The 72,089-nt window shown below is 32.6% G+C and overlaps 2 protein-coding genes and 2 long non-coding RNA genes across 8 annotated transcripts in view; 3 read left to right on the top strand and 1 right to left on the bottom strand.

Annotated features, from left to right (window-relative positions):
- Positions 1 to 8,827, top strand: part of LOC128193115 (uncharacterized) — an 11,363-nt gene extending 2,536 nt beyond the window's left edge. Inside the window, exons 3-5 of the long non-coding RNA XR_008244595.1 lie at positions 7,384 to 7,422; positions 7,551 to 7,625; positions 7,717 to 8,827. This is a non-coding gene — a long non-coding RNA (uncharacterized LOC128193115). The remainder of the gene's footprint in view (positions 1 to 7,383; positions 7,423 to 7,550; positions 7,626 to 7,716) is intronic.
- On the bottom strand, positions 617 to 4,585 carry LOC128193112 (uncharacterized). 5 transcript variants are annotated; one of them, XM_052866368.1, is made up of 10 exons: positions 4,404 to 4,585; positions 4,008 to 4,241; positions 3,653 to 3,795; positions 3,406 to 3,535; positions 2,793 to 2,930; positions 2,398 to 2,589; positions 2,002 to 2,163; positions 1,739 to 1,876; positions 1,556 to 1,634; positions 617 to 1,457 (listed from the first exon to the last, which is right to left on the bottom strand). In XM_052866368.1, the coding sequence occupies exons 1-10, from the start codon at positions 4,444 to 4,446 to the stop codon at positions 707 to 709; spliced, it is 2,010 nt and encodes a 669-aa protein (XP_052722328.1). In that variant the 5' UTR covers positions 4,447 to 4,585; the 3' UTR covers positions 617 to 706. The 5 variants fall into 5 exon arrangements, with proteins under 5 accessions (XP_052722328.1, XP_052722330.1, XP_052722326.1 ...); XM_052866370.1 differs by having other exon boundaries at positions 3,653 to 3,792; XM_052866366.1 differs by having other exon boundaries at positions 3,999 to 4,241; positions 4,404 to 4,581.
- A 12,802-nt stretch (positions 8,828 to 21,629) lies between the features above and the next one.
- On the top strand, positions 21,630 to 22,363 carry LOC128155211 (uncharacterized). Its single transcript, XR_008239581.1, has 3 exons — positions 21,630 to 21,769; positions 21,893 to 21,940; positions 22,027 to 22,363. It is a non-coding gene; the product is annotated as an uncharacterized LOC128155211 (long non-coding RNA).
- Positions 22,364 to 41,572: 19,209 nt separating this feature from the next.
- LOC128155209 (uncharacterized) lies at positions 41,573 to 66,808 on the top strand. Its single transcript, XM_052816809.1, has 7 exons — positions 41,573 to 41,722; positions 57,717 to 57,905; positions 58,159 to 58,254; positions 60,410 to 60,569; positions 60,858 to 60,933; positions 61,285 to 61,432; positions 64,782 to 66,808. Exons 1-7 carry the CDS (start codon positions 41,573 to 41,575, stop codon positions 65,532 to 65,534), a joined length of 1,572 nt encoding a protein of 523 aa, XP_052672769.1. The 3' UTR covers positions 65,535 to 66,808.
- The last annotated feature ends 5,281 nt before the right edge of the window (positions 66,809 to 72,089 follow it).

Raw genomic sequence — 72,089 nt, 5'->3', positions numbered from 1 at the left:
TTACCGTCAGTTTTGCTAAAATCTGCCATCTTCGTTGCCGAATGAACACAAAGAAGTAGGTGCCCCCTCCCCACTTTTTCTGTCAACAAACAATTTTCGTAAAGCATATACAATGTATAAATTTATTTAAGGAGGCGTTGTCCCCTACCTTTTTTGGGAGTACGTAAAAAGATATAGGAAAATTTGCTCCCGTCCTCCATCCCTAACGGATTAGGATTTTGAACATTGGCGAATAAGATTTTTTTTTTTGAAATCGCTTGTCAAGATTTAGGACGTTTGCATCCCCAACACTTTCATAAACGATGCTACGTGCCAGATTAAAATTCAATATTTATAATTATTTAGATATTAAACACTTTTAAAGTGCCTTTATAAATTTAGATAGTAAAACTGAGTACACATCGAATGCTATTTATATTGATGCTGAAAAAATTAATTAAAACAATTTATTTAGCATTTAGCTAGGAATGTAGTAGTTCAATATTTTCAGTATAATCATGATTATGGTCATGGTCTTTGGGAAAGAACAAACATAAATTATAATTTTGTATGCAGCCACCAATAAAAAAATAAATAATACCGCATATTATATTCATAAATGTAACAAATCACAAAATGATTCAAATAATGAGTTTATTACTGTTACTTTACACGAATAAATTGAACATAAGTTAGATCGGGTAATACTACTATTCATGCAGATGCTTCACACCATTGACACCATTTGATCGGCGTTATCTTCATCTCTATACACGGCCCTGTGAACCGTGGCGTACAGTTCGTTGGGATCCATGTGGATTTCACCGGCGGACTGTCTGTTCCTCACAGGAAAGCTGTACGTGTCTGCTAGGAACACCTCGTTGGCGGGCGGCGGGGGCATCGGCTGACGTAGTCTCATGTCGAGGTCCCTTTCCTCGTAGTCCGTGTCTATGATGACGTTGCCGTTTTCTCTTTGACGCCTCTGGTAATCGTTTTGGCCTCTGTGGATGGCATAGCTTATATCCCGGAAATCCCGTTCCTGACTAGGGTACGTGTTTAGAATTTCACAGCCCATCACAGGTCGCTCCTTTAGACGACCCTCACGCCAGGACCCTGTGGAAGTTTTCCTTGGTACCTGTACATGTAACTCGTTACCACATCGCCACGAACCTTGCTTGATGATTCGCTGGTTTTGTCTGAAAAGAGCCTCGTTTCGATTTTCCGAGGGAACGTCATACACTAGGTCACCCCCACTACGCACTTCCACCATCTTTTCCTCTGTTCTGTGCCAGTCTCCCAGCGTTTCTCCCTCCTTCGGCCATTCCCCTAGAATTTCACTTTCAGGTCGCACCTCTCTTCTTGCGCCATGGCGTACATCAACATCGTTTCGCCATTCTCCAAGTTCTTTGCAATGAATTATTTCTGGTTTTTGGTTATAAGATTTCAAAGGCTTAAAATCCGAATTTGATACACAACACCTGAAATCAAAATTAATATACATACATATGATTTGCAATTCTAACTTGCGCAATATTTTCGTTTCTTAGAACCAATTTAGTAAATGTACTTTACATACCGCCTTGCCATATAAATGAAAACGCCAATTGCAAACACAAAGGCTACTCCAGACACAACCCCGATCCCCAGATACAAAACTGGAATAAATATGCACAATTATCCACTGTTGATGGTTCAGTGCATGTAGTTACAATACATAGCGTTAGGATAAACACATAAGATTGATGAAATGAAAACTTACCGGCACACTTACTTGTAAGAAGTAACTTTTCTCTCTTTGGTTCCTGTCCAGCTGAGGTGGTGTTGTATGGATCGGTGTTATTCACTACAACATTCAGATCAATGGACGTGGAGAGGAATTCCTCTTTCTTCAGGGATCCTTCAAGTACGAACATACACTATTGTATTAGCCTCAAATACCTTTACAACAAGCAGTAGAAACCGAACCTCCAACCATAATTACAAAAAACCAAATTTTAAAAAGTAAGTTCTCTTTTTGCATACCATACTGACAAAGGAACCCGAGTGTCCTGTTACATGGAACCGTCGTCAATATGGCCTCGTCTTTGGAGGAAACACGGAGTGCTAAACAGCTTCCGGTAGATTTTGTTACGGAACTTCCTGAAACTGTCCACGTGGTCAGCTGAGATGGTGAAATCAAGCTACCTGAAACAGAACACCCTGAATAAACGCATGGAGCTACAACGTCTAGTTGTGTTGCATTAGTCATGATTTTCCATATTCTTAATTTCGTCTTGTATATAGGTATTTTTCAGTTTAAAATACGCGTGTAAGTCAAAGTCACAGTTTGAATATCAATCAGCTATTTGCTTTGACAGATGTAATATTTAGGACGAACTGAATAACTTGAAATGAGAAATGCAACCACGAACAATATACCATCCAACCACCGCCATTGAACGTCCTTTTTGATGGCCACCCAGAACTTTCCAGTCGGTAGATCATCGTCAATGTTGATAGACGCTAGGCTTCCGTTCAGGGAATGACAGGTCTTCCAAGCCTTGGACCACGTGTCTGGAGTGAAGGACGGCCGGAAGCAGTGGGTGCTGCCGCCGCAGTATGAATTGCTGTCTACAAAGAACATTGCAGCATAGTTGGAATATTTCACTGGTCTGATATAGTAACACCTTTTTCTTGCAAAGTTAGCCAAGTAATATTACAAAACCAATCGACCCCCTCCCCCTCCCCCAAATGTATTTATATATCATAAAAATATTTGTATATAAATACATGTCATTCATAGACTAATATCCCTTTGGTTTTTCAATCATTACCAAATCGACAGAGGTACTTCAGGTGAGTGAGACAGTCCGCGGGCCGCATGGTCCTCTCCCCTGACTGATCTATATGGATGTAGGCACACATTTCCCCGTCCGTTTGGTTCCCTACGATTTCTATCACACTCTTTTTGTCTTTAAAAACGGTTTTAATGAAAAAAAAGTTAATTTGATTAACAATAAACATCCATTGTTGATATGCATAACTTGTTTGCCCTTGACGGTCTAAAATAGGAAAAGTATCAATTAACATCTACTAGTTTTGAAAAGACATCGATTATAAAAGTGCATAATTAATGCGCTATCTTACTAGACAGTATAAAAATATGAACTCGTTATTATGATTTCATCATAGGAGAAAGAATTAAAAGGGTGTAAAAATTCTACATGTGTATAACTTTTTCGTAATCAATACAAAAAGGTATTACCAGACGCAGACTTATCTTTACTAACAATTATCTGTAAAAAGTAAGATATATTCCGCTGTGAACGTCTCAAAACCCAAGTGATCAGTTGATATGAATACTATTGTTATGCATGTCATTTCCTCTTATGTAACTCTCTGAGTGTCAGTGTGAACGTGAGAGGTTGCTCGCAGTGCTCCACTTACAGCTATATACAGACACGCCCTTTATTCCACCACAAGTGTCAGTGTCACAGCGAGTACATCGAATGTCACAGTCAGCCTCTGGGAGACGCGTCAGCTGGTGTAAATGATGGTCACACAAACACATCGTACTCTGAAACGAAGAACTTCACACTTCAATATATTCTCTCAGTATCAACATTGCTTCAAGTATAACCCGAATAATACGATCAAGTATTTGTATGTATCTGAGTTCATGACTGTATCATACGTATAGGCCAACTGTTCCCGTCCAACCACATTGTTCAAAACAGTCTCTGGCGTTGATATTTTTCAGTGGAATTCCTCCCTTAATAAGGGTAGATCGAAAGCAGCCCTTGTAAACGATCAATTCTTTTGATGGTCTGCCATCTACTAGAGACAAAACAATATGAAATGAATTTGTATCAGTGAACTTATCAAAACTTTTTTATCGATACAGTATGAAACCAGTAAGGAGTAAGAGTATAGAGGTTGATTTTGCTGTAAACTGGAAAAGGTTTAAGGTGGTGGTTGATAATGAAGACAATGATGCATTTGATCATAAAATGGATGATGGAACAAACCAATTGACTGACCTGGCGTACCTGGGTTACTTTGGTTATTGTGACACCGGTTGTCATAGAGATTCCAACCATTGTCTTGGAGATGACCGCCGACCCAGTATATGGCCTCTGGACGGAATACAGCGTCCAACCGTGTCAGGTCTATCACCTTTGATGAAGTTTGTAACTGAGCGAGATAACCTCCCCTATCCCCACATTTTGATTTTGCTGTTGACCAAGACAATGGATGGTAAAATGCCTCCAGCTGTGCCCGCGCTGATGGGAAATATATACAAAATAACTGCAAGAGCTTGTATATCTTTTTACTTATCAAACAAGAAAGAAATCTAAGGTTATATAAATTAAAGTATGTTGCTTTTCATATTCTATATGGAAAATCAACTACATTTGATTTAAAGTGCTGCAAGAAAAACCTACCTTTAGAAAAACAAAATAGTACAAGAAATGTCAAAATCTCCATCTCCTCTGAACAGAATGAAAATTCACATTAAAAGTAAGCCGGAAATGTATCAATAAATGGCCCGCTAATGAGGGGAAACGTACTTAAGTAGTAGTAGCAGAGTAAGAAGTAGAGGGGTGTACTTCAGAAGAGTTCATTATGACCGCCGGGGAACTAAGGTAGCTTACTGATGGTATGATGTCGACTGATCAACTGACTCAAACACCAGGTCTTGTTAAAATTTATTAATATTTTTTTTTCAATCTTAAGCCCAGAGGAAATAAAAGATTATGACTTCCTCTTCGGTGAACTTTAAAGCAAAACATTCAAAATCTGTTCGTTTATAGTTTTCGATCCATAATAGCTTCTAATGCAATAAATCAGGATACATAACATATACATATATGCATGGGCTGAATACTCAATATTCAATGCTAGAAAATAAAGTGCTAATATGGATTGGATACCTTAATTCAGATCCAATAGAATAAAAGATTCAAACAGAGAAGTGCTACAGACGAACAGCTTTTCATTTGTAATGACCTATAGTTTGTTATGTACGATAAGTTTTTTCCTCATGCGTTATAAAAGAATAAGCAGAAAATAAAACTAGTATCTGCATTAAAATTCTTAAGATACACACATATGATTTATTATCATCTTAGAGACATTCTATAGATCAACACTTTAATCAATTGGCTCCCGATAGTTTGGATTTAATGCACGTTTTCTTTTTGTTGTTCAAAGTTGTAGTATTCGGTAGTAAGACTGTGAATATTTTTCACGATTCTCCTTTTCACACATAGGGCTGAGTGCTGGCTTTCTTTTTTATCTCTTTGGAATTTAATTCTTGCAACGAGAGTTGTTTCTCTTTGACTATTTTATATGTCCTGGTTTCGTATTTAATATCAATGCAGATGTATTAATGGACGCCACCTGCCGTACAGGATTAATAATGGGCCAACCCTGAGATAATCTCTTGGTGTTGGACCCAGCTTCATGATACCTCCAACAAACCAAGAAGGGTTATAGTTTTCAGACTTTTGCGTGAGTGTGGTATGCATCAGCACCGAAGGTCGATCTGATTCCACTGACGATACCAGTAGTTTACTAGTTTATATGTTTCAAAGTCTAACATAGTCGATGAAATAACTCAATGAAAGAATTAAAAAAGACCATAATTAAAATCAATTATCAAACAGTATTGAGTAACTAGTGACATTTTAGTAACAAATATGCATGAAAAGAATAAATTAAGATGAAAGATAAAGTGTTAGATAAAATACACAAAAGTCAGTTAAGAGATAAACTGTCCATCTCTGGCCGTGCCTCAGGTGGGATTAAGGCTGTGCGGATTAGAGAAAGTTTAATACAATTGTTGAAATGTAAGAACAATTTTGTAACAATTAACAAATAACGAAGAAATAAATTTTGTATTTGTTGTGGAATCCCTGAATTAAATATATACAAACATTGTAATCTTCTGTTACTGAACAATAAATGACTTTATACCTCCAAAAACATTAATGTTTTTTGAATAAACATATTTCTCGTTTAAGTTGACTTTAAATTCTTTTCCTTGTGCTTCTGATGAATTTGAAAAACAATGTATTTTATCTTCATACAAACTCTTAAAAGTATTTTTTGTTTAAAAAAAAGTTGCCTTGCATGTCTATCGCAAATGAAACCTGCTTAGCACAAAAACGTTTGGATATGAACAAGATAAGGCCTAGGTGAAGTTCATGAAAATTGCAATCTGGGATTGCGAAAAAAAACCTGGGAAAATTTCATGTCACATCTAATTAGAATGAACTTTAGTTCTATATAAACGTCAGTCCTACATATAGTGGATTTTCCATTCCTTAAATAAACAGAAAACATTGATTTACACGAAACAACTAAATTAGTATTCAGAAGGTAAACAATTTGTCATCCATCAAGTAAGATAACGGAATTTATAATATTTGATCTTTAATACTTCTTTTTAATCATTTCATACTTGAATATATTATTTTCCTACATATTGAGGATTTTAATCGGATTTTATAGATACTTGATTAAGTTGATTTCTTAGTCTTACACTTGAAAAGAACTTTGTTATATACATGTACCATACTAGGTGTGATATTATTAGTTCTGTCAGGTAGCATACTATTTTTTGTTGACAATTTTCTTTGAAAAGATAAAGGCAGACAAAAACTCTTAAAAACCGTCGATGTTTCTCCCAGAGAATTATAATTCTTTTATCTATCCCATGTAAGTTCGGGAACCTCATTTGTGTTCGACCTGCATGTGGGGAGCTGTGGATTGAGACTTTTTTCATACTACCGATCAATCATGGAATTTTTAATTCGTTTGAAATTAAATATAGGTCTATGCATTTTGTCAGTAACAGATAGGACAATCTTTTTTGAATTGGCATTAGCTTGATAAAGATGATTAAATGTAGGGAACTAAAAAGATATTTAGAAACAATGACGTTTTAAGTTATGTTTTCCCTTTTCAGTCGAACGTTTTCTCCAAAAAAAAACCCCCACATATGCAATAAAGTTACAGTCACTCATTATGCTTAAATACATGTAGATCTATCAGGGAAGATTCGGTTCTCAACAGATCTGTTAATAGTTCGAACTTATTCATCAAAGTATTGCATTGACGAAAAAACAACCCCAAACTGAATTTCAAAAAGAATATTCATGACCGGTTTGAATCGAGTGTTCATTTTGCATTCTTTGATCTCTCAATTAAATTTTTCTTATACTCTATTAATGATAGATTAATTGCTATCAATAGAAGCAAAGTTTTTGAAATGACGGATTGCTGATATTTATGATTTATCAGCATATTTTTTCTGAAACATTATACTATAAATTATACGGGTAAAACACAGACAGCGTATAGAAATCTTTAGAAAAATGAAGACATATATTTTTCTGTTAATTTGGGTCAATTTTGTAGCGATATACCCGCAATTGATGAGGAAAACTGGAGATCGTGGTAAGGTTTAAAACATTTCACAAATACTGTCATAAAATGTGTTTTGTCAATTTTTTCGGCCATTTATGATAACAACACTTAAATTAAGAACCGCTTTAAATAGTTAATAAACATCTGTTTTGTAACAGTGAGCATATTCGGAAGAATTCATAGTTTTTCCATACCCCTACGTACAAAGATACCGGATCAAAGTGCCTTAATGGGTAATACATTAATCAGTCATAATTTGATTTTTTTCATGATTAAGATTGTAAGATTTTAAAAATTTATTAACTTTTCGAAATCTTTTTTCAGTTCAAAGAAATTATGTACCACCATTGCGCAGATACCCTACTCAGAGAAGATCACAATTTTTATGTCAAATTTGTTTGCAAATTGCACTTCAAAATAATTTGGACTCGAGTATCTGTACACGGTTTTGTCCTGAACTTAGACCCATACTAGTACCTATTTTCGCCTTGGATTTTAGACGAACATTCTAAGAAAAAGCATTATGTATTAATTACGAAAAACGAATACCTGACTTGTGTTTTGTTAGGAAAAATTCGAATACCGTATATCACGTGCCTTTAGAATAACTCATTCTTAACCTGATTTCGTTTAGTTAAATAAGGTATTAGCAATATATTGATTGAATAACAAATCGAAAATAGTAAAATAATATAATACTGAACAAATTGACAATAGTAAACTAATATAATACTGAACAAATTGACAATAGTGAAATAATATAATACTGAACAATTGACAATAGTAAAATAATTAATACTAAACAAATTGACAATAGTAAAATAATTAATACTGAACAAATTGGCAATAGTAAAATAATTAATACTGAGTATTTATTTGATGTTGTTAAGGGGGCTGGATGGTTATGGCCATTTTTAGATATTTTTAAATCTTCTTTTAGAGAGTTGTTTATAAACATTTAAAAAAAAATCTCAAGGTTAAAAGCTATAATTTATGGATTTTTTCTTTACTATATAAAAGTTAATAACATAACAAATTATATCTGAAAATTAAAGCTAGATAGACCTGAATGTCAATTTGTTAACCAAACAGCCTCCTAAATGTTCTTTTCAAAGTTGTAATTCAAACCATTCAGTATTATCGAATTGATTAACAAATTGACAATAAACAGTTTAGGTATAAAATAATGGTATAGAGAATAGTGTAATGTATATAACTGAAAAAATATCTCAAACCTTTGGCTAGCAATTATCAATGGTAATGAAATTAACAAATATTGAACCATGGATGTGGATTTAAACAAGTGTAACTTTGTATCGGTTGTATTTTACAAAAATACTCTCATAAGAACAAAGTATTCTTTAATATTTAAAATTACGCATGCATTTTTTAAAAATAATTCTGTTGGTCAGCAAAACCCACCAATTTTCTTGTGAATTTGTTTTAAAACGTTATAGAAATTTTAAAATGTAAAATTGTATGCAGAAATAAAGAATTAAAACACCTTGTATACATGTATTTGTCGCTTATAATAAATCTTTTGCAGTTTAGAGGTTATGCTTCAATATTTTCAATTCATTTGAATTTCCATTCACATCATGTGTACAATACATGATAGCAAATTAGATAAATATTCTCAAAGTGAAAGAAATTTTCTTGAGAGAGAGAGAGAGAGAGAGAGAGAGAGAGCTAAAAAAGAAGAAAAATAGGAGAGCAAAAGAGAAAAACCCCAAAGAATATAATCAAACTTGTAAAACTATATTCCTATCATAAATACATTGTACATGGAATTTTCTGAAGCATAAATGTTCACAATCCTAATGTAATAAGTAACAGACAAAGTTCTTTTTACCAAAATTAAAATCATTTATGAAAAACAAATAGCTTAAATGGCAACATAATTCTTTGTGGAGAATTTTATTGTCAAGTTAATGATAAATGTGATAAAATTCTATACGCTTTGAAAAAAAACACCATAAACCATGAACAATTTCAACTTTATTAACATTTGGAAAAGTGTATTCTACACTTAAAAGTTTACAAAATGCAGATGGTTTAAAAGTATCTTTGAATGACGAAATCTCGAAAACTTTAGATGTTATAAAAGCATTCTGAGGATGTGCTGGGTCAAAAATTAATAATAGTAAAAATGAATGCATATTGTTAGAAGATATGAAGAATTTGAAAAGCTTCATGGAATCAGAGTAACAAATAAAATTATTAAATGTAAAGGTATTTATGTGGGCAATGATAAGGAAGAATGTTATAATGAAAACTGGAGGAGAATTCATCAATATGGAAAACCATTTGAATCTTGGAAACGTAGAAAACTAACACTCTTTATAAAAGCATGTATTATTCGGACACTAGCTACATGCATTTCAAAACTTATATATATTTTTTCAATACTATGTCTTCTTAATAGCAACTTTATAAAAAAATACAGAGATTGATTTTTAATTTTATCTTGAAGAAAACAAAAAGAATCAAACGAAATACTTTAAGGTGGCTCGACACACCAATGCGTTATTTGATGGATCGATGAAGAATCATTTTTGAAAAATGATTATACAAAAATGACACCTATATCAGCTTCCAATTATTTTATATGAATTTTTTTAGTAATTTTTTTATAGAAACCCGAAACATCGTTTTAGCTGCGAACAGGATATTTTAGAGCTAAACATTTGGTATCAATTAATGCACAATACAATTATCTATAAATACATGCCAAAGACGGCCATATAAACTTTATGATATTTAAAAAAAATTGAAAAGCAAGAATTGATATATATATATATTTTAAATCTTTGGATAAATACTGCAATAAACTGTTACTGGAATTTAACATTTGCTGTACAATCATATTTCAACAAGAAAATGAAACGAAATAGTGAAATTAAAGAAAACTTGGAAAATCTTAAAATCAAACCGATCCCGATTGTAATTAAACTTATCCCGAACGAAATCATAAAAAGTCAAATTGTATCACAATTTTGCAAAATTTCAACTTGTTTAGCTGTAAAATGGTTTGGTCAATTACATACGAATTATTCTGAATAAACTGCAGAAGTTTTGTAAAATTTCAATCTTAAATAATCCTGATGGGGATCAGTTTTTTTTCGATCGGGATTGGATCAAATATGATATATAGCAATTTTCCTTTGTAAAATATCACTGTTTAGTAAGTACTTTATATGACTATATGCTATTTTTTAAATTTTATCCAAAGATTAAAAAGATATAATATAATTACAATTTTAATGTTCAGAAATATTTGTTTAATTTCAAAATTCAATAATTGACCAAACAATCTTTGGCATGTACTGTGGAATCATTAACATTCGCGGGGGTCAATTTTCGTGGATTGCTTAAATTCTACATGTTCGTGGGGATGTAATTTCGAGTATTCTCAAACTTAAAAAAAGAAATACGACTTAATAACTCTAATTCAAAAATTCATGAAGGATGTTAATTCGTTGATGAGAGGTACCCACGAATTCCCAAAAAATTGAGCAATCACGAAATCTAGTGATTCCAAGTATTTATTCATAATTATATTACACAATAATTGATAGTTTTAAGCTCTAAAATACCATGTTTGTCAAACAGTTTTTCCTATTTCACTGCAAAAATACATAAAAATCATACAAAATAACTGAAAGCCGATATTGATCTCTGTTTCGTGGAATCATATTTCCAAAAGATTCTCTAACGATTCATCAATTAAAATTTTGGTGTGTCGTGGAGATTATCTATGGTAGACATAGATTGTTAGTTAAAGTCATTAAAAACAGCATGGATTTCAAGATTACTCAACTCAAAAGGCACCCTTTTTGATATTTTTAATAACCAGTGTAAAAAACTTAATATCGATATACATTTTCATATGAAGTGCTTCATTACTAAAACAGAAATTTTCAATAGCATAAAATTACCTTTATTCTATGGAGAAATATTTTGTTGTTTTAATGAATGTAATTGTGAATTACACTATGCGAAAAGAGCTTCTGATGATATTTTACAACAACTAATATGGAACAATTGCAAATTAGTATGTAAGCAAAGGTCTTTGAAAATTGGAATAAATCAGGAATACTATATATTGAAGACGTGTTTGACGATGAGGGTAATTTCAGACGACTGGAACATTTTGCAAATGTTATTAATAAATCTTATTGGTTATGTGATTACAAAATTTCCTTTTCAATAACTAAACCAATTCAAGGACTTAACTCATTCAGCTATGCAAGCTTTATTAAAATACAAAACGTAATGAGTTTTCATTCCTGAAATTACAACTTGACTGGTAAATCTAGTAACTTTTCTATAAAAACACTGTTGAAAATTTTTTTGTAAGCCTTGTTTTTTATCAAAACTGTGTAAAGAATTTGAAATATATGATGAGAAAAGTTGGAAAATTATTTATGAATGCAAGATTAGAGATACATTGTATAAAAGATAAACATGTGGCATAATTCAGTTACAAGCTTTTGAATTATGTATTATGTGATAATGTATATATGAGTAAATGAAAAAAATATATATCAAATCAATGTGTACACTGTCAACAAGAAGACAATATAAAACATTTCGTGTTTTTATTACAGTTAACCTTCCTATAAGAATGTCTAGCTGTCGATTGTATAATGACTCTTCTAATTCACTTGAATTTAGTCTTACATGTATAGTTTTAATGAACCAATACATATGATTAAAGGTGCATTCTTATTTGTATTTTGTTCTAGATTTATAATTATATAGCATTCTGAATAATGGAATTAAAATTAGATTTGAACGAAAAACCATATCAGCCAAAAATAAATCTTTTATAACCAGATTACGTAGTTGATCGTGTAAAAAATGAATTAAAGAGTATATTTATCAATTATTGAAACAATATCTATCAAGAATGTAAAGATTTTAAAATTTAAAAATTCAAAGCATACATTCTAATCCCGCTAATTTTTAATCTAATAAGTATATGAGTATTGGGACAAGTTTGCAACGCCACCCATATTTTTAAGAAACGTATTTTATCATTTGCAATGTTCTCTATATATAAGATACGCATATTTGGACAAAATTAAATCATTAAAACAAAGTTTGAATTTTGATTATATGACATACAAAACAACGCAAGATGAATAATTCATATACTGACCATTTGCCATCTTATATGATATATCACACAGGGCTACTCACAAACTTTATTTTCCTGATACAATAGTTTAAAAGTCCTTCAAAATGGCAATAACGAACATGAAACATGAAAGCTTGTTGACTATATGTACACAATTAACAGAAACCATTAAGATTTGAAAAATACAAGTCCTTTTTTGGAAAACCATTCATGTTATTTGTAAAAGCTGGGGAAATCTGGAAAGTTTTCCAAATCGTTTACACATTTCTTGTTTTTTTTACTTCTATTTGTTTTAAAGAATCTAAGACTTTTTAGAATTAATATTTAAATTCAATGTACATATATTGTAATATTTTGGACTAATAGCAATGTGCCGAACGACTTATCAGCTTACTTTTATTTCCCTTTATAGCGAATCTTAACTGGATTAATTTGTGGGTGACGCTTTACTTATAACACCCAACTGATTGGCAGCACTGTTGGCAGCGACAAAAGTAAGTCTGTATGTTAAAATCAAGCATGTAGACTAATTTTATGCTATATATTGTAGCTTTAACTGTAGAACAAGTGTTTGTTTAGTTATTTAAATTTCAAAATTTAAATTATTCTCTTGTATTTAAAAAGAGACGGAGCATGCCAAATTCTGACGAATTTTACTGATTTTGTCGCTAGTGATTTCTAGTGCTTTTGGCAATATAATGCCAACCCACTGAGTATAGAAAATACATGTATGAGCTTTTCACTCAATCCATACAGTATCTTGCAAGCTTTGTAATATATTAAAAAATGAAATAGGATCACTTCATTATGATTGTTGTTGCTGATGGACGAACAACAATAAGTGCGACTAAAAATTTAAAAGAAAAAAATGAATAAATTTAAACCAAGAAAATTCTCATGTTACACTGAACATCAAAAAAGAAAATTCTCATGTTACACTGAACATCAAAAACAGAATGATGCATGAAAGGAAAAACCAATATGTACGCTGTAGTTGTATATCAACGTCAAGGCTAAATATAGTGGATTTTCCATTCATTAATATTCAGAACACATTGATTTACACGAAACAACTAAATTAGTATTCAGGAGATAAAAAATTGGTTATCCATCAAGCAGGTAATGTAAATAACGTGCCCATTCGGATGTCTTGATGTTATTTTCAATTAACCTCTAGAACCCTTTAATAGAAGAAATTAAATTACGAGCAATTTTAATCAACCCGATTTTACATAACAAAAGTCTCATCAACATAACTTTTTAAATTGCATCTTTACTTATATGAATCACAAGTTAACAACCTTAATTTTTAGATGGTTACATGTTCTGGTGTTTTTTTAATAATAAGGAAGATCCAACAGTACCTGTTCAATTAGTCGTTAATAAATAAATGAATCTGGTTCCAAGTTACGGTTACCTGACGAACGATTTACATTTTTCAACCATATAGCTCGTGCATGGGGGTTTTGTGCTGTATAGTTGGAAAAGGAATGAGAACAAATGGAGGTTCATAAATGCATCTCCTTGTTCCGAAATTCGTTTGGTGAGATGAAAAAAATTGTTCTCTCCATTTTTGCAGAGAATATCAGTTGTTTGTACAACCTTTAACGCAACAACTTTTTTTTAGACATTTTAAAATGAAAAGAAGATTGATTAATATTTGATCTAAACAGTTGAAAATAGTGATTTTTTTTAAAACTGTCAGTAAAACTCAACACAAAGAAAGCACATTTACCGACATGGATTAGTTTTGCGTGTCTGAAAATATGCGCTTATAAGTTAAACATCGCCAAAAAACCCCCATAAACGCTAAATGAAATGAAATAGACTGCGAAATTCTCCTAGAACTATGAATTTCTTGGGTAGCAGCCTTGGAATAATTCATAGAAAACACGGCACATTGAAAGTGAAAGTAACTAGCAGACACGCTTAATTTTTCAATACACCTTATTCCCGACCCAATATTAACAAGCATTCTGAGAGTATTGCATAAGCAATACACGCCCCCTACCGGTTTGTATTATTCTATGAAAGCTTCCAAGCACACAACTATTTCAGAGCTATTGTAAACGATATGTCATGCTTTAATCCGAGATAAAAGAACAGAGGAAATTAAAACTATATAGTTGATATAGAAATTAAATACAAAATAGGTAAAAATAATACTCTTTATTTCATCTCCTGTAATTCTGCCAAGTCTATTCTGTATTCGCTGGTAAAAATTTGTGAAAATAATGCACTGTTATGCACAATATCATTTCTTACCGTCTTCTGTACCCCGAATCAAACCAAACAGTTAAACAGCACAACCCGAAAACGAGCACCCGATTCTAATAATGCAAAAAAACCCTGCCGATTAAATTTACAACACAATGCTTGTCACTATTTTACAGAATTTATTTGTTTGTTAGAAATGATAAAAGGAATGGTACAAGTAACGCACGATATCATTACTGACTACATACTAGCCTCGTTTATTCAATACACACCGAACCCGATAACGAACCCGAACATTAAAAAATTGGAATATGAAAAATTAATTTTCTCGAAAATATGTCAGTCAGACGCTACAAAAGTGTAAACTTGATCTGTAGTTTGACATTTTGAAGCTGTTCAGCAAGTTTCATATTATTCATCAAATGCATAAAGAAAAAAAGTGTGGAAAACTGAAGTGGGACAGACAGACGGACGGACGGACGGACAGACGGACGGACAGACGGACTGACTGACGGACGCAGAGGAAAGCTATAGTCCCCTCCGGTGAAACCGGTAGGGGACTAATAAAAACATGAATGAATTATTATTGTCTGTAACTATTTATGGTGACGTTAGTATATATTTCATCACAATTTTGTGATTTCACCAAGTCGCATGCTTTAATAAATATGTGTGAGCTCGTTAAAATCTAGATCGATTAATTTGACATTGCTCGCTTCGTAGGCATGAAGTTCCCGGATGTTGATTTTTCCCATATGACCTTTGACCTAGCATAACGTTTAACGTGCAATAGAACTATAAGTTTTCATCATATCATATTGAAAAGCTTATGTATGGTGCCATAGTTCTACTTACACTTGTCAGATAGTTATATGGACTTGTTAGATTTTTTTAATCAAATGTTTAATGGAGAGTAACCCAAACATGTAAAAAAAACCTGCTTAGATATACACTGTAGATCATGTAGCAGTCCTCTAACTACGATATAAAATACATGTACTTATATTTAATTAATATACGGTAATTACTGTTTTTGCTTATGTGCTTTCTACAGCTAGATTTAAATTGAGGTGACATACAGGTACCATCACAGCTCCCGTGCCTGCGAAGTTCAATCGATAGCAATAAATTTGCAATATGCTCCCAAGAAGTAAACACTTTTTGTTATCGACATGACGTTAATGCATTTATTCTATTGATCTCTGTCTTAGTATATATATTAATATATTTAAATCAGATTCTTAAATCAACGTTTCAAACTCCGTATTTTGTGAAGTCGACAACGCAGAAAGTTCAAAACTTGTAAAATTCAATAATGTGAATTAAAATATATAGAAATCACAAGAAACAATACAATACATTTGCATTGATAAGACGTCACATTACTATAGTGTTGACAATACAATACCAGGAAAATAATTTTAATAATTGAAACACAACAAGAGTGTACACGATACGCTTCGTGAGTTATGCTGGACTTTTTCAGTGGAATATTTTCCCCTTTAAAAAACCACATATGCAATTTGGTAACAAATATTCATTATGCATACAATTATCAGATGTATTTTGACAAACTCTAGAGAATGTACTTGTCATGTAATAATTTCCGATTCGACGCGAGAATTTGTTCATATTAATGACAACTGACGTTTCTACTATTTAGAAAAAAACCTAATAGCATTATTTTCTGATGTCAAGCAGTATTACGTACAACTATCAGATAGCTATCTGTTCTAAAAAAATCCGTCAACAGTTCGATTAATCAAAGGATTACAAAAACAAGAAAAACAACCGAATAGACTTGCAACGGAAATATTCATGACTGGTTTATTTGAGGTATTACCAAATGCTTTTTCAAAAATCCCATCAGTATATTTTAGTCTTATGTTTATCTTGCAGGTGTTAAACTCTCAAGAAAATCATTTCATTTCCTCCTAATAACGTAATACTTTATTGATGATATAAACTCTATCAAAAGAAGCAAAACATTGAAATGATGGATGGTTCAGATTCATGATCTATCAACAGTACATTTTAAAACCATTGTCTTATATGCGAATACTACAATAAGAGTGTACAGATCTTTAGAATAATGAAAATTTATATTTCTCTGTTGATTTTCATCCAATTTGTTTCGATATATCCACAATTAATGAAGACAACTGGAGATCGTGGTAAGATTTTAAAAGCTGCATAAATACTACCATGAAAAAAAATCCGTTTTATCTAATTTAGGTATTAAGACTCGCTGAAATAATTCATCTGTTTTGTAGCAGTGGGCAGATTAAGAAGAATTTATAGTTTTTCTTTACCCTTACGTACAAGGATACTGGATCAAAGTGACTTAAGGGATAATTTAATGATAAACGTCATATTTTTTTAATTTTTATCATGCTTAAGATTTTAGCTTGTTAACTCTTAGATCTCTTATTTTAGTTCAAAGAAAATATGGACCACTATCGCGCATATTTCTTACACCAAAATCAACTCAGTTTTTGTGTAAAATGTGTTTAAAACTTGCAGTTCCAAATAGTTTGGACTCAAATGACTGTTCACGGTATTGCTCTGAACTACGACCCCCATTGCCTGCTTTTAAAAATGATTTCACTTTGTAATTAGTTTAAATATGTCTGAATAACAATTTGACAAGCACATAATAATAAAAGCTGGATATTTAATGTTGTTGTCTTCACAACTAGAGTTCATACTATCGGAAACATTGCAATGCATCTAAAAAGAGGTATAACTGCCAAAGCCAAAACTTACTATGTTTAAACTTCGGATGGTTAAAGATTCCACTAAAACGAAAAACTACCATTTAAACGTTGTAAACCTGCTTTTATAAGGCTTTGATTAATTGCAAATCAATTCGTGAAGATAGGCGACTCCTTTTTTTTATTCTTGTTGCCTTTAAATATTTACCAAGAAATCAATCAGAATTTTACACCATAATAACTTTTTCTTTATATTATGAAATTATAAAAAATAAAAATTATTAATGTTCAAAACTGCATACATTGTTAATTGACATTAGTCTAAACTCTAACCCACTGGTAGACTCAGTTTGCTTTTTAGAAGTTACAGGTCACTGATCACGTTACTATTTTTGCAATGATGCTTTGATGTTCTAACTCATTTATGACGTCATAATTGATTTGATTGTATGATGCTATGTCATTTATCCATTATGACTTCAAACATGATTTAATAAATCATTTCCCCCGAACTTTACGACTCTAAAAAGTGATTGTCACAACATGAGTTGGGTAAAGTTTAACATTTTTAATTTTAGAAATATAAATGTACAATATCATAAGCGGTTAATATGATTAAAAATAATCAAATAAATATTCTGATTATATTCTGTTCGTGTTAATTAATAAAGAATGTACATGTACTACTTTTTTGATGGTTCAAAACAGAAATTGACACAAAAAGTCACGATTCCAGAGGATAAGCGTAGGGGTGGTTCCTGTTGTAGTATCTACCTTGAGTGCTAAATAATTACTATGAACATTTTATTAGTTATAAAGCATATTCTAAGGTTGATATATCGAATCCCCCCTAAAAAAAATCACTAGGAATTTTTTATGTGCCATCACATTTTGTTCAAATTCAGAATAAAAAGCTCCAAACTTTGAAGTGTTGATTTTAGCAAAAGTTTGATAAAATTATGATATAGCTATGCAAAAAACCAATGTTGTAAATAATATTGAATTTTGTTTCCATTCATGAATTAATGAAAATAATTTGCAAACAAAATTAATTGCAGAAAATTGAATTGTCAACGAAATTCACAATATCAGAGAAGGGGGACTATTCCTATCAAAATATCTCCCTTTCAAGGTGAAAATAAAACCTGCATATGTTGTTGAGTATATCTTAATGTGAACGTGTTAAAAGAAGTCATTGACAAATAATTCCACAATGCAACACCCAGTTCACCCTTTATATTCTTTTGATATCGATGTGTTGTATTACATGTAATGTGGAACAGCAATCTCTCTATCCTTATACATATAAAGATGGACAAGGAATACTTTTATTATAAATAAATTGCATGAGAATTTTCTTCTGAAGACGATCTTACAAATAATTATATACATTAAAACGTTTCACAAAACAGAATTATTTGAAAAATAGAGCAAGCTGGTTGAGGCCTTAGGCATCAAGAAAAGAAATAGTGCAGTTCGATCTCGCAACAATATGCGCAGGCGGAGTTTGGTTATCATTAACAGTGCAACACACGCAGTTTGAAAACAGAATGCAAAGCCTTTTGAAGCACTAAGATTCGAATTTAAAATGATTTCTTTTGCTTTATTTATGAAGTCATGCACAGTTTAACTTAGACATGATGAAACACAGGTAAATGCATTTTTAGTTACAAAAGGAAAATTTTGTCGACAATTCTGAAGAGAATGACAAGAAAAAACCAAGGTGAGAGTGGCGGTAATCATTGTCAATGCCAATATCTATTTCTATAAAATTTATTATAGAATAGTAATATAGAAAATTAATTGACAATCTTTCACAAGATCAGGGGGTTTTTGGGTTCAGTTTATAATTATGCCCTAATTTATGTTAAAAAGTTAGCAATAAGAAACATAAATGAAAACGACAAAGAGACTTGAGCAAGTCTACGGTACAACGTAGGAGCGGTAAACAACCGGATCTAAATGCTGATGTAATTAACATAGGACGTGAACTTCTTTATTTATAAACCAAAACAGAAAGAAAATGAAAAAACGACTAGATCATAAATCAACGACGGGTTAGGATGATATATGACGGATTTCCAATTCTCAAAAACAAAACCGCTTATATCAACTGTACGAGGCATGTAGACAATTGAAGATGAGGGATTGGTCGTCATTTTGCAGTAGTCTATTAATCACATCGCATATTCAAAAAAATTAAATTTTTAATGCATTTTTAAATCAAAATTCGTACTCTCTCTCTGTCTGTTTGTCTCTCTCTCTCTCTCTCTCTCTCTCTCTCTCTCTCTCTCTCTCTCTCTCTCTCTCCGATGTATTGTTCAATCATATAATCAAAATTCATTAGTATCATTTTTTCAAAAATACATGTAATATTACATTCAAAACAAATATAATAATTTAAAGCTTATTTCAACGTTATTGTTGATAGCAGAAGAGATCATACACTATTCATGTAATAAAGAACATGTACTGTTTACTAGCTGACTGGTGTCCCTTAATGTCTACATTCTAAATCTTAAGTTACATAAAGTAAACTTACTAAAGAAAACTAATTCAAATCGTTATTAATATTACTAATTTAAAAAAAACCCCGAAAAACCTGATATAAATCAAATCTCAGTAAAAAAAGAGGAAATTTGAAATCTAGTATATAGTCGTTTACGATCCTTTTAGCAACTTATTTGTTTTGAGAATAGCTATTTCCCTTAACTCGCTTTCACTTCTCAGATTTATGGTCAGGATAATCAGGAAAAGGTTGATTAACTGATACAGTTATTTCTACTTAACTTTCTTTTTCTTAAGTTTTGGATGATTTTTTTCGGCAATGATTTAATAAAAGATTTAAAATTTGATTGAACTTGCTGACTATAGATTTGAATCGTAACAATATTAAAGACACAAAATAATTTTAAAATTTTTTGGTTTGCTTGTTTGTTTTTTATTTTTTTTTTTTTTTTAGAATGATATGTACGCAATTGCTTGCGCACTTGCTTATAGGCAGATACGCGCCTGAAGGCACATGCTTTCATGTCTATTTAGACAAGTTATTAGGGAAAACTTACCTATTACAGCGCATTGACGTTTGTATTTTTGTCTGTATAAGCAAAACGTACAGTTGTTGTCAGCCCAAATTTAAGTTTTTCTTAGATACACTGACAGTCAATATATGTATATTAGTTTTGATGTAATCCGGAAACAGGCGGGGCGGGGGGGGGGGGGTGCTCTATACCAGAGCGCCTTCGACTTTTCCGGTGCGTAGTGAATTTTTTTACTATAAATTCTCGTGAGAAATGTTTTGTATAAGTGAGAATATCTCCAAATGCAAAGAAGGGGTATATGTTTAAAACAAAAACTCGTAGAATTTTGTTTTTACGAATTGCATGTGCATTTATTCAGAAAATCAACAAAACGTGGTGAAAACGAACATCAGGGATCGGGACTTACTATATCAAAGAGGGACGGGACACGAATGCTGTAATCAACATATCCCAATAATACCGTACATACTAACCTCACTAGTTTGTTGCTCCTATATAAATGAAAAAAAATTGAAATAAACCCATCTCTTTCAAATATCTAGAAAAAAAATAGTTTTTCCACGTTCGTGTGAAATGCATGCGAAGAATTTGATAAAACGATGAACCTAGGTATAGATAACGAACGGATTGTAGAAGCGACATTGAGCGTCGTAAATCAATGTTTATTCATTAACAGTTCTACATATGTAAATTTTATAAAATTGGGATTTTCGTCAAGCCATTGATTCAAATCTTTTAATACGTAATCAATCATAAAGATAATTGAAATAATATGTTATTGTTAACTTTATCCTTTACCATGTATTTTTAGGTTCAGTTGTATACGAGATTTATGAACCTCCGTTTTATGGAACCTGAAAGATTTTGATCACTCAAATCTTAATTAAATTGACAATGATGCATAATATATTGCCTAATATATTTCATTTAAAAAAAAAAAAAAATATATATATATATATATATATATATATATATATATATATATATATATATATATATATATATATATATATATGTGTGTGTGTGTGTGTGTGTGGAACGAAGGCAGACAAGATAAGGGTGATTTAGTTAAACTCATTTGATCGATGGGTTAATAATTTCTTTCATAAGAACAAAACTATTCGAAACCGCCCATAATAGTCACAGTGTACACATGCAGTGCGGAGAATTGCGGTATAAAATGAAAGCTTACATAATTCTTTTAGTTTGCAGTCAATTTGTTTGTTTATATTCACTTACACTGAGAGGAATTGGACATCATGGTTGGTTTGATTTAAATTTTGGAATAGTTTAGATAATTTTTATCCCACCTGTTTTGAAAATTGGGAGTTTTGACTTTTGCCTTCTTATTGCGGATTTTGTGATTTTGTTCTTCATTGTTCCAGAAACAGGATTGAGAAGAATAAATAGACTTGGTCAGAGGAATCTAAGAGGTAATGGGAAATTAATCAAATTTTATTCACATATCTGAGTATGTATATAATTCTACAGAAAACGTGAAATATAAATTTATTTTCAGTGCAGATGAATTACGCACCAAGGATCCACCGTAATTGGATGTCATTGTGGGAAATGTGTCTCCAATTTGCTATTAAATACGGATATTTTCCATATATCTGTTCCCAGTATTGCCCTCAACCTAATATCAGGAAACCCACGTATACAGTAAAAACATAATGAACGAAAGACAGATGAATATTCAATATCAATAAGTTTCAACAATGATTGAACCAGTTTGATTGAATTGTTTGTTTATTATATCAACAGTTTTTAACTGTTTATGAGATTTTCATTAAAAAAAAATGCAAAGGCATTTTTTTCTTTTCCTGAAAAATATGAAAGACGTACTATTTATAACATGTCTACACAACTAGAGATCAAGCATACTTAAATAGCTTTGTAGACTTGTAATATATGAGTACAATTTTAATGCACAAACCTGTATATGTTTTGATTTAGGAATTTAGTCCTCAAGCAATGCATCGGTAATAACATAACATTATTTTTATGCTTTTTTTTTTTATAAAAAGGATAACTAATTCTGAAGTAAAAATCTTATTAACAGAAGAAATAACTATGAAACAATTAATTTTTAAAACTCTAACGTGGATTTTAAATTAACGTTAAAACATATGATTATTTAAAGGAACGACAAAAAATGTGTGATATAAGCTTTCCATTCGACAGAGACCAATACTTCATACTCATGATTAAGAGGATTCATATTGCAGGCAAAAAAGGACATGCCTCGACATTTTCTCCTAAATCAGGGATATACTCCAGTTTACTTTTTATACGACATATTACGCACAGAGATCTTTGACAAAATGAAGAAATTTCAGATGGATTTGTTAATTTGTGTTCAAGTTGTATTGATACATTCTTAAACTCAAAGAATTACTAGACAGAAAGGTATGCTTTTTGAAAAATGTACAGATATGTGAATTTTTAGAGAATCTATTTAAGTCAATCGAACCTTTAGTCCAGCTCAAACAATATTAATAGCTAGATGATTTATAATCTAATTTCAGTAACTTGTTTCCGTCTGATCAGATATCCAAATTCACAAACATTGTGTCATTGGTGTTTAACACTGTAAAAAACCATAAACTGTTCAAGAATTTACACAACCCTAAATCGAAAAGAAATGCGGGGCTGGAAACTACATTTCATCGGAAACGGAGTTTAACGGCAATGAGGTGTTTTCCTATGGTTTGAAATGCGAGGATTTTTAACATTTCCTTTATTTGTGAACTACATTGCTTTTTTAGGGTGAGGAGGGATGTGATTTTGTGATTTTGTTATTGTTTGTAGTTGATCACCTTTTACTCAATCATGAGCTATCACATTGAAGCCTTTTGATCATTAACTTAAGTACTTATTATTTAAGACATTCAAACTTGACTTGATGATTCATTTCATGTATTTCAAGCGTGTCGTTTCAAAATTGATGATTTATGGTAAATCGATCGTATTTCCTTGTTTTATTAAAGTGGCAATGATATTATACCTTACATAATATGTGTTTATATTAATATTATGGTTAGTGTTATTTTTGGAAAATATGATCTCTATACGTACACCGCTGGGAATACCGGTGTGTGCTACCTGAGGTATATGAAACAACATATATTTCTGTGAAATAACTCCCTACCATACTGTTCAGTGAGAAGCTTTCTCAACTCCTTTTTCTGTGGCGATGAAGGGGGTATTTTATGTCAAGAAAAGTTGTCATTTTAAATAATTTCTTATCTCATTAAATAGGTAAAAAGCAACGGACAAAAAAAACGATTAACTATTCGCAAAGGTAAAAATACACATGTTGTACCACATTGAAAGTAACAACATCATATGTAAAAACGTGAGAAAAAACAAGACGTTAATATTCGCCACAAAAAGCTAATATCAATCACTAGTGAACATTAAGTCTTCGAACATAGATTATTAAATTGATAAAAGTTACAAATAAAAGGTATTTGTAAATTAAAACAAGCGGTAAAAAGTTTGATCAGTGAAAAATAGGAAGTATTTAAGTCGGAATTTTCATACAGAACAATCCCGATAGATGATGATCATGATCATCTATTTTCCTTTTGCCATGAATTTGTAAGTTTGTTATATTTCTTTACACATAGGGTTTTGGATTTTCGATTAACACCATATTTTTATGATGTATTATTATCCATATTTACAGGACTTCTTTTGGGCGTATCCTTGTGTGGGCCTGTTTCCGGAAATGATTCGAAAACTGAATATTTCAATGAAAAAGATTTACTTAATCCACATGTGCCCCAGATTACCTTATTTATCCCTAAAATTAACATTATTTGCTGTTAAGAAGTGAATTTATTCGGGTTACAATTAAGAATACTGGCTACCCAGACTTCAGGACGTTTGAATTACCATTAATCTAATGCATGTATTCCTTTCGCCTTTTTTAAACATAAAATTGAAAACTGAATATTAATTTGAATGAGATCAACACCAATAAAGCAGTTTTTTTAGACATCGTGAATAATCTTGATCCAAACTTGACGCTAGACGAAAGTTTCCGCTGTATTCCATTTCTAGATGATCTCATCTCTAAGTGCGGAAAAAATATACCCACCGACATGTATTACAAACCAGCCGATACCCGTCAATATCTTCATTCCAAATATTGCCTCCGAGCAATACTAAACGCAGAATTCCATACACCTTATTAAGGCGTTGGTACTAACATAGTGACAATGAAGAAAGAAATTAACCTTTACATGAATTAAAAGCGAGCCTGAATAAACAATGTTATCCACTAGGAATCATAGATGATGGTATAAAAAAGTTTTAGAACTGAACAGAGAAAACATCATTAATGCGAATGATACTTTGCAAGTCTTCTTTTCACCACGACAGTCTTATTCGGTCAAAAAGGGACAATACCCCTGTTGGGGAACTTGAAAATACATTAAAGTTGGGAATTCGTTCAAATTCGGGAAAAAGGACTTTATTATTAATGCGAACATGCCCTGGGCCTCTACAAATGTTACAGCTGATGCAAAAAAGTTTTATATAGGAGAAAATGGAACAACTCTACGCACCTTTATCCATTTACACAAACAACACATCAATCAACCGAAGTACAGAAAAAGTAAACATCTCGATATTTGTGGCGAAGGAATATTTTCATTTTTTTCCTTCTTTAGGCTTTATACAGACATTTTTTTGCAAACAGTAAGTCCGTAAATTTCCTGAATAGCTTTTAACACCTCAACAAGTAAATTTATTTTGTAGCACATTTTGTAAATAGACTTAGTGCTGGTCGTTGTTTAAAACGATTTAGAATTCAGTTTACTCCTTTGTCGTGAAAAAGAGACGGTTCGTGTCATATTTTCACAGCTTTTTCTCAAACGTACATGTGTTATATATAATAAACTTAATTACCAAAAGAGGGAATGAATTGTAATGCTGGTAATGAACATGAAGTTATAAAATATCCATACAGCTCACGAACGCTTATTAAAAGAGAACCACTTAGTGTATGTAAATGTAAGTAATTATGCAAATATCAAGGTAGAAAAAATTCCAAAAGCATTTTCCCAAAAGCATGATACCTTAGTAGAAAGTTTGGTTTTGGAATGAAGATCCATATCTACTTGATCATCATGTTATTTTGCATTGAATTCTCATCTATAAATTCCAAAAAATGGAAAGGACGTCGACAGCAAGGTATGTTGTTTTTTTTTTTTTTTAGATTATTTGATAATGACCTATTTAATTTACGGACATTTTAAATATTTCTACAAGTTGACGTTTGCTGATGTCGGTTTTGTGATAGTCTAGTATAGTTAAATATATTTCATTTTTACTTTCAGCACAGAGACAATATGTAGCACATTTTCGAACCCATTCTAGGAATTCTCAGGTACTGTGTCAATGGTGCCTACGACTTGCAAAAAAACATCGCCCAAGGGAGTGCGGAAAGTACTGCACCAGAATGCGTGTACATGTGTAGTTTGAACTACTAATTTTTGTCGGAGATAGGAATAAGATATGACGCTCTCTGATCATTGACATTAAAAAGAGTTTTTGAAAAGATCTTTGTAATGAACTAAAGTACTTTCAGTAGATATTTTATAAAGAACTAAATAAAGAACAAAATATTATAAAGTTGCGCATTCAATGATTAATATTTACATCTACCAAGTATTATTCCCTCTATTTCTTACGGAAACTTATAGTTAATTCATAGCTCTATAGAAACAGCCAGATTGAAATCTACATGCCCCGTTTATTGATTGGTCGATTTCTACAGCGGCTGAAACTGACAAGAAAGTGACAGGACCAAACTTGACACCCCCAGTTTATCAATTGGTCGAGACACAACTACCTCGGAAAAATCACGGACTGCACGAAATAATCATGACGACGTCAGACTCAAAGTCTCACAGGAGACGATTTGGCTGTTTCTTTTAGTTAACGTACTTACGTACATTAACAGTAATTTAGTGAATTTTACTTACTTTTCATAATCAATTTATCAATTGGCTAAAAGAAAGATGTTAATATAAACAATAAAATGCTTTCTTTGATGAATCATTCGGGTAATGAAGGTAGCGATCATTGCAGAAAAAATTTACATAACCCGCTAACGCGGGTTATGTATTTTTTCTGCAATGTCGCTACCTTCATATCCAGAATGAATCACCAAAGAAAGCATTTTATTGTTTAAATAATGTTTGATATTGTGTGTCTTCCGATATTTGGTTTACACCGTGATCTCAAAACAAAATGCAATGGTGGACATATGTTTAAAATAACAGTGCAAGGCACATAGTTTGAAGATAGGTTGCAAATCCCATTGAAGCACCAATATTTGAATTTATTATGATTGATTTGTAAGGCGTCATTGATGACGTCAAACACAACCTAGCATTGACATAAATGAATTCAGAAAAGGGAAATCTTATCGAGAAATATGATGAGAATTTGAAGGAAAAACAAAGATAAGAGTAATGGTAATCGTTATAAAGGCCTAGCGCTATTTCTAAAAATATAGACTATTAATTGACAATTTTCCCCAACATCAGGATTTTTTAAAAAGATTTTGTGTATATGCCTTGATTGTTGTTAAAAGTTTAGCATTCAGATGCATAGATTAACTGTGAATTATTTATTATCAAATAATAGTAGTAAAATAATGTAATGAAAATTTCGTAGTTAAGAATGCGTTTGTTGTTCTAAGCTTTGTCGCATATGCCATAAACTTTAAAATGGCTTAATTCTTCCAACTCAGTTAAGCCTATCCTAATTGTTTTAATTAGAACTTTCAGAAAACAATACATTAACAATGGAATCGTGCCACATTCAACATTATACAACTTCTGTATTGTTTTTACTCTACTTCTCTAATTGTTCGAAAAAAATGCTTTATTGGCCAGTATAAGATGTCCTTACCATAGTAAACCCATGATAAATACATGAATTTAATTAAAAGTTAATGAAAAAAAAGGTGAATCTGATCAAGAATCAAAATTTCTGAAACATTGTTAAATTTGCAAGAAAATGAAAAAAAACAAAAACAAAACAACAACATAGAGATTTGGGTAAGACTATGGTGCACCATACGAGAGGTAAATACCGGATCTAAATGCTGAGGTAATTAACTTGGGGCGTGAACTACTTTATTTATAAAACTTAAGAGAATGAAAATGTTAAAAAAACCAGGCCTAAATCATAAATCAACGATGAGTTAGGATAATATATGACGAATTTCCAAATCTCACAAACAAAACCGCATATATCAACTATACGTGGCATGTAGACAATTAAAGATGAGAGATATCTCGTAATTTCGCAGTAGTCTATTAATCAACAACGCATATTTAAATAATTCGAATTTTTTATTGCATTGATAAATAGAAAAACCGTACTGCTCTCTCTCTCTCTCTCTCTCTCTCTCTCTCTCTCTCTCTCTCTCTCCTATAGATGGAGTGATACACTTGAACACATCTTCTTTCACCGACCGATTTTCATTTTTAAACTGCATGTATGACATTTCTTTCACAGAATTATCTATTGACCTACTTAAGCTCTTCATGAAGAGTAAAATGTATGCGAGCTTCATTTTATTGATGATACTTATAAACTAATGAATGTTTTCTACAATACATGATAAAGGGCGGATATAGGAAGCCTTCTCTATTTGGCCAGGGGAAAATAAGAAAAATCATCTTTTTCTTGTTCATCAGCTAACTCCTCTGGAATACACACATCTGACAAACCCAGAGGAATTGCATTCAAATTGTTAACTGATCTTATTCTTAAGGGAACAACATAATCTATGACATTTTCAAAAGTAGACGTTTATTGTTTTGCTCGCTTACAAAAATGACAACCTCCAAAAGGTAATTGATTTAACTCTACCCCAGGTTTACAGTCATTACAAAGGTTAAAATCATCTGGAATTCTTGACAGGGCATCTGCGTTTCCATGGTGTATACCTGGTCAATGTTGTAAAATAATGTTATAATGAGACAATTCCTAAATCCAGCAAGCAAGTTGACCCTCAATATTTTTAAAGTTCAAACGCCAGATTAAACTATTGTGGTCAGTTCTTAAAATGAATGTATTTCCTAACAAAAATGTCTGAATTATTTTGTAAAGGTAATTATTGCTAGGAGTTCTTTCTGGTGGTACACTATTTTCTCTTGGCATATGTCAACAATTTACTTTACATAAAATTTGTTCTTTACCATTCTGAATTTGAGATAATTCCGCACCAACTGAATTTTTGGAGGCATCTGTATCTAAAACAAAAGTATCTTTTGAATTTGGATATGCTAATGTCAAGGCGTCAATGAAGCATTGATTAATGATATCAAATGCAATATAATTTTCATCTGTCCACAAAAATTTGACTTTTTATATGTTTTCACTAGTTGATACAGTGTATGTGTAATATTAGCAAAACCATTCACATGATTTCTATGGCAATTTGCAAATCCAAGAAAAGACTCCAATTGTTTTGTATCTTTTGGTATTGGTCACTTCTTAATAAGGATTGACTGATATACCATTAAGACTGACTAACTTCCCTAGAAATTTTATCTCTTTCTAATAAAGTTCACATTTCTGAGCTTTTAATTTCAATTTGAACTTTTATTAAATCTAGAAATGACAGAAAATAGAGTTCTAGCATGAGAAAAATTGTCCCTACCGAGAATAATGACATCAACTAAGTAAGCCAAATATTCATTCCAAGTTATACTGCTTAGACCTCTTGAAAAACTCTACTGAAAGTGGCTGGACTATTACATAGTCCAAATGGTAATCTAAAATGTTCATATAAACAATATTTGGTGGTAAATGCAGCTTCTTTCAGCAACTTAAATTTGCAAATATCTCGAGGCCATATCCAATGAACTTAGAGACGTATTTTTTCGTAGTGTTTCTATGCAATCCTGTATGATTGGAATGGGAATTGTATCTTTTGTGTTTACTTTATCGAGGGCCCTATACTCAATACAAAATCTCATTTTAATATCTTTTTTCTCAGCGATACAGAAGAAGTTAATTATGAAATTAAGGGTTGAATAATACCTTTTTCAGGCATTTAGTCAATGTAACTCTTTTTTTCTTTCTCAAAACCAATTGGTTTTATTCGAAGCTTTTGTTTTGTTCTTCATCAATGTCTATCTTATGAGTTATCTCCCCATTAAATAGCCCTAAATCAAAGTCATCTTTGGCAAAACGTGTTGGAATCTATTAAACAAAGAGAAAACTTCATGATAATTTTCATCAGTGTGTATCTTATGAGTCCCCCCTCATTAAATAGCTCTAAATCAAAGTCATCTTTGGCAAAAACGTGTTGGAATCTATTAAGCAAAGAAAAAAATTCAGGATAATCTTTCTAATCTAGATTGTTAATTGAACTCGCATATAAATCTTGCATGTGAAGAAATAATTGAGATCTTAAATTGTCTAATGATGGGATTTTAGCAGATTTATCTACCCAATTTTAGTGAGAAAATAATCTTCCAGAGTTTAACTCATCTACTGTAGAAGGGCATATTTTCGTTTGGTCAAAGTTTCGTTGTTTCGGAGCCAATAAAATACCGTTGGCATTTAATTTCGTCGTATCGTAATCTCTTTGTATTCATGAATACTTTCGTTAAAAATTCATCACAGATTTCATTTCGTTGATTTATACTGCCAACGAAAATAACGAAATTAAATCTTCAGCAAATACTTCTGTTTCCACAGTATCTTCATACCTAAACCTATATTCTTACCCTTTGAATGTTATGAACCTATTTGTAGGGTTTCGGAAAGAAATTGTTGTTTGTCCTGCACTGATTACTGGATTTTGTGGTTATAGCCCATTTGAAATTTTTTATCTGTTTCAAAAAAGCAAATCTGGGAAGGGTTTGTCAATCTGAACGGTGGAAAATTTAACTGATTGTTGTGGTATAGCAGTTCTTTCTGCAACGATCTGGAAGATCGTGGAGGTTTGTGAATGACCGACGCATCTTCTCCATGACAACGGACTCCGGCGTTTAAGGGATACATACTTGCGGAGGAGAGGAATCGCCATTGATAGAGACATAAAATGAAGTCTATACTTTTGATCGCTATTATTAAATGGTCTCTTTAAGGTGGCTCTATACACCCACAGTTTATTCCAATTTTCAATAGAAGACCACAAAACATATACTTATCAAATATTAGAATGATGATAGGGATACTATAAGTATTTTAAAAGAATTTTTAAATGTTTTTTCGTGTTTTTGTAAAATATTTTTTTAAAAAGTTAGCTATTAACAAATTGAGAGAAATTTTTTGTCATATGATGGATATTTCCTTCGGACACATTAAAAAAAATATAACACTTCTTAACATTCAAAAATGTTCTTTTTGCAATTTTTTAGTATTTCCCCAGAATATAATTTTTCATATTTTCTTACTCTGTTGACAAATCATCTGAAAAGTTGCTTGCTGTTATAAGAAAATGTATTTTAATTAATGTGACATAAAAAATTGAATGAAAATCATTGCAAATAAACACAAAAAATATTTTAAATCTTATTTGGTATGAAAGTTCCTCGGGTAAGGGTTATCGTTCCTAAGTCCCAAGGCCCAAACACCTTGGGAACTTTTAATTTCTAAGTTGAAAAAAAATTCCTAAATATAATGTTGGAATGATAAATACATACATATTTCATTATTGGCCTGTATAACTTAATATATTCGCTTTAATGCAAAACTTAGTCAAATAAATAAAGGGGGAAATTCACAAGGCTAATAGGTTTAATGTATCCCAACCTGAGAGAAATTCAAAGCCACCCTCCCATCCCTTTGAGGTGGTAAAGAACATCTGTCGATGTATCCCAACCTGAGAGAAATTTCACCGGTTTAGAATTTTCTTTCACAGTATTCAAACAGAAAATACTTCTTAGAAAATTTTGGAAAGTTAAAAAGTTTATTGTTTTCAACGCGAATCGAACTCATGACCTATAGGTTTGTAGTGAACCCACTAACCCACTGCGCTGCTGTGTAACATATCGATGATGGGAAAGAAACTATTTAAAAAATTATATTTGATTTTATTGTTTATTTCGATAAATAATACCACACAACGTGAAGGTGTCGCATACCACATTTCTTGAAAGTAATGAATTTTCCAATCATCAAATTAAATCTATTCATTTAACAAGTTTTTCAAAAGAGCGGTCCCCATACATTTCGCCTCAGTTTAAATCAGCCAGTACTGGAATTGCATGCTTCCAGATTTACTTTTTTGCGTACTGCGTCATTAAAAAGTGGTGAATAGAGCCACCTTAAATCATTTGTTAAGCTATACAATTATTGTAAGAAAACAGACAACGAAATTGACTTGTTTTTTTTTTTTTTTTTTTTTTTTTTGACGTAAAAACACAAGAAACTCCAACGTCCTGATAAAAATTGACAAATCTGTAGCGTCAAAAAGATGAGTAATAACCAAATTAGACCATTAATACTTATATTATCTAATTTCTCGTATTTTTCTTCTGCAAGAATCACTCCAAACATGATTTTTATGATTTTAATGTCATAAGACCCCTTACCTTATACCGTGGTTTTAATTTTTACCCATGCCACACGGGTTTGAAGGGTTAAGTATCTATGCATGTTTTCCTCCATTGAATATCATTATTCTGCAATAGTTGTACCAATATTTTAGTACTGGTCTCATCAAGTTGCAATACCATCTTAAATGTCTGTGTCCGAACAATTTACCCCAGCAACACGGTTTTAATTTATAGGGTTAAATATCGATGCACGTTTTTTCAACTGAGTACCATAATCCTGCAATAAAGGTAGCAATATTCAAGTTTTGACCTCAACAAGTTGCAAATTTTCAAATGTTTGATCAAATTTACGAATTGAGGCAAAATGGTGTCTATTCTTTGTTCAAGACAAGTGTCCCTTTTAAACTGTCATTTCACTTTTAACTTATGTAGAGTTACGCTAATTCATTGTCACTGCCTTTACAAAATTTGATTTGATAGGGTACAAATAGTACATCTATCTGTAATAGAACGACAGATGAGATTCCATGGGTCTGCTGCAAGGACAACGTTTAGATACGTAGAGTCAGACCTGGTGACAATAAAATATATCAGGGTTCTTAAATGAGAATTTGTGTTGGAAAAATAAACGACTTTTTAAATTTCATAATAAATTTAGTTCATGCTTTGCCTAACAAACGCATGACTTAATATAGAATAACAGAAATGCTAGGATTCCATAACATTATTTAAGATTTACATTTTCAGGTATTTAATTGCTTGTGTTAAAATTACGAGTCGATGTACAGTGCAATAAATCAAAAAGAAATGAAAATCACTTAAATTTGTCAATAGTCAAATTTAAATCGTTCGATTGCTGAAAATAATATAAATTTAATTAATAAGGAATCATTTTTTGAATATCATGAGGAGATAATCTCGGTCGGGGCATGATCAAATTTAATCTAAAACGTTCGGGCTTTATTGAATTTGATCATGTTCCGACCAAACTGACCACCTCATAATACTAAGAGAATGATTCCTTAGTTATAACACTCTTAATATTCACGCAAATGCTTGCAAGAAAATTTGACTGTACACACACCTGGTATAACAGGTTATTTACACCCCAGGTACAGCAACAGTTTTTCAGCAATGACTCTCTGTACGATTGATTTTATTAACAAGTAATCTATAGCTATGAGTAAACAAACACAGATAACATGCATTTGTAAAGAACCTGTATATAAACAAGATAAAAAATCGAAGCTCTTTACTGATATTTGATCATAAGCATACGTCATGGTTAAATTAGCTATGATCGTCAAAATTGTGCTAAGGTGTTTGAGAAATATAGAACATGTACGATGGAATCGGACCGTGTACAACAGAGTATACACCCCGCATGTTGTGGTATACCTGGAGAAAATGAAATTCACAAGTTACCGTGTTTGAACTACAAAAATTGTTCGATGCAAATTCTAAACAATAAAATGTGGCGACATTGTAGAAAAAATACACACCCCACGTTATCTTTACACAGATATCATAAATTCTACCTCACATAAACCTATTGATCTAAAGAGAACACATACAAGACAAGTGGTGTACCCACATATCTTATTTTGACCTTTATTACGATATAACAAATCTTGTGATGTCAGTGCTCGAGAACTTAACAATCATGAACACGTGACGAAAATACTCTCATGAACACTCACGCTTCTAGTGTTTATTTTAGATCCCGACCCCCACTGTATAAATAATGTTAGCTTTTTAAACGGCTAAGAATGTCGGCCAGCGGAACATTGATTTTAGGTCAAAAGTGAATATACAATCTTAGATATTAAAATACAAGATATACAGTTTCCAGACCAATAATATTAATATGCGGGTGTACGTTTTGTTTGCACCTTTATGGATGTAGGCGAGAAAACAAGCGTGTATCGGTGTACATTCAGTGTATTTCTGCACACCTACATGTACCTATTACATGTACTTAAAATTGTAACTAAGCTAAGATTGCTATCCACCCCTGCTAATGTTATTGTCATTTAAATTTTAGACCACGTGGTTTTGTTTGACCCTTTCAGTTTCGCAGTAAAAACCATGCCTCGTGTTTATAGTCTATTTCATAGAATCTAGGTATTTGTAATCAAATATAAAATCTAGAGGTTTATAGATTTTAAACTTTATCTTCATTAATTGTTTGATAAAATGAGTTCTAGAAATAAATGTGACAATACAAAAAAATATTTCTGTTGCAACAATTAACATGCTTAAGTAGAGATCCCCCATAGGATTAATTTTCGATCCACGCCTGACCTAGTAATAGCATCAATAGTGAAACAGACTATACAATTTTATGCAGAATGTTCCTTGAAAATGACTCGATATACTAGGTTTTCATGTAAAAACAGACACCCATTATTTTTCTAAAAGCATGGTATTGCACACCACAATCATCAAACATGGCTATGATTTTATTAAGCAAACCAATGTTTATATTTTCAACCACTCTACACGTGGCTGAACACGAACGATAACTCTGTTCTGAATATTATCGTTTTATATAAATAACCACTAGTCGGTGAAATAAGACATAAATCTTAAAAGATGTTCATGTTTTAACATAAATCAAAGTAGGATATGATATGAAAAACGACCAGTACGTCCGTATTTTGAGAATATTATCCTAACACTTATACTTCCGCTCGAAATTTTACAGGAACTGAACAAATCTTGGTGAAGTCTCGTGAACTTTCATTCGAGCACCTCTGGATATATTACATACTTAGCAACGATAAAGAAAACATTCCGAACACATTCGCAGGGGTGTATCGGTACAATGAAAATAATAATGGGGACAATATTCACATTGTAGAGCTACAGCTGAGAATCTAAAAGTTTCTATTAATATACCTTTGTTTAACATATGCTCTTACAGTTTTATAAAGAGACTTCAATATAATACTTTACAATTTTCCTCCAAGACCCTCCAATTGTTTAAATCTTGCATGCCACCTTTTGTTTTAAATTGGTACAATACAGCCTCTTGACCAACTGACTGAAAAAAAAACCCAGAGTCAAAATATTATTATTAAAGTCTACATAAAATAGGTATCACAACTTCTTTTATATTTCAAAAAAAGTTCATTAATAACACTATCTTTAGTATTTCACTTGTTACATTTCAGTTTCAAAGGGGCTTTCTCAACTTCTTATTAAATGCACACATCCAACATAACATGGTAATATATCGTAACTTTCACTAGTGTTGTCATAATTAGTAGTATTTATATTTTCTAAAAGATTCTTAAAATGCTAAAAACCACGTTTGCACAAACATCACAACTGAATTTTTTTAATATTCTTAAAAAAACCGAAAAAATACTGCCTTTGGTTACATATTCTTAGGTATTCCATTCTGTCTCCCTGCTATTGTTCGTAGATATGTTTAAACTTCTGGGCTTTTTATAAACCTTTTTCTGATCACAAAATATAATCCTATTTTCGTCTGAGATTGTATACATTAAAATTATGCATGGCATCTCTACAGTCATGGTATTTATATTTACAAAAATCATTAAACCAGTAACTAGTTTATCACTACAACGTTCTCTATCTTGTATTCATTTGCCAGACCAGTAGCGATAACACAATAAGGTTTCATTATTTTACAACGTGTCTTATTAAAACAATATGAGCTGTATTTTTTTTAGAATTTCATTTTGCTGCAAAAACCTGCTGGTATGATAAGTCTGCATGAAACTTAAACTCTTATGATAAATAAAATTTCAAAGAATCATTAATTTCGTCAGAATAAAGGAATATATAGCAGTTCAAATTTTGTACAGGACAGGACGACAGTAATTCAATTTTGCTTCAATTAAGGCTTATTTACAGCTTTTCCGAGAAAAAATACGGCTAACAGAACTTAAAAAACCATGATATTTTTGTCAATTAAGCAGAAATAAAATTTTAAAAAATCAGCATGAAAATTGCAGCTTATATTGCTTTAAATTTGCCACAAAATTATCAACTTCTTGTGTAGATAAACGACAATTGTTAGAAAGATGACACCCCCCCCCCAAAAGAAAAAATTCGAATACGAAATACGTTTAATTTTATTTATCAATTCTATTATTTACCCATTAAATGTTTTAACTATAACGAAACTTTTAAAGATTTTGCACCGCATTTTGTGACAAGTTAAAGCCTCAACTTGTAATAAAATGACAAAAGCGTTTAAGGCGGCGAACCTGTAAGTGATACAATTTTGTAAAGACCTTGAAACAAATCCTAAGCGGCTTTTTACGTAAAGTGAATAAGTAGTCTATCAACATTGCAAATATTTGGACGAGAATGATGGAAATAAGTGAAAAAACCCCGACCGATAGAAATAGACGTCAAAATGCTTAACGACACATGTCAGTAAAAGGGACGTAGATAGCAGGTAATACAGGGCGAATTTGATTGGAACATATTTTTATTGTACAAAATTACAGCTGGGATTTGGGACAAGATCAAAAACTTAGACCATCCTCTCCCTATTCAAGTATTTATTACAGTACAAATAATGTATACACAACACGTAAGGTCAACAGATCATATGACAGTTATATATAAATTTTCAATGGTGCACATATATCAACTAAATCTTACTGTGTCTTGATATAACGATAAACTAAAGAAAATAAATGTTTGTTTTTGATGTCACTGATTGTGCTGTCGCCTCAAAGTAGGGCATGGGTATTAACAATATTTATATTAACAATATTTGAAAATCTTATTAAAAAAACATCTCTGGCCTCTTTATATTTGTAACAAGTGAAAAAAAAATGGTTATTGTCTTCGAGCATCAACGTAACGACTGGATTGACATCGCACATTGCGCCGCCTGGCAAAACTTGGTCATTGAAGAAAACATAAAAGTTTGTGCAACACTCGGCCTCTAAACTCCGATCTATAAAGTTAGCTTTAATAACGAAAGAAAGAGATGCATGATCAGAGAAAGAGCTGAAAATACTTGTAGAAAAAAAAGCAATATTGTCAAAATTGTGTACATCTGTAAGTAAATAACCTATCATGCTAATTCCATTAGCGTTATACAAAGTAATATCACCAATATATATATATATTTATATATATATATATAGAGAGAGAGAGAGAGAGAGAGAGAGAGAGAGAGAGAGAGAGAGAGTCATAGTCATTTTTGATACAAACAATTTTCAATCCTGTAGTTCTACACAGATTCATCAAGTTTTTACCAATGTTGTTAAATCCCTTGTTTGAATTATTCTACAGTATACATTGGAAATATTGTCATATTCTACAAAAGACAATAAATTGTTTTCAACTGATTTGTCATGCTTTTCATTGGAAATAAAATCATCTTAAGTTAAACTGGGCATTAAAATCTCCTACCATTTATATATATATATATATATATATATATATATATATATATATATATATATATATATATATATATATATATATATATATATAAAAGAAAAATATAAGAAAATTATAATCATTTTATCAATGTAAAAGTAAACAATTATATTGATTTAACCAACATTCTGATAAAATATTTATAGCATACTTTATTATAAGTTCTACAAAGTCTTGTTTATCTAGTTTGATTTTTAGACCTTTCTGAACATTCCACGCGATGATAAACAAATCCTCGGTGCACCCCTACTCCCGAGCCCGTTCTATTGACCTGTTGAATACCCCGTGTATGCGGTAGAGGTGAACTGAACTGCACGCGGTCGTTGGGTGTGTAGTCTGTATATCAGGTCATCCTGCTGGTTCGTAAGGTTGTCCTTGGGCTCTTGTTGAGCGAGTTCTGTGATGCGCGTGTGTAGCTGCATGTCATTGGTTTTCCAGTGTGGTGTTCCTCTCTACTTTCTAAGTCTTTATATAACTTTCCGTTCACAACCATCGATTTAAAACCCTTGAATATGTTCCATATACTTAATGATTTTATATTTATTTCAAAATGACTTTTGCGTATCCAATCATTTACATAGTATATTGTTTATAGAACTTTTATTTTATGGTGTGGGTTTAGACTATCTTTTCTTTCTAAATAAAGTGTAATGAAAAACAAACCGATTTCAATCAACAAAAACATGGAAAGATGACCCATTTTGTATTAAAAATATCATTTTCTATCCTAACACTAGATCGTTTTGTAAAAATAATACAAATTCATGGCCAAAGTAACATATAGCATTTAAACAAAGCACTGTGTTGTGACTGAAATGGCTCAACCCATCAGAACATCAGACAAAAGATATCCTTGTAGAACTGGGTTCTTTAGGTTGAGGAACTCAGTATAAAAATGTCTTTTTGCAAACTTATATTATAATATTATCAAATAGATTTATTTGAAAACAAATAAATTTAAAATTGTATTTTAAGACTTAACCAAATGGACATTTGCACTATCTAATTCACCTATCTTCTTTCAAACCATCAGTCAGCTAAAATGAATTAAATTACAAATGAGTGTAATAAATTAATTTTTCTTTAAAACTTAAAATCACTATCTACTTTTCAAAATGTCATTAAAGCCCCTTTCACAATTGGCGCACGAGCTCTTTACAACACTTTGCAATCGGAATTGTTTAGATTCGCACGAGCTCTCTCATTCGTTGCACGAGCTCTTGCATACGTTGCACGATGTCTCGCATTCGTTTCATGCGTTTTAGTGCTCGCATCAAGTCTCTCAAAGTAGTGGACATGCACACTGTTCAGACGCGACCGAATGCGATCCAAATCATCGCAGTGCAACGCGCAAACATTAGTACGAACGTTTTACAACGTTTTGTGTACTCGCAAGAGTGATGCGCGATTTTTAAAGGTCGTAAGATGCATTGCTGCTGTATATGCGTGTGATTTGCGACCATGAGACTGTTGTTCAACATGTCTCATGTAATCTTGCAACGTTTAACTTATCAGCCTCAATATGCCACTAGTATATATACCCTGTATAAGCATCTCTGTTTCAGACCAAAATTGACAATATACATTTATTGCATGATGGTGAGGGAAATATGAAAATTTATTACTCCAAGAAAAATCATATTTATCGAGGGCTTCGCCATATGAACATTAATGCAATAAACGATTTATTATATCGAACAAAATATGATAAAACAAAATACGTTGATTTCTTAAAATTGGCTGACTTTTCAAGAGCAATAACGTCGTGATTGTTTGATTTCCTATTTTTCTGTCTCACTTTTCTTTTATAATCTCGAATCATAGATAGTTAAGTTAGTTTTGTGATATAACGAGAATCATAATAATTAAATTTTTTTGATTTAATCATGATTATCTACATCGTATGCTCATAGCGGCTTTTTCATTCCTATGGAATCGCCCTGTCACTTGACTTTCTAGACCAATCAGATGTAATAAAATAATCATATTGAGGTATATTAATAAATGCTGCTGCATCTCTGCTTCTTTTTGGGCTGCACGTTCTCTCGCTTTCAACTATGTCTTCTGAAGAGCATCAGAAACGGAGAGTCGCACGAACATTTGTACCATGGAACGCATGATCACACGTCCAACATTGGTGCACGTTCAATCGTCCGATCACCTGGTCTCTCGCGTGATCCTATCGCATTATCTTTCAACAGTCGCTTTCATTGTACAACAGCCCCATATGGACGCAAGATACATCGCAAGATTTAATGCGTTTACATTGCTCAACGCTCGCTTAGATCGTGCGAATTTCGTACGAATACTTATTTCAAATGCGATTATTTTGGCAAAAGTTTACGATTCATATCTAACTTTTTCGGTCGCACGAAAATTTTGTCGCTTCTGATCGTGCGCAAATTGTGAAAGGGGCTTAACGCACACCCCCCTTAAGTCAAGTTGGAAGTGGGATAGCTCCATAGGTTTGTAATGTAAACAGGTATATTTAAAAATTATATTAGACAAGCAAACTTGAATGCCAAAATATAAATGAGCTGATATATTTACAAGATCTATTTTATGTTTAAAATAAGTTTGAAAGAGAAATTTTAGTTAATTTGCTTCATCTGAGGTATTTCTCTTTTTAATCTTAATCACAGTTTGATAAAAAAAAAATAGTTGTTCATGCACTGATTAATTGAATATTTTTTCTGCTATAATTAGCTCGCTATTGCGTATTCAAGGTTTTTTTTTTAAATTTAAAAATATCTTTTAAATTTTATTGACACTACATGATTTTGATGAATAGCTGTTGTAAATAGAATTTGAGGGATAACTGAATCGACCAATTTCATAGAATCAAACAGGCAGTGTAAATAATTCATGCAGGGAATCATGCACAAGGCAAATAAAGCCTTAAAACTCAAAATGTTTAGAGCTTCCTACATTTGGTATGACCTTGGAACATTAAGTAAAATTAGGCACCTGACGAGGAAAAGACATGAAGATGCTAAGATGATCTATAACTAGAGAAAGTTAAAAATAATCCTGTAACAAAGTGATATTATTATTAGGACCTGTAGGTTCACATATTTTTTTCTCAAAATATCTACAGTTCGTACTTGTGTTTTGTCATCATCTCTTTTGATTCTTATCTAGCCAAATATCTGTCAAAAGTCGTGGTCTTTTCAACCTCCAGCAGCAAGCCATGCTAAAGTATTTACAATCGATACACATGCGTTGTTGGACAAAAGTCTAAGCTAACTAACTATGGACCATCAATTTTTTTTTTTTTACAATAAATTGATAATTTTTAGTTTTTACAAAGCACACTTTTTGCCAAGTCCATACTTTAAACTCTGTAAAAAGAATTCAATCAAACGTGTTGTAGTTTCTCTTTAATATAAATACTTTTATATATATAATTTTTGGAAATTCTATCAAATATTTTTGATCACCGACAAGAATGACAATTATGCAGTACATTGAATTGTAAAAAAAATCTCCTGCCACCTTAAACCGGTATAAAACAGCTTTTTTTTAATTTAAAAAGCACTGTATATTAGAATATAGAGATGTTTGGGTTTTTAACTTCTCTTCATGTAAATGGTAGTTTATTGCCCTTGATATCATATAACAAAGTTTAATGCAGTTTAATGACCTAATGGTTAATTTGTTGACCATCCATCCTCCTTAATTCCAAAATGGTGTGAAATAATAAGAATTTTTTGTCTGCCAGGTACAAACTCCGGTTGGCTAACATGATGTTCCAGAGTATTCGGGTCATGGAATGTGAGTTCGCATGTCAGTTTGCATATCCTTTCAAAGTAAAGGGAAATGACCTGATATTGAACCCAAGAAAATGTAGCCTTCGTTATTCTGTGTGTAAAGTTTTATCAGCAAGAGCAAGGAAACTGATCAGTTTGTAGAATTTTACAGGTGGGATCTTTTTTGCTTCCATGGTTTTGATTTTTATAATCATTTTGAGATTGATTTTGGTTATTATTTTGTATCTTTTGAATCAATTTATTTAGTCCATGATAACACCTGATGTTGGTTTAGCATTACATTTAAATTTCAGAGATTATTAATATATAAACGATGTATAGTGCAAGCAAAAGACTGCAAGCTGTTCGACGACAACTTTTGCATATGGATGAACAGTACAGGAATGGTTTAGACATCGATGAAGACAACTCGATGGTAGAGACCGAAAATTGTCAAGATGAACCAAAGGACTTGGTGGAAAAGGTAATATTTTGCTATAACGTATACATTTGCAGTTCTAATTTTTTTTTAAATTGATTAGTTGCCAATAAATTCTTAACTCTAAAGTGAAGTTAGTAAATTTTTATACCTATTATCGCTTATTTTTTATGTGCAGGACGTAGTAACACTGTTTCAACTCACTGATATATATCTTTTTAAATTTTTACATAATTATAAATGAGTTCCTAAGTCAACTGTTCCCTCCTCTTTTTGGTGGTTTTTTTCCTTCATTTTTAAACGATTTGTCTTAATGGAACTTAATTTGAAATTGATGACTTTGCTAATTTTAACTAATTTTAATTTTAAATACTTAAGGAATATATAAACACATTATTTATTTTGATATTTATCCAAAAATCTCGAGTCATCTTCGTCATTATAACGACTTTTCACTCAAATGCAAATTTGAACATGATTACAATAAAAGGACAATTTATCATGTTCTATTGTACAATGTTTACACCACGCTGTGAACTTTGGGAAAAAATGGGTTCTGTAGAGAGTGGAAATAAACATGTCCGCTAGAGATAAAGAATTTGACCTAGTTACTGTAATGTCAATATACTTTTGTCCTTGTACTATATTTCTGGCTAGTTTTTTTTTTCTAATCAAATGAGCAACTAATGAGTATGAAATACAAATAGCTAATAGAGGGTGCATATAGAAGTCTTAAAAATTAACAATGCGCCGGATAATTGTGTCAGTGTCAAATTGACAAGATACAGTTACGGGAGAAAAAAACATATTTCCTTTAAAAAATAATATCCCGTGGGCAAAAGTATCCACATGATCCAGGGAAGAAATATTTTTTGTCCAAATTTTAGAAAATTCCTTGTAAGGATAAATTGATGAAATAAGAGGCTATAATCTCTTTGAGCAATCATTTATCATGCCAAATTGGATATTATTTTGTAATCTGCATCTGAAGACTATATGCAAACTATATGCATAATACCACCTGACCCTGACATCATAATCCGGTGTAATGAAGAATAATGACCCCCGTAGAATAATGACCGGGGGTCATTTTTCGACGTAGAATTATGACCCCCCTAGCTGAAGAATAATTTAATTTTTCTGAAGAAAAATGACCCAGGGGTTATTTTTCTTCATGTTAAGGTCAGACGACACGTTCCTCAATTTTAGATAACTTTTTACAGGAATATGTTAATGGTCTATTACTACTTTGACGTGCCTTCTTGCAAAAAATTAGGGTACCTTACCAGGCATTTCTGCAAAATACTAGAGTATGCAATATCCTATATAATCTTCTTGAAAATACACTTGAATTGCTGATATAAAGATAAATACATCTACACCACAGCATAATTTACTATAATAGAACTATATCTCCGCCGGGGCGGGGCTTCGAACTCCCGACCTCTAGAACTTATACGCCTCTGGCAGTGAGCGGTCACGGTTCTAACCACTCGACCATCTAGACACATAACCACATCCAAGTAAATTTTAATCATTTTTAAAGTAATTATAAAATTAATTTTTTTATTGGAACTCTTTATTACGAGGAGATACAAAATAGATTCTCGAGGAGCGTGTCGTCTGACCTTAAACATAAAGAAAAATGACCCCCATAGAAAATGACCCCCCCCCCCCCCGTAAACATGAATAGAAATTGGTTACACCGTATCCAAGAAATGACTTTGAAATTTACTTAATTTTTCACTCTGTTCAACTGCTTTTGAAGTTATAAACACCGAATTTGTAAATAAATCGCTGTATAATAGTTTTTCATATCCGTAGCAGGCACACACAAAACACTCTTATATTGTCACAAATTGATTTTTAACAGTTACGTCACTTCTCTCGTAGACATACGGCGGGAAATGACGCAAATAAAGAAAGATTCATACACAATGAGGATATTGTGTGATAATTAACGAACAATAATCATGAAAGAATAATTGTTGTAATAATATAAGCAATATTCACTGGTGAATGAATTGTCAATCTTAGAATGATACATGTATATATCTTTATGGAAAAAGACTAAGGGGACAAGTAACGTAGGAATATGAATTCTTCTTATTTACATTTCTTGAGGAAAGTGATTTTTAAAAAATCATTTTGCGTTAGTTTTGTTTTCTTCTACGTGATACATGAACATCAATATTTTAAACATTTGTTGTAATTTTGTATTTGGGATCATGAATAGACATTATTCTTTTAGAGAAAATGTGTGAAGAGTACCTGACTATAGTAAATCTTAATACATAATAAACACTGATCGATTATAATAAGAAAAGATTGTTTCTAAAAGCGTTGATAAGAGGTTATGGCCCATGTTAGGGGTTTATATCCCCCCTTGATTTTCATCACACGATCTTTATTGTATCCAAAGTTACCAATGCTCATACAAACTATTGATGCATTAATCATCTTGATATTAACTAAACTTACTAAAGTAGGCCGACGATAAAGTAAAATATATTTTCTGTACGAGTACTCTCAGTGCTTTGACGATTTTCCTTATTGGCTATTAACATCTACTGGCGTAATGGCTGCTTTTAGTGCCCACTTACTTCAGCTTGGTTATAATGCCTACCAGTGGAGTAAACTTTTCATAATTTTGGTTTCATCATTAATTCCGCGTGATGCACTTGCATACCCAGCAGTTTGTAATAGTGGAAATCCTCAATGCAAGTATAATTCAGGAAGAATATAAAAGATGCGACGGCGAAGCGTGAAGATGCGAAGACGAAAGTGCCAAGTTGCGAAGGCGAAGAAGTGATACTACTATCGCTTCTTTGCCTTTGCAACTTCGCACTCTCGTCTTCGAATCTTCGCGCTTTCGCCTTTTTAGCTCACCGAGACGAAGGAAAGGGGAGCCCGGCGTTGGCGTCCGGAGCTGGTTAAAGTTTTTGGTGCAGGTGCTGTATCTAAGCTATTACTACTTCACCTAACCTGAATGGATGGTGAGTCTTATGATACAGATGCACCTGACAGGCATGGATGCTGAATCAGAGCCATAGGTTGGGGATGCTTGAGGAGGTAAAGGTTTTAATTGCTGGTGCCCTCTGATGATGATATCTTACTTATTACTGGTCCTAACTTCACCAAACTTTCATGGATGGTGCATCTTATGATACTGATGCACCTGACAGCTTGAATGCTGAATCTGAGCCCTAAGTTTATGATGCTTGATGAGGTTTAGTTTTTCGGAACAGGTCACATGTTTTATAGATGATAGCTTGCATAATTGATTTAACTATATTATAAATGAAACCCAGAGGTTGCTTCAGATGCAGAACCTGATCTCCATTATCAAGGATGCTAAAGAAATCTCCTACCTCACTCAAACCTGCTTGATAGATAGATGTAGTTGTTGTTAAATGATATAACATGATTCCTATGATAAAGTATTGTATGATATGAAACACTATTGTTTAATAGGATACAATATAATACCATATGTTATATTGTAAAACGTTATATGATACGATATAATATTGTATCATTTTTTTTATATTTTATGATATGATATTGTATCATGATATTGTTCTGTATAGTATTGTATATTATGATACAATATTGTATAATATTATATTATTTTATTTATTAATTATCAAATCACATTATACTATTACATATGAAATTGCAATATATAATATTGCATTCTATGCTATAATATTGTATATTCTATGATATTGTATCATACAGTATTGTATAATATGATATTGGTTTCTGTAATATAGAATTAGATCAAATGAAATTGTATATATGATAATGTAAAATTATAAAATATCGTATCATACGATATTGTAAAATATGATATTGGTTTATATGATATATTATCATATAACATGAAATTGTATTTTATGATGTTGAAATATATATTATTGTATCATAGGATACAATATGTATAATATAAGTGTATTATATAATATTTTATTTTATTCCATGATAGTGTATCATTTAATATGATACAAGGTTGTATCAAGTTATATTGTATCATATAATACAATATCATATTATTTATCAAATATGATACAGTATCATCCAATACAATATCATACTATATTATACAATATAATAACACATGTTTCAATGTTATGATGTTTTATTGCAATATGATATTGTTTCATATAATACTATATTGTTTCATATAATACTATATTGTATTATATTTTATGATCAAATACAATAATGTATAACACAATACAATGTCATATCATACGTTACAATATCATATCTCACAATTTTGTACGGTATTTTATGGTATTATATGATATATATTGTAAGTATGATAGGATGCAAATTTTTATTTTATATTATTGTATTGAATAACATATGATCATATGATTATCATACAATTTTTTAACAGATGATATATGATAATGTGTCAAAAGAGAATCCATGAATATCCAAGATCGTAAAGGATGGTTTTCATATAATATGATAAAGGTGGTCTCATAAAGGTGATGCCTCATAAAGGTGATGCCTCGTCTCGGTGAGCTTTGTAATCTGTAAATTACCTACGTTTTATAATTGCGGAGCTCTCTATCGTTTAAGTTCCGAGGCATATTTTGGAAATTTTATTTTTATAAAATTAATAAAATTAAATTATTCAGGGGGATAGGGTCCGGGCCCCCTCTCCCCTTTTACTGCGTGAAATTCTAAATATTGAATTTTCCCGGGGGACGGACCCCCTCTCCCCCCCTCTAGATCCATGCATGAGCAAGGAGTGTCGCATAATGAAATTAGAATGTTACTGTGTTTGGTTCACGGTAAACAGACGGCTGGTAAGTGATAGGAGTCTGGAAGTGCATACATGTATGTACACATTATGGTGGACATTAAATTTTGTGTGGAGTATATACTGATTAAGCATAGCCAACACTGTTAAACATATATATATCACATGTACACATTAAAATATTTATAAACATTCATAGTAAGCGGGATGGCCTAGCGCATGCGTACCAATAATAGCCTGGATCAATCGAAAAACCTTGGCGAGTACGGTGCTTGCATTAAATTCTATGTAATCGACCGAGACTTGCTGAATGCAATCAAAACGGCAAAGGCGAAAGTGCGAAGATGCGAAGGCCAGAGTTCGAAGTTGGGAAGATCCGCTAGTCGTATCGCTCCTTCGCCTTAGCACTTTAGGCATCACATTTTCGCGCTTCGTCGTCGAATCTTCGCACTTTTGCTTCTTCGCCTTTGCTCTATCGCCTTTGCAAATTTACTTCGCATCTTCGCCCTATATTAAGGTCTGAGTGGCCCTATCGGAACACCATAGATATATGTAAATGTAATTGTTAAAGGGGCATGGTCACGATTTTGGTCAAATTCTATTTTTCTGTTTTCATTATTTACAATGCTTAAGGAAAGCATTTCTACTGATCAAATGAAATTTGAGGGTCAGTTGTAAAGTTATAAGCAAGATACAGGGCTCACAATTCTTTGTCATGCAAACAAGGCTCGTGCCCTGTTGTTGTTTACATAGGTTCAATATACCAGTAAAAAATATTTTTCAAGCTGATTTGTCTATCTTCTTATTCATTTTAAGCATAAATAAACAGTTCCTTACGTAAACACATTCATTAGGTCTCAAATAAGAAATTTCACTTCAACATTCAAAATGTAACGAATGACAAATTCTCTAAATTTTGGTTGCCTATTAAAATTGCCTTACTAAAGCATTGTGAACATTAAGATCGGAAATTTTTTGGACTAAAATCGTGACCATGCCCCTTTAAGATGACAACCATACCCCGATGCAATACGTCAATGTCTTGTTATAACGGAAGGATTTTTATTTTCTAAGCTATACCCCTTCTTTCACTTTAAGTTGATTTGAATATGAACTAAAATTTCTGTTACTTTCTGTAAACTGCAGCAGTAAAAATTACAATAGTGTAAAGACTATTTCACAAATACTAAAAAATATACTGAAAAACTTTAATCTACAAGGGGGTCATTATTCTACAGGGGTCACTTTTCTTCATGTGGAGTGTGCTCATTTTTATGAAAATGACACTTATTCTTCAGGCAAAGGGGTCATTTTTCTACGTAGAATAATGACCGGGGGTCATTTTTCTGCGTAGAATAATGACCGGGGGGTCATTATTCTACGTCGAAAAATGACCCCCGTTCATTATTCTACGGGGGTCATTATTCTTCATTACACCGGCCGTGTTAGTTTTAAAACAATATGGTGACGCACAAGCCATTGCTTTACCAAAAACTGAATATTTATACGATTTTTCCATATTTAATATCTCATATCAAAATAAAAACTTCTAAAAATCAAGGTTCAAAAGAAAATAAATCCGGTTATAAAGGAAAAAATAAAATTATTCATTTGCGCAACACTTACATATTGAGTTTTTTTCTTTCCACTTCATCGAGAATGAAAATACAGCCTACTCCGGATATATTGAAATTCAGGGTACCATGCAAATTATTTCAATATATCCGTATTTCAATATAAGCGAAATTTACTGACATGAAGCCGCCATTTTTTGAAAGTTCAATCCTGATGTAAGCATAGAAAACGAAACCCGAACACATTATTTGGTCATCATATATCTATTATACAGTGAACAGATTACATGAAATATTAGTCCTTGAAAGTTTGATTAAAATTATATCTGCAAGTTTTGTAAGATTCATTGTGTTTACTATCTTAAACATCATCATAATCTCCGATCGCATTCTTTTATGTTTTCGAGAAAAATCACCAGACTCAAACGATTCAAATCAGTATTGCTAAACGATGCTTGTATATCATCATAAGTGTACTCGCGATAATCAACACCCTTAGCTATTTCGAATTTATGCTTTGTCCTTTTATTATTTTAGCCATAACTAGTTCGTATTTAGTGTCCGAAGATAAGGTTTTTCTTTTCCATGGAGTTTCCATATTGCGTCTAGCCTCAATACATCCGTATACGTAAAAACAAAAAATTCAACAGTGAATAAAATTTACTTTTTAAAAGAAGTATAAAAACACACATGATGAGAACTTATCAATTCACACCTTTGTATATCAACCGGTCAGTCTGGCATAATTACTGTCACCAACCGTGACGACAGCCGCCAGGGAGTACTTCAATATAACCGTTATAAAAACAACTAATTATCACCTATTGGGACCCATCAGTGGCTTCAATATAAGCGATATTTCAAAATAACCGATTTCATTATATCCGTAATATCAATGCAAATAAAATGAGAGGCAAAAACTGGGGATTTATTTCTATTCCAAAATAAGCGGAATTTCAAAATAAGCGATTTCAATATTAAGTGGAGTAAGCTGTAATAGAGTGCAGCATTCAGCATAAACAAGCGACCTCTCAATAAAACTTGATGTATTCAATATTAACTTAATTCTTGTTTTTTACCCAGCACATCGACTTTATTGTAACAATTTTACACAGCAACTTTTCCGTCCCGTTTTTATGTAGTAAATATCAACAAATTGCTTTTTCCCGTAATGTTTAATCACTGATTGATACATCTGATTTATATACAAGCTCACTTCACCAAAATTAGCATACGTTTCAAACAACTGAGGGTATTTAAAGGCCTATATATAATCTTAATCCGGAAAAATCGTACCTTATCTATTTAAATTGTGTCTATTTATAATAATCAGAGGGTGGGGGCATTTAAATCGGTGGATCGATTGGCGCGTTTGCTGAATATTATTTCATGCGTTATTATACGTCTGCGACCTTATTCATGAAGCATCCGTAAAATAAAGGGTCCGTTTACTCCTCCGCTAAATTTTCCGTTATACTGTCACATATATTGGTATTCCCGAAACATCCATTAAACCTTTCGCTATCGGTAAAACTTAACGGACGGGTTAGATGACCTGTTAAACGGGCACTGTGTGATAAGTAAATAGAAAATTGACTAAATAAAGTTTTAATTTTACATTCCCTTTAAGTTGGAAAATAAGCAATCACTCAATTTACTCAAAAGAGTGAATTATAAAGAAATTTTGATTATTTTTTTATGCTTCCAATGATAAACTGATCAGAGTCCACTTTGCATGAGGAGCTCAGACTTGCTTTTTGGTTTTTTCTTTTCTTTTACAATTCATGTTGTTACATTTAATGCATTTAAACATCAAAAGTCTGTGATCAGTACAATTTAATATATGAATCCCATACTGCAACAATTTGTGAGGGGGTAATGCATGAGCCGTCAGTCAGTCAGTGCGTCATCCGTCAATAGTTGTTTTTTTTTTTGGGGGAGGGGGGTGGGAGTTGTTACTAGTAATTTTTGTCAATTTATTTTTATAAAACGCAGTTGTTCTTAAATCACTGCATGGAATTTCACAAAACCTTTCGTGTATATTGCTAGAAATTTTGATTTCATATTTTTTGTTTTACAATTAAGGAAAAACTATACTCACTTTGCGGGTGTGTCCTGTATAAAGGCAAGGTACACAAATTGCTTGCATTATTTTCTTATATTGACAAAATAACAATCCAAATTTACTATGTGAATTTGAATCCCGCCTTTATCCAGGCATGTATGTACAGTTCCTTTTCTGAACATTAAGGAAACGGATTTAGTACTCAATGTAAGTACCATAAGCCATGCGTGTTTTGTTTTTTTTGGGGGGGGGGGGGGGTTGGGAGAAGGGGGGGGGGGGGGGTTTGGGTGTTTTAATTCAAACTAAATAAAATCACATAGTAAAGTTACTGAAAATAGGCCTTGGATCCCTCTTCCCTACAAGCAAATTCAAATATCATAAAATATCTCTCGTTGATATTTTTAAATACCTCAGGGTTCAAACGATGTTCATTTAGAAGTATGAAAAATTTCCAAGACTTCTCAGTCGAAACGCCCCTGTTAGCTTTTCAGGTTTCAATACAATGCTAAAAAATGTGATGTCTACGGGGATTTTGTATTGCAGCAAGCCCGGATAATAACGTTGAAAAATTGCGCGATGTATTCCGAGTGTATTCCAAATTGAGAAAAGATTCCCCATTATAAATCTCCGTAAGGAATCTGAATTTGTTCCTGTGAATTTTTCCGAGTGAAAGATGATAATGTGTCAATGAAATTATTTGAAAGTTATCCCTTTCAACTATTTCAAATGCTATTCTTTCACAGGTGTGTGTATTTTTATCAAAAATCGTCCAAATGTGCTGCATAAATATCTTGGGACAGACTATAGCCTAAAGAGAAAATGTATAAGTGGGTATATTCAATGAATCCATCAATGCTGTATCTTCCAAAAACATTCAAATACATGTAGATCTAGATCTACTGTTTGTGTGCTTATTTATATATATTCCAAAGTTCTATGACATGGTGTATATATCAGTTCCTCTTATTAGTCCCCTACCGGTTTTCAGCGTAAAGGACTATAGCTTTCCTCTGCGTCCGTCAGTACGTATGTCTGTCCGCCCGTCCGTCTGTCCCACTTCAGTTTTCCACACTTTTTTCTGTATGCGTTTGCGGAATAATATGAAATTTGCTGAACAGCTTAAAAATATCAAACTACAGTTCAAATTTACACTTTTGTAGCTTCTGTTTGACATATTTTCGAGAAAATAAATTCTTTATATTCCAATTATCGTGCATTACTTGGACCTTCTAACAAACAAATAAGTTCTGCGAAATAGTGACAAGCATTGTGTTGTAATCGACAGGGTTTTTTGTATTATTATAATCGGGTTCGTTATCGGATTGGTCTGTTGATTCGGGGTACAGAAGACGGTAAGAAATAATATTCTGCATAACAGTGCATTCTTTTCACAAATTTCTACAAACCGGTAGGGGAAGCGTATTGCTTATGCAATACTCTCAGGATGCTTGTTTTAAGAAATGATAGTTCACAATCTAAATGTTTATTGTTGAGTTTAAAGAGGAGACGACAGCAGGATGATTTTTAAGAGATGTCGTAGATTGGGACTCTTCAAGAAACTCTCTTATAACACTCAAACTTTCATTAAGTTGATATATTTTAATTACGGGTCATGATGATCATACTGTTAAATTCTATTCAAATTTAAATCATGCATATTTTTTTTAGAATTGGGCAAGTGCTGTAAATTTTCGTCTTGAAAAAGAATTAACGTACGCTAGTTTTACATAATATTATATCAGGAATTATCTTAGGTTCCCAGTATTAATTCATTTCAGTATCTTTAAGGAACGAAAAGGTTTCCTGTATAAAAGGCAGCACAGAAAAATAAAGAAAACTTCGATATTTAAGGAATTAAATCACGATACCCTTTCGACCTCTACTGCACGTTTCTTGGTAATTATTTTCAATTCAATTCAATTCAATTTATTTTCACTCAAACCGTCAACATGACGGTACATGAGGTACACATATATATATATAAATATTTACAAATGTATGTATAGAGTCAGAGGTACATGTACAGTACAAATTAGGGAGAAAAAAAAATATGAGAAAAAAGTACAAATGTTCAAGGAGGACAGACTGATTCAAAAATTTCATTTATAAATAAACAGAGTCTTTTGAGTTTTTTAAATTTTAAAGTAGACAATAATTCACAAAATTTAAAAGTGTTTGGTCTTACACAAAATCTAGGTTCCAAGTATTTTTGTCTAATACATGAAAGAGCATTACATTCTAATATAAAGTGCATTTCATCGGCTATTTGATTTTTATTACATAATGTGCAACATCTTTCATTAAGAGGAATGCCTAACCATCTACCAGTTTCTACAGGAAGTCGGTGATTCGACGTACGGAATTTAACAAGAATTTTTTGAAGTTTTGATGGCAGAATACTCAAATATTTTTCATATCCAAAAATAAATTTGAAAGTTCTATATATATGACCTTTTGAAGAATTTGCAATATCAGCCGACCATTTCTGCACAAACTGGTCTTTAAGCCTTTGCTTGACAGCATTTGTAATCCAATTAACATTTACAGTACATTGTTCATTCCAAATGTTTGAAAAACCACACTTATTAAAAATAGAATGTATACAATCAATCCATGGGTTTTTAGAAAAGTCATTATTATATTGATTCAATAAGTATTTGTAAAGTATATGAACAATTTTATTTTCTGGCCCGGTGAACAATTTTGCCCAGTATGAAACCATACTAGTATATATATTAACAGATAACGGAAACCTTCCGGTTTCTCCATAAACCATGTATGATGGGTTACAGCTTTTTAAATTCAGTATATGTTTCAAAAGTTTCAAATGAATACGTTCTATAGTTTCTATATTTTCAAAGCCCCATACTTCACATCCGTATAATAATACCGGCATTACTACTTTATCGAAAAGGTCTAACTGACACTCGACAGGTAAATTAAATTGCCTTATTTTCCTAATGACCCCATACATAGCCTTCTGTGCCTGTTCACAGAGATGTGTTTTTGCTTTTCTGAAAGACCCTGAACGTGAAAAAACAATTCCAAGGTATTTAAACTCTTTCACATTTTCAATTATTTCATTTCTAAAGTAAAATTCCCTTTTTATCATTGGACCTTTAGAAAATACCATTATTTTTGTCTTATTTATATTAACCGTTAACTTCCATTGCTCACAGTATAAATGAAACTCGTTCAGAGCATTTTGTAAATCATCAGGCGTTTCAGCAAGAATTACAGTGTCGTCAGCATAAAAAAGAATACATAGTTTAAAATACATAAACAGTTCATCCTCTAAAGGTTTGGTAACACTCTGTAACCCAATTATATTTTTATCAATCATGAACTTTTCTAAGTCATTAATATATAACGAAAATAAAAATGGCGACAAATTTTCACCTTGGCGTACTCCAACATTACAGCTGAAAAATTCGGAAGATAAGCCATTCATACTAATTTTTGACTTAACTTCCATGTACATGTTTTTGATATAATTAAAACATTTCCCATTTATTCCATTTTTGATTAACTTACTCCAAAGACCATTTCTCCAGACAGTGTCGAAAGCCTGTTTAAAATCAACAAAAGCACAAAAAAGTTTTTTCTTCATGGACATAAGAGTATGGGATAAAAACTGTAGTGTTATTATATGGTCTAGAGTTGAATAGTTTTTTCTAAATCCTGCCTGGCTTTCGCTGATAACGTCAATCTCTGATGCATATATCTCTAATCTATTGCTTAATATACAAGTAAAAAGTTTTCCTAGGCAACTTAATAATGTAATCGGTCTATAGTTCTCAGGATGTGTTGGGTCGCCTTTGTTTTTATACATGGGTTTCACAATACCTACAAGCCATTCATCAGGAATAAAACCATTGTCAAAAATAATATTAAACAACTTGTTATATAAAGGTAGAAATAAAGAAACTGTTGCCGAAATGTGTTCATTAAGCACCTCATCATACCCAGCGGCTTTATTATTTTTGAGTTTCTTTACGGCTTCTAATATTTCTTCATCTCCTATGGTACTGTTAAGAATAGCATCAGACATTTCGATTTCAGCATTTGATAAAAAATCACTATATTCTATATTGGGTTCATCGTCATTTTCACAATCATTAATACCTCTTAAGTAATCAAACATATTATTAATATCAACAGCACACTTATTCGATGATTTTGATGTATTTAAGATTTTCCAATATTCCTTGGAGTTTGTAGAGCGCAAGTTCTTAAGTTTTCTAGTTAAATCCGTTTTGTAACCTTTGATGTATTTATCTATTGTGTGCTTGTATTTTTTACTCATTTCTTTAAGGTTGTCTTTGTTTTCAGATGACTGACATTTTTTATGAATACGTTTAGCCAAATGAAAGTTCTTCCTTGCTGCTCTACATTCTCCATTGAACCATGGTTTCTTGTTCATTGTATTTGTATTATCCGACGAAAAGTTTTTATTATTTTTTAAGCCAAATGTTATTCTAGCTGCTCCGGAAAAAACGTCACATAATTCTCTGGTAATATTGGTAATATGTCTTCGGCTAATGTTCTCGCCAAGCATTGACAAATCGTGTAATTTGTTATCAATAGATATTACAGCTGATCTATCGATATTGTTACAAAAGTCGTCCGCTTTACCTGGACACCATAATTTTACACTTGGGTGATTTTTGCCTATACAACTGTGGGTTGGTTCCTTATTACAATATGAAAAAAAAGAAAACGATATAGGATTGTGTACATCTGAATGAAAATTGCAAAAATCAGTGACATCAAAGTTCTGTAAAATTCTAAATACATTCGTAGTAGCTAGAACATAGTCCACAGTACTACTGTTTTTACAAGTTGTCCCGCCTATATTTTTATCACTGCCAAATCGGCTATTAACAATGTAGACTTCATTATTTTTACAAAATTCAATTAACTTATATCCATAATTATTCACAATGGTATCTTGAACAATTCTCTTAAGCGGTATATTATAGCTTTCAAAGACCAATGCCCGTTCAACAATATCGGGTTGAAAAATATCTGTGCATCCATTTAGATGCGCTAGAAAATCATCAGAAATAAAGAAATCATTCAAATGACCAACTCTGGCATTAAAGTCGCCCATAAGACAAAAACATTTAGATTCATTTGTAATATTAATTAACTCTTGTTCTATTTCTATAAAACAGTCGGGTGATGCATATCTACTACCTTCAGGCGGTATGTAAACAACGCCGCATAATAAGTCGTCAGTGGAGTTTAGTAACATTTTGTCTAATTTAAACCAAAACACATATTTACAGTCTGTGTTAATTATTTTTATATACTTAACAATGTTATCCCTGACCGCCAAGATGATTCCACCAGAGCGGGTATTTGTAAGTTTACGTCTGTTTCATGAATGTTACATATCCTGGTATTTGAATATTATCACAGTCGTCGGTTTTGGTTTCAGTGAAACCTACCACATCATAATTCGTAATAAAGTCTGTGAATTCTTGATAATTTAACTTATTTTTTACACCACATACGTTTAAGGAAAGAAACTTAAGATCACTCGTCGCAGTCCGTTCTCCCGCGGGTCCCTATTTACCAGAAGGAGTTGATCCTTGGCGTTGTCTTTTGTTTGGCTGTCGGTCACTTCGGGGTGTCTGTTGACTCGCATGGCTTGGTCCAGTCTGTCGCGTAGATGCAGTTTGACGGGCGGATTCCATAGGTAGAGTGTAAATCTCTCCCTCAATGTACAGGACATCGCGGACCAGCTTAGCGCGTTTTTTCTCTTTCTTGGCCTGACGCATACACAGGGTAGAGCTTTTTTCTCCTCTCTTCAATTTCCGGGGGATATTGTTCATTCACCCAGACATTTGATCCTTTCAGCTTCTGTGCCGCATGTGTTCGGATGAACTCCCTATCCTTGTAATATGTAAATTTGGCCACAATATTTCGTGGGTGTTCATTAAATTCGTTCCATCTGCCCATTCTGTGAACACGTTCAAAAGAGATTTCACATCGTCCCATTTTTTCTTTATCTCCGCTAATGTCCTCGGCACAACCGACGTGGCGTTTTCTGTACCTCCATCCAGACCATTTTCTTTTTTTTTTGTTTGAGATACTGTCGCTAAAAATAAAGAACAATACCCGCATGAATCATTAAAGAAAGCATATGCACCTTTCTTTAAAGAAATCAATAAACTGATCTTAAAAGTAAGAAAGATTAAGTAAATTATTGTTCGTGTATGTTAGGACGTTAAATAAAAGAAATAGCCAAATCGTCCTCTTTAGGATATTTATGATTATTTTGTGCATTCCGTGATTTTCCTTTGGTTGCTGTAGATTTCGACCAACCGATTAAAGGAGTGTGCATCGGTAACCGTCTGTCTTCCATCAGTGTCTGTTAATTTTTTGAAAGTCTTCCATCATTGTCTGTTAAATTTTTAAAAGATGCTGTAGATTTTGTTCTAATCTGGTATATTACGTATTTTAATATGGTTTTAACAATCGGTTGTTCGTTTTGCATTAAAATCTTTTCTCCGCTTTCTGCCGCCTATAAGATGAAAAAATCAGCTTGGAAATGAACGCTTATCGGTATATTGAATTAATGTAAACATAAAATATTACACGATCCTTGTTTCCATAACAAAGAATTGTGAGCTCTGTAATTTGCTTTTAACTGTTCGAGTGACACTTAAAGTTTAGTTGATCATATTAGAAAATAATGCATTACTGAAGCATTGTTAACAATAAAAAATAAAAGATAAATGATTTTTAAAAATTATAATAAAAGAAAACATAGTTCAGTTGTTCAAAAGAACATATTTAATAGTTTAAGGTTGTTGGTTACCTTTTATTCCTGTCTGGGTCTCAGGCTTTATCGTTAGAATTGCTGGTCACATTTTATACCGGTCTGAATCGCAGTATTTACTGTTACCGGCCTGAGTGTCAGACTTTACCGTTATAATTGTTTGTATCCTTTTTTCTAGGTCTATGTCTCAGGCTTTACTGTTACATGTGGAATTTCTGGTCCCATTTTATACCATCTTGATCAACAGCTTTACCGTTATAATTGTTGGTTACCTTGTATTCTGGTCTATGTCTCAAGCTTTTCGTTAGAATTTTGGGTCCCATTTTATACCGATCTAGATCAACAGCTTAACCGTTATAATTGTTGGTCACCTTTTTTTTTACCGGTCTTGGTCTCAAGCTTTACCGTTAGAATTTTATACCGGTCTGAATCGCAGGCTTAACTGTTACCGGTGTGAGTCTCAGGCTTTACCGTTATAATTTTTGATAATACCCAAGCTTTACCGACGGAAATTGATTTTTATTTGAGTTCCAGTTCGGAGGTACAACCCCCTTATTTGCACTGCTTCAATATAGAGTGAGAACCTAATTTCAAAGGAATTTTACTTTGAATTTGTTTCCACAAAAAACTTTTTTGCCTTATCATAGATCGAAATAGCAAACTTGACTTTAAACTATAGGCCATGAAATTCATATCAAAATATTTACGTTTCAGATCGAGAAGCCCTTGGAAAACAGTCAATTTTTTTTCTATATTAAAATAGCATAGAAGTATATTTTGTCAAATCTGTACTGCAGGTCCCTTGACAGTCTCAATATTTTGGTCATTTGTAGAATCTCTCTAAAGGTTTCATCAATTCTTCGGCGTCAGCTACTGCCCACGATCAACAAAACTGTGGCAGCGTGGACATCGAAAATGTTTTAGGATCAATTGTAGACTGCGGTTCTAGCGAAGATATTGACAATATTCCTCTTTCGGAAGAGCTACGGAGCGCCATTTCCAACATGGAAGATCTGGATGATGTAAGATTCATTGAGATTTGGTTTGAATCCTTGGATTACAAACCAATCTTACCGACAGACTGACTATTGGCCATAAACTGACCAATACACGGAATCAGGAGATTTGAATCTTTCAATTTTAATTCAATGCCTCCAAAACGATAATATTATGCCAAATAAGGTTGTTTGAAACTATCAATTTGAATTCAATGCCTTTAAAACAACTGAATATGATGAAAAATTCAGCTTATGACCAGTGTGTTTTAAACTGTAGGTGGACTGCCTGATAGGAAATGTAATAAACGCAGTACAAGTGGACGCCTCCTTTGACCAAAATTTAGAAACGCTGGAACAATCTGTCTCATCACCCGTAAGTGTTCAGTTTTCAGCAAATACATGTACATGTACATTGTTGAGCCTTATTCATTTTTTAATCGTTGTAAAATAAAAAAAATCAACAATGTATTTATACGGTTAAGTTCAATGAACAAAAAAGTCGATGTATTCAATTTCACTGCATTCCGCTGAACAAGTTTAGAAAGAAGATGGGGGAATAAGATGGCGCAAATGGCCATTCGGTTTAGTAGTGAAATACAATTTTAAATTTATTTTTCCCCAATTAAATCAATTCAGATATATTATAATACAACTTTGCAAAAGCAAAATTTCTAACTTTAGTCAGTTTTTAATATATTTAACCAAAAAAAAAAAGAAAAAAAAAATATTGTCGGAAATTTTGCTGGTATCGAACCCGTAACATAAAAACCCTAGATTTCAGGGTGTCCGGTCAAGTCGTACACAGACCAACTCGTATACAGGTCAACTCGTATACAAAATTTCCGCATAAAAAACGCAAGTCAACTCGTATGCAAAAAGATTCCCGTATACCTAACCGAAAGTCAACTCGTATACAAAAAAATCCCGTTACAAAACAGAAAGTCAACTCGTATACAAAAAATCACCATAATTTGAAAGTCAACCCGTATACAAAAAGTTAGAAACAAAACGTAAAAGTAATTTAAAAGTAACTTAAAACACTTGGTTTCTTGTTCTTGTAATAAAATTTCTTTATATATTGCTTCCGTAATTCAGCGTAAATAGGACATATAAGAATAAAATGGATGTTATCAACTTTTACAAAGATTGCAAAATTCATACATGTATAATTGTGCATTATCATTATTAAGGTATCCGATCCATAATAGCCTCAGATTCAATGAATCTGGGTGCATAACAGATATGTATGGGCTTAATACTCAGTATACTTGGACATAATTTTCCTATTTAAGTATTCATATGTAAGAGTGGAATGTGTGCTAATTAATGACCTTTTCCTTTTTTGGGAGAGTTGTCCCCCTTTGCTTTTATTCTATAAAAATTAATTCTAAAAAAAAATACACGGTATATTAAAAATTTATTTTTATTAGTGTTTGTATTCCTAATGATAAAATACATCTTTCCACCAAAGCATTTTTTGATATTCGTAGTAATTACTTTTTTATTTTAAAAAATGTGCTTGTCTCCATAGACCTTAATGCAATCTTCATTAATTAATTACTGCTTAGTTAATAATATTTTTGAAAATTTCTCTCGGTAAATCTTTTTCTACTCTTAAATGCTTTCTTTAAATATCAAAGTATTAAATACATGATGAATATTCAAGGTTGGAAAAATTTGGTCCTAATATGGATCGGATACCTTAAACTCAGTAACGATGTGAAATTACAAAATAATTAACGATAAAAATTTGTGTCAATCCAATCATTATTATTTGGTAATTATTTCTACACATCAAAGCAATAATTGTTAAAACAACAAGCACGGTGTTTCTTGCTTCTCCAAACGGATGACTTCTCAAAGACTAATTAAGATACTCCTCATTATTTTGTTTGGGAAAAAAAAATCCAACTTTCCGCTTTTATATATCATTTCCCAAACTTCTTCCAACATGGTACGACACCTGTGTGTTTCCTGTCGACGAACTGTAAGTAATATACCGTTGATTTATAAGTTAAAAATTTGTTTATCCATATAATGAGTGAAAAAAGAAAAGTGAATATAAAAGTCACATTATAATATATTTTGTAGTATTCGATAAAAACATATTTAAAATTAAATAGACAGATATACGGCTAGCAATCTATTGCCTACTTAAAAAAGACATACTGGTTAATTAAACTAATTAATATTGGAGCTGAATTTTAATTTTTCATATCAATATTTCATTGTATATGAATGTAATAAATCCAGTAATATATTTTAGTCTTAATGATTTAGCTACAGCACCTACACATGTTCACAATTACATTTAATGTTCATAACTAATTTTTTGTATACGAGTTGACTTTCGGTTTAGCATACCTATTTTATATGCGGAATTTTTTGCATACGAGTTGACTTTCAGTTTTTTATGCGGAATTTTTTGTATACGAGTTGACTTTCGTTTTTTATGCGGAAAATTTTGTATACGAGTTGACCTGTATACGAGTTGGTCTGTGTACGACTTGACTGTAAATCTATTTCAGGACAGTCCTTTGGGAAGGCTGGCGAATTATCGACAAACATCGTCAATAGCCAGTGGGAGTGGCCAGAGTTCACTAAAGGGCAGTGCCCAGCAGTCCATGACATGGGACCAAGAGGAAAGCTGGAGAAAAGACAGGAGAAAAAAAGATAACCACAATATAAGTGAGTACTCATTTCATTTATGAATTATTGGGTTCTTTTTATTTGGGGGGAGGGTGGGCTTTTTGTCATATTTAAACAAACAATATGTCATAACAAACAACACATCATATCATACCAAACAGAATAAATTAAAAAAGCTTGCACAGAACGCAATTTTTATCGGGAGGGGGCACAAGCAAAATCTTTGTTTGCAATGGAGCGAAGCGATTACATTTCTTTACATTTCACTTATAAAATTTAACATTCAACATTTAATTGGTGTTTTTTTTGTTTTGGGTTTATTTTCAGTCGAGCGACGCAGACGATATAACATTAATGACAGGATTAAAGAAATAGGCACACTTCTACCTTCCAGTATCCCACCGTAAGAAAATAGTTTATATGTTTTTAAATTGTTTATGATGATTTCCAAGGCACCTCTATCACGATTGAGGGCAACAAATCTAATTTATATACCAAAAAGAATAATTTTACAGATCACACCAGATACATTAAACATGTGCTTTTCCGCCAAGAAGATTTACTCGATCGTCGTAACCAATCCTACCCCAACCTCCCCTTAACCCCTCCCCAAAAATCTTCTCTCTGCCCCTTGTTCTTTTCCTATGGAATCTCGCTAATTTCACTAGTATGTTAACAAAGTCATTTTTAAGATACATGTACATGTAACAGCGTGTATGGTGTTATATGGGTACAGTAAATTTCATTTTTACAGTGACCTAAAAAAAAACAAAGGCTCTATCTTAAAGGCGGCCGTGGAATTCATTAAGGAGCTGAAGAGAGACAATTGCAAGGTGCACAAACTGGAGGAGAAGCTGCGAGTTATGAACTCCAAACATCAAAAACAATTGTTCAGAATTTTTGTAAGTACATGCATGAAATGTGATGATAACGAACAGAAGTCAAAACCAAAAGTAAAAAAAAAAATACAAAACAGTCGGAGAACAATCATGGACCTCTACAAAAATTAAAAGTTAGATCAGGTGCCTTGGAAAAGTAGGCATCCTCCGCTGACCAGTCACACCAAGAGTCAAACCAAAGTCAAAACCAAAAGTAAAAAAAAAATACAAAACAGTCGGAGAACAATCATGGACCTCTACAAAAATTAAAAGTTAGATCAGGTGCCTTGGAAAAGTAGGCATCCTCCGCTGACCAGTCACACCAAGAGTCAAACCAACCGTGTGCTCTTTGTCGTAATCCGGAAAACGGAAAATCGGTAGACAATTCGGTGGATAATAATGAACTAACAATAAGTAAGCATTCGACCTAGCCGAAGATTATATTTGCTATTCTATTGTATCGACTATAGAACTTACGAAATAATGACTTCATATCAATTGTTATTAAATGACTATTAGTATTTTGAAAGCATTCATACTGATCATGAAATAAATGTCAGTTACCTAAAGGCTATAAATGTATTCAAACCAGGCACGTAGCATCGTTTTTGAAAGTGGGGCGGAGGGAGGGGCAAACTGATTTGTATTCAAAATCTGTAACGCTCTTATATCATTTTTAGCTAACCTGAGCTGAAAGCTCAAGTGAGCTATTCTGATCGCATTTTGTCCGTCTGCCCGTCCGTCCGTCCGTCTGTCCGTCTGTAAACTTTTTTACATTTTGAATTTCTTCTCTAAAACCACTTATCCAATTTCAACCAAATTTGGCACAAAGCATCCTTATGGTAAGGCAAATATAATTTGCAGAAATGAAAGACCTATCTTTATTCAAAGCTGAGAAAACCTCGAAACTGTAGAAAAAGGGGGGTGCATTTTTAAAAATCTTCTTCTCAAACTACTGAGGCAAATTCAACGTAATTTAGCATGAATAATCCTAATGGGAAGGAAAATATAAATTGCAAAAATTATGGGCTAATTCTGTTTCAAATCTGAGTTATTACGAAAATAAGAAGGAAAAGGCGTGTTTCAAGCAATTTATAGCATCCATGAGTTTTGGTAAAATGGGTAGGCATGACCGGGCCAGGGCAAAACAAAAGATTCACAGTTATTAATCTGCCAATCTCATTAAAATTTCAAGATATTTACTGACCAGTATATTTGTATTCACTGTAAATATTGCTGCAAAATGATGCGTAATTGGAATTGACGATTGCCGATCTGCCCCGGCTTTTATTATGCCCCAGCCCGGGTTTGCTTACCCATTTTACCAAGACTCGTACTCCATAATTCTAAAACGAGGTTCTTTGTTTAAAGCAGCCATGACACTATATGATAAACGGGTCGATCTGACAATGAAGAATTTGTTTGTTGTGCAACAGTTCGTGTACGAAGGGAATCTTTGAAACATGCAAAATACATTGGTACCGATTTTGTGAAGTAAATTGAGGCTAAATATTTCAATGCGTTGACAGTTTTCACATATGACGGTGGTGTTAGCTTCTTGTGATTTTCGTTTCGTTTTCATTTATGCTTTGCGTTAACCTGGGAACTGTCGCTTGTATTTCCTGATTTACTGTTTACCTGCGCAAATTAAGCATTTATGTATTAAGAAAGAACTAAAATGCAATTCATTCAGGCTATCGGTAATTCGGTATCATCTTTTGCGTAATGGTAGAATAATGCAATATGTTTTGTTGTGATGGTCGGCATTTTCTCGAGTTTATTCTGTTTAAATAGAGTTTAATATCGCTGACGGAAATATGTAGGTATATACATGTACATGATTCATTTTGAAAAATAAATTGTGCTCTTTATTTGCTATAGTGCATGTTTCTTGTGTTTAATTCTTTACAATCTTACAATTAAAATTATCCTGGTTTGTAGCCATTTGTTATTTTTGAAAAAAAAAATGAAAAATAATGGGTAGGCCATAGTAAATTAGAGTGATGTGCCTGTCAATACGGTAACATTGATTTTTATAGCTCTTTAACATGTCACGTGACAAAATTTTTCATTCCAGTGTATTCATCAATCAAGAGTGAGTAAAGTTATAAAAGTCACGAGTTTACGCGAGGTAAACAACAGTCATTTAATTATAATGGACAAGACAAATTAAATTGTTGAATATTTTTAATTTGAGAAATTGAGCGCATTGAGGTGCAATTTTCTTCTTCACATATATACATGTAGGATTTTTTTGATAAAATACAATAACTATTATATTTTTAAAAAAAATTACAATAACTAGTAAGTAGTTGAAGAAAATGTACCTATATGCTCTCATATATTTTGATCGCTTTATTAAGTGGGGAGGGGGCAGAACGAAAATACAGGGAATTAAAAGTTATATATAACAGTGTACCCCTACCAAATATTTAGTTCTATATTTTGCGTAGGATTTTCTTATTCTGTGTAAAAACAGTATTTCATGAAGGTACAATGTCAAAGATTACGTGTATGCAAAAATAAGTGTTAAATTCGAATACTTTACAATATTTTTTTTTTTGTTATTCTACCGAGGGCCACATGGCACAATATCTTTTGAACACCCATTGCTGCTCAGGTGAGCGATGTGGCCCCATGGGCCTCTTGTTTCCCATTTGCTATCGATAGAAGAAATGAATTTCACCTAGAGCACGTTCGCAGTTTGAAGCTTAAGTATCCATGCTTTAGATCTGCACATTCATTTTGCAAATATGTTGACCGTTTAAATCTTGCACTAGTACTGTAGTTCAAAAATCACGAATCTTTCATTTCTCAGACACTTTCCCCCAATAAAGCGCACTAAACAAAGTTTATGGCCGTTCAGGTTTATATCATTCGCCGGTTAAAGAGCTTTGATATTGATAAATAAACAACTTGTACAAATTAACATTAGACTTGAAAAAAAAATAGACAATGAATTCCCTTTTTTTTTGGATCCCGTGATTTCTTTGACACATATCACCATATAAAATTGATGTGCTATTTCAAAATTCTGTGTATTGAAATATTTTGATAAAGCATGAAGAGCTTACATAGGAATGCTTACATCAATGAAAGATAATATGGTAAACAGACATTAAGTTAGATCAATGTTCAACGACGGCAAAGTGGGGCCACAGTCCAATTTAAAGTTCAATATAAGAAACAAAGAAAATGATTTTAAAATTAGATCAACATGGACTCATTTTAAATATGACATCTTTATGTATAGATAAAATCCAATTTACAAAGTGTAAGCTTAAAGAACACCTGACTATCAACAATTGTAATAATTAGCCAACTTTTATCCTTACATGTGAAAAAGGTATGCTTTATTCATTTATATTTACAGCAACTGGAACTAAAAATCAAACTGTACGGTTTAACAGAAGGTATGGATGACGTCAAAACAAGGAAAAAGAAGCCCAAACGACGCTTGTCAGAAATAAATGCCATGGTGGAGGGATTTTGCAAGCAAAGTTCAATGTCCCTCCTGCAACAAACCGAAGAAAAAAAATTACCAAAAAATGCAAGCTGCAAAAAGAACAAATTATCTAAATTTGGGGAACAAAAGTGCAACCCAAACATCAAACAAGGATTACGACAACACCTTAGTAAAAAGATGACCGCAGGAATGCAAGCAGACGACAAACAATTTGAAAAGTCCGATTTTTTTCGTGCCGAAACTCAATTTGAGGTTCAAGAGAAAACACCGCTTATGATGATCAACAAGAAAAATGAGCAAGCAACAAAAGATACCCCAAAAAGTCACCCAAAAGAAAATAATTCTCTTGGAACAGATAAGAACAGTAGTGTTGTTGCGCAGAACATGGAAGAGGTCATAGAGCTGACAACGGAGCAATGCAACATTTTGCTGGATTTGTTAGAGAACCAAGGTAGTGTTAATGAAATCTTGATCAACAGCGAGGATATGATACAACAGGGAAGCTCCGCTCCAGTGAGAGAGTGTTCGGCAGAACAAGACTGTTTGTCTCCAGTTTCCAACACTAGCAACATGCTCGAGAATTTGTTGCGCAGGTCAAGAAGTAGTTCCGACTCAAATTGTTTGGAAGATTCAACAGAAAGCACTGCGGGTCTACAATAAATGGTAGATAAAAGACGGTTATTTGTTTAAAATCGTTACGCACTTTTTTTATATAGAAACTTACATAGACTCTCAGAATCTCCTGAACCTGTATTTGATTTGTAAATTTCTGCTCTTTGTATCTTTGTATCTTTCTACTTTTTATAAATATGTAGTTCTTAGTGTCGGTATTGGTACTTCTTTATTGTTTGTCGCTAGTAAAACCCCATTTCAAATATTGTTGAAATTAACGTGCGAGTATCAATTATTGCCGAGTACCCATTTCGCAATTGTTATAAAAATAACAAGATTTCTGCTATCTATTCGTTGTTTTTAGCTAACAACCAAAATAAAACAAAAATAGACTTTTAAAGACACTATAAGAGTTGGGAATGAAGAAAATTTAATCAAACATCTCGGAACTCACTTTTAAGTTAACAAAGCCTACGAAAACGTATCTCATTTGTATCCGTGCGATGACTCATGGTACTGAATGTTTGACTTGTAATCCACTTTGATGACAGGGCATTTTTTGATTAGGTCCAAATTCGAAGAATATTTACCTCCGTGTTATGATATTTAACAAAAATAAACAAGATACCATTTCTACTACACAATATTTAAGAAAGAAAACCGAGCGTCTGCTTGCTTGTAAGTAGCAATTTTGTTTCCAACCTGACGCGGATCAAAGGTTAATCCACACGCACCTGCGGTGTAAATCAGAGGCGTTGCTATTAACTTTCACACACATTATTTCTTTTACTGGACACACTAAAACTAAAAAGCTAATAAATAAATAAACAATGCATTTATTTAATTTTTTAATTATTTGTCCCGAGACATGCGAAGCACATTCTCCTCCGTTTGTGTGCAGGCGGTCGCAGGGACATCGAAATGAATATTGCTTATTCATGTAATATGATTGAATTGCGTTTATTACATATTTTTTGTGTTATATTCTAACATTGTATCTTATATTGTTACATTCTTTCAAAATCTTGCACTTTTAACCGATGAATTACTGGAAAATAACGAAAAGAAATGAGGGGCAATAATGGGTACCCGAACCCGAATTGAAGGTCATGGACAGTGTTTAATTTTAGCCCAAAAAGTGTCGATATTGATGAGAATAAAATAAAAATTATTCCTCAAATTAAATAAATGAACAGTGCAGAGATTTGCCTAGAAATTTTTACAAGACAGCTTAAATGTAGAGAGTAATAGTGTATTTTTCGGCAATAATGGGTACTCGCAGGTTACAAGTTATAATTACATGTAATCGGAAGCAGTTTTCTGTATTCATAATAAATGGAATCTACTTTTGTATTTTTCTATTGTAATAGTGTTTCAGTTTTGTTTTAAAATGTTTCCGTTCATGATAATTCTTTAAAATTCAACGTTTGTTTTTTCTAAACTGCCAAAGTTATAAATTAAATTACACTATTAGATCTTGCTAATTATATATATATATATATATATTGCTGGGGTCTTTGAGTAAACTGGAATCAAAATTACATATATATCAAGTCAAAACTTTCATTTTATCTTAATTCATGTAAGTTTGAGAAGTCAACAACAAAGATAATAGATTATAATTGCTCATACATTTATATTTGTTCATGCTTTCAACAATTAAGTTTAAAGTTCTAAATAAAAACAGATTGTAAAACAAATAATGATTTACAAAAACGTTACTTTAAAACTATTAAGTTGTTTACATCCTCTTCGTTTATGCTTGAGTAATATGTATTAAAGAGCGCCAGCTTTGGGGCTCTTGTAAAAATCCAAAAACCAGGAAACATGTCGACATTTTTGGACGGCCGGACATTTTATTGGTAATTCACATAAGGCTGGATGATCCTACAAGATGAGAATATGTTCAAACTAGGGACACATACAGTATAGCGTGTGCACTGTGGCCCCACTGGCAATCGGTTTTTAGAACGCAGTTCGCAGTTCGCAATTGAATAGTGAACTGCGTTCTATCTAGAACGCAGTTCGCAATTCAAAATTTTGAATTCATATTCGCAGTTCGCAATTGAATAGTGAACTGCGTTCTATCTAGAACGCAGTTCGCAATTCAAAATTTTGAATTCATATTCGCAGTTCGCAATTGAATAGTGAACTGCGTTCTATCTAGAACGCAGTTCGCAATTCAAAATTTAGAATTCATATTTGGGGCCCACTTGCCTTATATGCAATTGAATAGTGAACTGCGTTTTATCTAGAACGCATTTCGCAAATCAAATTGTTGAATAGTGAACTGCGTTCTATCTAGAACGCAGTTCGCAATTCAAAATCTAGAATTCATATTTGCAGTTTGCAATTGAATAGTGGACTGCGTTCTATCTAGAACGCAGTTTGCAATTCAAAATCTAGAATTCATATTTGGGGCCCGATTGCCTTATATGCAATTGAATAGTGAACTGCGTTCTATCTAGAATGCAGTTCACGATTCAAAATTTAGAATTTATATTTGGGGCCCGATTGCCTTATATGCAATTGAATAGTGAACTGCGTTCTAGAACGCAGTTTGCAATTCATTTTCTGGGGCCCGAAATTTTCAGGGGCATCTACTAGTGGTATTTCACTACCACTGTGAAAATATGGTGATGCAGTAATCTATAGTTTTTGAGATCTGTATGGTGTCCGGATAGGGCCATTTGCATTAGCGCGACATCGCGTTCAGATAAACGAGGCATTGCGCTAATACATGTACACAACACACCGTCGCGCTAACGCAACTTTGCACAACACGCCGTCGCGCTAACGCAACTTTGCAAGTTTCACAGTCTAGTAGGAAGTCGTGTCCGGAAATATTAGACTGCGCATGCTGAAATTTGTAGGCCTGCATGCAAGCATGGGTGAAAAATAGATAAAATGTACTTTGAAATACATATATTATTTTCAATTATTATCAATACATATGAATAAAAATATAGTTACTAGTATGTCACTGTATAAGGACATGCTAGAGTGCATATAAATAATTAATAAATCTACCAATTGATAACTTTACCTCAAATATTTGATACAATTAATAAATTCAGCAATGATATATTTATAACATGTACATGTCACAAATTCATATTAGGTGCTCTGTATATTACCTAAGCAAAGAAATTTTAAAATGTAAAATTACCGGTATATAACATGTCACACTGGCGTCGGAAGCAAATTGAAAGTGGGGGGGGGGGCTAGACTGATCCCCAGAAATATTGAGAGAAAAAACCTAATTCCCAAATCATGAAAATCCTAATCCGTGGGGGGTAAGGGAGGGGGGGGGTTATGCCTTTCACTCCAACTTCTATATCTTTAAAACGTACATTACGGAACAATTATGTTTCCTGCGAAAAAAAAGTGTGTGTGTGTGGGGGGGGGGGGGGGGGGGGGGGCTGAACCCTCTATTCTGCTATGTTCCTAATGGTTAGGTATAACTTAGCAAAAAAAGACAGCCCCCCCCCCCCCCACCCTCCGGTTCCGACGCCTATGTGTCATGAATATATTATTGTTGATTTAATGAATTTTATTCAATATTCAAGGTAAATGTATCAATTGGTAGATTTTATATTAATTCATATCCTTATATAGTGACACACTAGTAACTATATTTTTATTCATATGCACTGATAATAAATGAAAATAATATATATATTTCAAAGTACATTTTATTTATTTTTCATCCATGCTTGCGTGCATGCATATTTCAGCATGCGCAGTCTGATATTTCCGGACACGACTTCCTACTAGACTATGAAACTTGCAAAGTTGCGTTAGCGCGACGTCGTGTTGTGCAAAGTTGCGTTAGTGCGACGGCGTGTTGTGTGTTAGCGCGACAGCGTGTTGTGCAAAGTTGCGTTAGCGCGACGGCGTGTTGTGTGTTAGCGCGATGTCTCGTTTATTTTTTGTACGCGATGTCGCGCTAACGCAAATGGCCCTATCCGGACACCATACGATTCTCAAAAACTATAGATAACTTCATCACCATATTTTCACAGTGGTAGTGAAATACCACAAGTAGATGCCCCTGAAAATTTCGGGCCCAAAATATGAATTGCAAACTGCGTTCTAGAACACAGTTCACTATTCAATTGAATATAAGCCCGATTCTCAAAAAACTGTAGATAACTGCATCACCATAATTTTACAGCGGTAATGAAATACCACTGGTAGATGCCCCTGAAAATTTCGGGCCCCAAATATGAATTGCGAACTGCGTTCTAGAACACAGTTCACTATTCAATTGAATATAAGCCCGATTCTCAAAAAACTGTAGATAACTGCATCACCATATTTTTACAGCGGTTATAGAATAGAACGCTGTTCACTAAATAGAACGCAGTTCACTATTCAATTGCATATAAGGCAATCGGGCCTCAAATATGAATTCTAAATTTTGAATTGCGAACTGCGTTCTATCTAGAACGCAGTTCACTATTCAACAATTTGAATTGCGAACTACGTTCTAGATAGAACGCAGTTCACTATTCAATTGCATATAAGGCAAGCGGGCCCCAAGTATGAATTCTAAATTTTGAATTGCGAACTGCGTTCTAGATAGAACGCAGTTCACTTTTCAATTGCATATAAGGCAATCGGGCCCCAAATATGAATTCTCAATTTTGAATTGCGAACTGTGTTCTAGATAGAAAGCAGTTCACAATTCAATTGCGTATAAGGCAAGCAGGCCCCATATATGAATTCTAAATTTTGAATTGCGAACTGCGTTCTAGATAGAACGCAGTTCACTATTCAATTGCATATAAGGCAATCGGGCCTCAAATATGAATTCTAAATTTTGAATTGCGAACTGTGTTCTAGATAGAACGCAGTTCACTATTCAATTGCATATAAGGCAATCGGGCTTCGAATATGAATTCTAAATTTTGAATCGCGAACTGCGTTCTAGGTAGAACGCAGTTCACTTTTCAACAATTTGAATTGAGAACTGCGTTCTAGATAGAACGCAGTTCACCATTCAATTGCATATAAGGCAATCGGGCCCCAAATATGAATTCTACATTTTGAATTGCGAACTGCGTTCTAGATAGAACGCAGTTCACTATTCAATTGCATATAAGGCAATCGGGCCCCAAATATGAATTCTAAATTTAGAATTGCGAACTGCGTTCTAGATAGAACGCAGTTCACTATTCAACAATTTGAATTGCGAACTGCGTTCTAGATAGAGAGCAGTTCACTATTTAATTGCATATTTGGCAATCGGGCCCCAAATATGAATTCTAAATTTTGAATTGCGAACTGCGTTCTAGATAGAACGCAGTTCACTATTCAATTGCGTATAAGGCAAGCGGGCCCCATATATGAATTCTAAATTTTGAATTGCGAACTGCGTTCTAGATAGAAAGCAGTTCACTATTCAATTGTATATAAGGCAATCGGGCCTCAAATATGAATTCTAAATTTTGAATTGCGAACTGCGTTCTAGATAGTACGCAGTTCACTATTCAATTGCATATAAGGCAATCGGGCCTCAAATATGAATTATAAATTTTGAATTGCGAACTGCGTTCTAGATAGAACGCAGTTCACTTTTCAACAATTTGAATTGCGAACTGCATTCTAGATAGAACGCAGTTCACTATTCAATTGCATATAAGGCAATCGGGCCCCAAATATGAATTCTACATTTTGAATTGCGAACTGCGTTCTAGATAGAACGCAGTTCACTATTCAATTGCATATTTGGCAATCGGGCCCCAAATATGAATTCTAAATTTTGAATTGCAAACTACGTTTTAGATAGAACGCAGTTCTCTATTCAATTGCATATAATGCAATCGGGCCCCAAATATGAATTCTACATTTTGAATTGCGAACTGTGTTCTAGATAGAACGCAGTTCACTATTCAACAATTTGAATTGCGAACTGCGTTCTAGATAGAAAGCAGTTCACTATTCAATTGCAGATAAGGCAATCGGGCCTCCAATATGAATTCTAAATTTTGAATTGCGAACTGCGTTCTAGATATAACGCAGTTCACTATTCAATTGCATATAAGGCAATCGGGCCTCAAATATGAATTCTAAATTTTGAATTGCGAACTGCGTTCTAGATAGAACGCAGTTCACTATTCAATTGCATATAAGGCAATCGGGCCTCGAATATGAATTCTAAATTTTGAATCGCGAACTGCGTTCTAGGTAGAACGCAGTTCACTTTTCAACAATTTGAATTGAGAACTGCGTTCTAGATAGAACGCAGTTCACTATTTAATTGCATATAAGGCAATCGGGCCCCAAATATGAATTCTACATTTTGAATTGCGAACTGCGTTCTAGATAGAACGCAGTTCACTATTCAATTGCATATAAGGCAATCGGGCCCCAAATATGAATTCTAAATTTAGAATTGCGAACTGCGTTCTAGATAGCTGCAATAATGTAGCCCTCTCCGATTTTTTATATCTGATGTTTACTGGAGAGGGCTACAATTCCATAGGATCTCCGTAATGGTGCAAAATTAAATTTTTAATGCGACAGACTTCGGTCTGAAAAGATCGATTTTATAATTGACTTCCTTTAGATAAAATGATTTTTTAATTCAGGTTGAAC

This window comes from Crassostrea angulata, chromosome 7 (assembly GCF_025612915.1).
Source record: "Crassostrea angulata isolate pt1a10 chromosome 7, ASM2561291v2, whole genome shotgun sequence".
Classification (NCBI taxonomy): domain Eukaryota; kingdom Metazoa; phylum Mollusca; class Bivalvia; order Ostreida; family Ostreidae; genus Magallana; species Magallana angulata.
The sequence above is the reverse complement of the archived record's forward strand: the minus strand, read 5'-3'. Positions and strand labels throughout refer to the sequence as shown.

Excerpts from the sequence above, each read along its gene's own strand:
- LOC128193112 (XM_052866366.1), bottom strand. The coding sequence starts at position 4,446 with ATGGAGATTTTGACATTTCTTGTACTATTTTGTTTTTCTAAAG. Across the intron at positions 1,635-1,738 it reads TCTTACAAGTAAGTGTGCCG|TTTTGTATCTGGGGATCGGG; the intron begins GTAAGTTTTCAT and ends TATTTATTCCAG. Across the intron at positions 1,458-1,555 it reads TTCATTTATATGGCAAGGCG|GTGTTGTGTATCAAATTCGG; the intron begins GTATGTAAAGTA and ends TTTTGATTTCAG.
- LOC128155209 (XM_052816809.1), top strand. The coding sequence starts at position 41,573 with ATGTATAGTGCAAGCAAAAGACTGCAAGCTGTTCGACGACAACTTTTG. Across the intron at positions 41,723-57,716 it reads CAAAGGACTTGGTGGAAAAG|AATCTCTCTAAAGGTTTCAT; the intron begins GTAATATTTTGC and ends GGTCATTTGTAG. Across the intron at positions 58,255-60,409 it reads AACAATCTGTCTCATCACCC|GACAGTCCTTTGGGAAGGCT; the intron begins GTAAGTGTTCAG and ends AATCTATTTCAG.